Source organism: Quercus robur, chromosome 1 (assembly GCF_932294415.1).
Source record: "Quercus robur chromosome 1, dhQueRobu3.1, whole genome shotgun sequence".
NCBI classification, from domain to species: domain Eukaryota; kingdom Viridiplantae; phylum Streptophyta; class Magnoliopsida; order Fagales; family Fagaceae; genus Quercus; species Quercus robur.
Genome location: NC_065534.1, coordinates 29,674,812 through 29,746,100, shown reverse-complemented (window position 1 = coordinate 29,746,100; position 71,289 = coordinate 29,674,812). Strand labels below are relative to the sequence as shown.

Genomic DNA, 71,289 nt, shown 5'->3' with positions numbered 1-71,289 from the left:
GCAATGTTCTATTAGATGTCGAATTAAATGGAAGGCTAGGAGATTTTGGCCTTGCCAGATTATGCGACCATGGTGCCAATCCCCAAACCACCAATGTGGCTGGAACTGTGGGTTATTTGGCTCCCGAGCTTACTAGAACAGGAAGGGCAACCACTTGCACTGATGTGTTTGCTTTTGGGGCTTTCATGCTTGAAGTGGCTTGTGGAAGAAGGCCAATAGAGATACAATGTCTGCCTGCAGAGATGATTCTGGTTGATTATGTCTTTCAATGCTGGAGAAAAGGAGCCATCCTGGATGCTAGTGATCCTAGATTGGAAGGTAGTTATGTAAAAGAGGAAATGGAATTGGTTTTGAAACTAGGCCTGTTTTGCTCACAGTCAATGCCAGCAGCTAGGCCTAGCATGAGGCAAGTGATGCAGTTTTTAGATGGTGATGCTGATCTGCCGGAGTTGCCACATGACGATGCTTGTTTTGGTACATCTACAAATAGTGAAGCATATGGTTTATCGCTATTTCCTTCATCTAGCATGGGTTCTGCTCCTTCCATGTTTAGCACTGATTCAATCCTCAGAAGTGGTCGTTGAATTAGCTGTACAACATGCTATGGGCAGAATAGATCATGCATCTTTGCTTAGTACCAAAACATTCAGTGGCACACAGAGCTAGAGATGGGAGGTATGCAATTTCTTTCACTTACTAAATAAACTGATATTAGGTAGTAGACTACTTAAGCTCTATGTAGTACTACAACTCAACAAGATTAACTCAGCTGTTGCAAGCTTTATAGATCAATATTTATGTAGTGTATTGCAAAAAAAAAAAACAGATTGCGTGGTTGATCAAGTTTCAGATTACTAAAAAGTGAAATCCCACAGCTAGTAATCATTATGTGTGAAAATGATTGTTTGTGAAAGGTGTAATTTAGACCCCTTGGTCGATTTTATGGGGAACTAATCAACTTTGAAAATTAACAGTACAAATGCAGATTGATTTCCGGTTAATTATTAATTACCACAGTAAACAAGTCAACAATTATAATCAAGGTGTTCTAACACAGTCCATTGTTGACGAAGTGGAAAACTTATGAAGGCATTCAAAGATACCAATATGGGGCTTAACCCCAGCCCCAAGAAGTAACTAACTAATAGAATCGAAGCTTTATAATTTGAGATATACCCATGACTCAAGATTCTACACCCAATAGGTAACTTACTCTTGTGGCCCTACAATCAGCTCCAAATCGCTTAAACTCTTCTATTATGAATACTTTCCACGAACTGTGTTTGTCAATCCATGAGGCCATATTTTTTTCTCTTTGAATGGCACTATTTTGCTCTAGTATAGCCTCCTTGCCTTTAAAAGTTGTGCAATTAGTGATTTATATAAATGCATAAAGTAGAGTTAAAACCTAGCAGGAAATTTTCTCCTATCAAAATTTGGACTCAAAATCGTGCAATTTTTCTTTCTAGTACTTCTTGAATTTAACATTCATGTGTCAACTTTAAATCTTAATATCCCACTTGATTCAAATCCAAATTAGATCAAATTTCAAATGTGTCTATTTTGAAACCCCGAATGTCTACTTTCCAATGAAACTAGTTTCACTCAAAAATTCAATTTGGTGCAAAAGAGATGGGTAAAAGATCATAAACACCTTATCTTGAGCATATCGAAACTTTTTTGTCTTTGAGCAAATTCTAAGCCGGACTCAACCCACTTTTGAAATCAAATAAACTACACAAATAAAGTTTGCTTTCGCAATATAGTTACTGAAAAGGTTTTTTTCTTTTTCTTTTTTCCGAAGAAATTTTTTTTACTAAATTGGAATCAAATCTGTATACCGGCATATTTCAACCCTGTGAACTTATTAATTACCATGGCACACCTTGAGATCAAGGTTCTTAAATTTTCAAGCATCCAAGAGACTTGCAAGACATATCCTTTTAATTGAAAAAGAAAAAAAAATCTATTTTTTTATAAATTTTCTAGATTTTTATTTTTATTTTTTTAATTTCAGAATTTCAAAAATAACAAAACGTAGTCATTTTGGGGAACATAAAGGCAACCTACCTAATAGAGTGGACAGAAGGACTATATTGAACATGAATTAAAGTTGGGCAGACCGAGATGACCAAACTAAAAGTTACAAGACTGAATTGAATTTTGGGCAAAATTGATGATGCAATTTGTAATTTAGTGAGTATATTTTTACCTTTTTTTTAGATTTTAACTAGCAATTTAATTATTGTAATCTTCATTTTTTTTTTTATTATACCGAGGACCAAAGTTATATATTTTATTACTTATTAATAAAAACTAGTCGCTAACCCGTGCGATGCACGGAATAGTTAAACAAAATTTATACACATTCACTTTTATTGGTACAATCATTTGAAAATAATTCTAACTAATACCCAAATGTAAGAGACACATTGACTTACTATTTAAAGTAGCCTTCTGAAGAATTTACACATATTGTGCAACTGAGCCTTAATTTCTCATCAACAATAAAAACATGGAAAGAAAATAAAAATTACAACAATTAATTCCATTATCTTTCATACTATATTTTGTAATTGTACGGAATTAAGTCAACTCAATTTAAGTAGTTGTAATAAAATTGGCTTCTACTATTCTCTATTTTATAGAGATATGAACATATTGGATTTCTCAAACAATTACCGGAATTGCAATAAAATGATTTATTATTGAAAATAAGAAACAAAGAAAATCTGTCTATAGCTTAAGAAACACAATGTACTAAAATTAAAGAGATAAAATTTTCGGAAGACAAAATATTATAGATAATTTTAAAAACAGATTATACACTTAAAAGGGTTAGTAATTTATAGCACTTACCCCCCACTATTAGTATACAGACACCAAGTGTGGTCGTCGTAACCCTTTGAAAGAACCTTCCCCAATTGGACCCTATCAAAAAAAAAAAAAAAAAAACTCAATTAACAAAATTGATCCAAAAGGGTCTAAAAAGCACACAAAATCAATTCAAAAAACAAAAATATGAGACAAAGTAATTACTTTCCGCTGCCAATGAAATCGTCTTTTGTATTGCTGTTCCAAACTGCAACACTTATCTCTCTAAGGCCTTCAATTAACGAAAACACAAACTTCTCTTAGAATACCGGAGTATTATGACCATCTATACACATACACACAAAAAACAAAATCAGCACAACTCACTATAACTCTATAGAAGCCTCAAAAATATAAAGAGAAATTAAAGGGGTTGAATTTGATAATTACGTTTGGAGAGAGAGAGTTTGCAGAAACTGTGGTTTTATATTTCTTAACTTGAGAGAGGGGTAAGGTTGCTAGGGTTTTGAGGTGTTATAATGTTTTTATTTTTATTTTTTATTTTTTAAATATTGTGTTGACGTGGAAAATTGTGGTGCCAGCAGAAATTTCGGTTTTATATATATATATAGATAAAAATTTTATCTGATTTTCTTAATTTTTTTGTTTATAAATTAAAATAAATGACGACTTCATTGTAATTGTAAATCCCTCAATTTAGGTAAATAATAATCAATAGTTGAATCTTTACCTTGAGATTCACAAATATTATGGTGATGAGGTTTCATCCCTAATTAAATTCTAATTCACTTCAAATCATGCTTCTCAATTGTCACTATTGTATTCTTTTCTCAAACTTAAATAAATAAATTAAATAAAACAAAAAAGAAGAATTGTTGTATCCAAATCAACTAGTAAGAGTGATGGCACTAGCATTGTTGTAGTGATGGTTGATATTTTCAAAGAAATACTTGAGGTCGCCAAATAATGAAGAAAATGCTAGATTGTTAGCCCATGTCCAAAGTCGTGGATATCCGAGGATGTTTGGGAACATTGATTGGATGCATTAGAAATGAAAAATTGTCTAGTTGTATGGAAAGACGTGAGCCAACCATTATTTTGAAAGCAATGGCATCATATGATCTTTGGATATGACATGCATTTTTTTGAATTATCTAAGTCAAATAATGACATTAACGTGTTAAAGCAGTTTCATATATTTTCCAAACTCACACAAGGACATGCTCTTTCAGTCAATTACTTAATCAATGATAATGATTACACAATGGGATACTACCTTGTCAATGGCATATATCCAAAGTAGTCAACATCTGTAAAAACAATCCTACCTCCACTTGGACAAAAAAGAAAATTATTTGCAAAATCTCAAGAGGCATATAGGAAGGATGTAAAGCATGTAATGTAATTGGAGTGCTTCAAGCACAATTTGCATTTGTATGTGGACCTACGTGATTTTTTCAATCTTGAAATGCTCCAAAACATCATGAAAGCATCCAAAATTCTCCATAACATGATTATTGAAGATGACCAAGATGAAAATGAAGCTATAAATTTCAATTATGAACAAGTTGATGAAATCCTCATACTCAATGTTGAACAAAACAGTAAGCAAAGACCTTTTATTAAAAACTGGACTCTTTAAATTACAACACTTTACAAGCACTGATGCTTTGACTCACTAACACTAATGCACACATAGCACCTTTCTTTCACTACACACGGCACTTACTCACAAAATACAATTGCACACACTTGACACCTTACTCCTAGAAACCTAGCTATTAACCCTAGGACACAACCACTCTTGACTTTCTTTTTTTCACTTCACACTAGTCTTGGTGCTTACCCATACTTCACCTCACTTCACACGTCTAGGTCTTGGAGTTTGGATAGCGTTTTCAACGCTTGCGTTGAGCGTTTGCATCTATCAATGGGTCCCATGCACTGTTCATGGGACCTACAAACATCTTTTTTCAGCAAAATTTTCATTAAAAATTGGTCTCATGGCACTATTCACACATTTAAAAACTCACAGAATACTATTGCACACACTTGACACCTTACTCCTAGACACCTAGCTACTATCCCTATGACACAACCACTCTTGACTTTCTTTTTTTCACTTCACACTAGTCTTGGTGCTTACCCGTACTTCACCTCACTTCACACGTCTAGGTCTTGGAGTTTGGATAGTGTTTTCAACGCTTGCGTTGCGTGTTTGCATCTGTCAGTGATTCCTATGCACTGTTCACGGGACCCACAAACCTCTTTTTTCAACAAAATTTTCATTAAAAATTGGTCCCACGACACTATTCACACATTTAAAAACTCACAAAATACAATTCACACACTTGACACCTTACTCCTAGACACCTAGCTACTAACCCTATGACATAACCACTCTTGACTTTCTTTTTTTCACTTCACACTAGTCTTGGTGCTTACCTGTACTTCACCTCACTTCACACGTCTAGGTCTTGGAATTTGGATAGCATTTTCAACGCTTGCGTTGAGCATTTGCGTCTGTCAGTGGGTCTCATGCACTATTCACGAGACCTACAAACCTCTTTTTTCAACAAAATTTTCATTAAAAATTGGTCCCACGACACTATTTACACATTTAAAAACTCACAAAATACAATTGCACACACTTGACACCTTATTCCTAGACACCTAGCTACTAACCCTATGACACAACCACTCTTGACTTTCTTTTTTTCACTTCACACTAGTCTTGGTGCTTACCCATACTTCACCTCACTTCACACGTCTAGGTCTTGGAGTTTGGATAGCGTTTTCAACGCTTGCGTTGCATGTTTGCATCTGTCAGTGGGTCCCGTGCACTATTCACAGGACCCACAAACCTCTTTTTTCAGCAAAATTTTCATTAAAAATTGGTCCCATGGCACTATTCACACATTTATAAACTCACAAAATACAATTGCACACACTTGACATCTTACTCCTAGACACCTAGCTACTAACCCCATGACACAACCACTCTTGACTTTCTTTTTTTCACTTCACACTAGTCTTGGTGCTTACCCGTACTTCACCTCACTTCACACGTCTAGGTCTTGGAGTTTGGATAGCGTTTTCAATGCTTGCGTTGCGTGTTTGAGTCTGTCAGTGGATCCCGTGCATTGTTCACGGGAACTACAAACCTCTTTTTTTAGCAAAATTTTCATTAAAAATTAGTCTCACGGCACTATTCACACATTTAAAAATTATTTTGCTACAGTGTTTTCAGTTTTCAGTTTTCAGTTTTTAGCAATAAGCTGTATCCAAACAAACTATATTATTTTTTTTTTTTTAGCCCCTTCTAGACTATTACAAAAAATTTATGGCTAAGTTTTACTTCTACATAGAAGTCTTTAGAGAATTAAAGAGAGACATCTCATAGAAAAATCCGGAATGCAAGAGAATTTTCTAGAGAATGAGAGAGGTGGTGCTTGATTTTTAACACAAAAGTGTCACACGAGCAAGTTTTTGGAATTTGCTCAATTTTGTAAATGCAATAGAGACCAAGAAGTTCATTCTGAACACCAATTGGATCTCGTCAAACATTGATGGCAATTACAAGACGAGTTGTAGGAACTTTAAGTGTGTGAATTATGGATATGAGTTTTTATTGTAACTAGCCGCGAACCCGCGCGTTGCGCATGATAATTATTTTTATGGTGGTTTTATATAAAAAAATTTTACAATTTAAACTAATCTAATAATGAGTAATGTATTTTGTAATTATATTTTTATTTATTATAGGAACAATCATAAATGTAATATAGGAACAATCCAAAACACCAAAAAAACATAAACTAAAAAAAATTAATAAAACTTAACAATGATTAATTGAACCAATATTAGGATAAAATTTTGTTTTTGATAATTTATTAAGGTTATTTTCTTTGTAGAAATTATAATTTCGGCCACCCAAAACATATTATCAAATAAACAATTATTAGCAAAATCTAAGAATTAAATTTCTATACATGCATTGTTATTAAATAATAATAATAAAAATAAAATTGCAAAAGTTAAAATTTGTCACCTATCCAATTATTTTCGTTTGGCTAACCTTTGCTTTTCTTTAAATAAATGGCATTATAGAGTACTTCTAATACAGCTATTAAGAGTACTTTATCCACCACAAAGAATTAGAAAATAAACAAAAATTAGTATAGTCTCATAATTTAACATCTAAATTGAGCACTATAAAAAATCATGCTATGTAACAAAATAAATACCAAATTATCCAAATCATGCTATGTAATAGAATAATATTATATTTTTATATGCTATATTTAATTATTTAGAACGCAATAGGATAACATTTAACAATCAAAGAGAATATATGTATATATATATATATATATAATAAAAATAAAAATAAAAATAAAAACCAACAACAACAACAATATCAATTTAAAAAACAAAACTAAATCGCATTAACCCAAAATAGAGTTTTAAAGAATATAAAATATTATCAACCTAAAGTAGAGATGCAAGAAAAATTAAAAAAAAAATCCACCAAAAAATTTAGAGAGAGAGAGAGGGAACCTTTTTTTTGGTGAGGGAAAATTATGCATAGAATAAAAGAGATAGTGACAAATTTATAGTAAGAGGGTGTGAATAAGAAGAGACAAAAATAATGGAAGATGAAGGGAAAGAGAAATAATGGTATTAATGTGAGGGTAGTGGGGAGATGAAAAGATTGAAGAAGTAGTGGGGAGATGAAATGGTAAGGGAGACAGAAAGGTTGGAGAAGTATAAATATTAAAAAAATAAATGTTAAAAACAATTATAAGAAAATTGAAAAAAAAAAAATTTTCTTTAAGCTGAAAAGGCTCATACAAAACCCTAAAACTGAACTGAAAAGGCTTTGGGTTGAGCTTGATAGTGGAACTAAATAAATAAGAGGTGGGATGGATTAATTATACAAATTTATTATAGGGTGATAGTGAAAGTAAATAAATAAGTAGTGGGTTGGATTTATTATAGGATGATAGTGGAAGTAAATAAATAAGTAGTGGGCTGCATTTATAGGGCTGAAAATTGTAAAAACCATTTTAAAATTGTAGGAAAAATTATATTTTAAAAAAGAAAAAAAAAAAAAAAAAAAGAATGACGTGGCAGTTGAGCGCAACATGAGATCAGCAGCATTAAACGCTACGCTTCAGCTTTAAGGTTTTTTTTTTTTTTCCCTTTTCCTTTAAACTGAAAAGGCTCACACAAAACTTTAAAGCTGAACTGAAAAGGCTTTGGGTTGGGCTTGATAGTGGAACTAAATAAATAAGAGGTGGGCTGGATTAATTATACAGATTTATTATAGGATGATAGTAAAAGTAAATAAATAAGTAGTGGGCTGGATTTATTATAGGATGATAGTGGAAGTAAATAAATAAGTAGTGGGCTGCATTTATAGGATTGAAAATTGTAAAAACTATTTTAAAATTGTAAGAAAAATTATATTTTAAAAAAGAAAAGGAAAAAAAGAATGACGTGGCAGTTGATATGGCGCAACGTAAGAGCGGCAGCATTGAACGCTACGCTTCAACTTTTAGTAATATATAGATTTCCCCATTTTCCCAACTTGTCTGGGTTTTATATTCTTTTGTATCGTGGGAATGTAATTCAATAAAATTTCGTATTGAAAGATAAACACCATAGCTTCTAACGTGACTCCATAGTACCTACCAACCATCATTTACTAATCGTCATTATAGTAAAAGATCATTGGAAATTACTTGTGGATAACATGAACACCCTACCAATAATATGAGGACTATTTTAGCTAAGCATTTCATTTTAGAGAGACCTAAAGAAATATTCCAGTTTGTGTGAACTTGTAATTTAATAGGTAATCCATTATGATTTGGTAGAAACCAAAAGATAATATAAAAATTATTTTAGCACACAAAAAGATAATATAATCTCAATTTTATAATAGCCTTTTCATTAATTGAGAGTTGGACATACTTTACGAAACAATCCAACTATTGAACTTGTGATTTAATAGATAATCCATAATCAACTGGTACAAAATATGAACCACCTACACAACCGGGAAAAATAAATAAATAATATTTTAGCATAGCCTTTTCATTTTACAGCTGTTCAACTTGCAATTTAATAGATATTCCATAATCGACTGCTAGGAAAAATGTACAACTTACACAACCAAATAAAAAGCTAAAAAATATTTTATCATAGCCTTTTCATTTATTTATAATTAAAAGTTACAAATACTTGAAGAAACAATCCAGCTTAAAAACGTGTAAATTAACAGGTAACTTGTGAGCAACTGGCGATTAAAATAGTAATCAGAACGATGATAGGTGTCCACATCATTCAACACCAAGATCTTTTATGTGATATTTTGCACCATTCATGTTTTTCAATAGAAAATATCTAATCTCTAAACATATTACAATCTCGTCTGACGGTTATTTCAAAATCTAAACATCATGTGATTCTAAAGAATTTGGAATTTTACTGAATTTTTTTACAATCTCATCTGACGGTTATCTCAAAATTTGAATACCACGTGGTTCTAAAGTATTTGGAAAATTTTTTATTTATAAAATTCCCCCAAGATAATCCATTATAATTTGGTAGAAACCAAAAGATAATATAAAAATTAGTTTAACACACCAAAAGATAATACAATCTCAATCTATAATAGCCTTTTCATTAATTTGAGATTTGGACATACTGTACAAAACAATCCAATTGTTGAGCTTGCAATTTAATAGATAATCTGTAATCAACTGGTAGAAAATATGAACAACCTACACGACCAAAAGAAAATTTAAAAAATATTTTAGCATAGCCTTTTCATTTTATTTATAATTAAAAGTTACAAATACTTGAAGAAATAATCCAGCTTTTAAACTAAACGCCCTACACAACCAAAAGATAATATAAAATTATTCAAGCATAGCCTTTTCATTTTATTTATAATTGAGTGTTGGACATACTTGAAGAAACATTCCAACTTTATTTACAATGGAATTTCCCAGCAAAGCAACTCATTCAACAATGTCCTATTTTTTTTTGGTTATTTTCTTTGGTTACACAAACTGTTCGGACAACAGTGGAATTTCCCAGCAAAGCAACTGATTAAACAATACATTGCAGAAAAGTAGAAGTAATATGTTCTGACTATGTGCAACTGTATCAAGCTTTGACCGCTCGCATATTTGTTTTTTATCCAGATAGACTGCTACCTCTGCCTCCATAGTGGTAATAGCTCTGGATCTATCTATGACACTTGTGGACCAAAGAGGCACATGGCTGATGTACTTTGGTTATTTATTGTGCGTTACAAAAGAGAATCTGCAAAATCATATCCCAAAAGGCATATGGGATACTATAGAAGGTGATGATGTGGCTTTTGTATCACAGTTTGTGGCAAGAGACAATGGTTCGAATGAAAGTTTACTGGTATAAATGCTGTATTGGAAATTTTCTCCAGCTGCTACAATATTGCCTAAAATCTCAACATGAATGCCCCCCTCCCCAACCTTTCCAAATGAAAAAAAAAAAAATGAAGAAAGATATTTTCAACTTTAGTAGCAAAATTTGGATCTACCAAACCTAGGTGCCTAAAAATTCCAAAAGTCTGACCTCAAATGAAAGCAACTCACAATCTTAATTCAAAATTTATTAATATTTATGTAAGGTGATAGATTTCTTCTTCTTTTTTCCCTGGAAAAATCAAGTCCAAAACTTGATTTAAATTAAAGCCACAAGCGTTAACTTTCATTCACTTCACTATTTTGGGCTTCCATGCTCAATTTTATCTGTTTAATAAAATTTCTCCCTAATTCACCATATACTTGTATTTAGTCTAAAATACAATAGAAACTCACATACTTGACATCCAATGACTCCCTAAAATCCGGCCATACCCACTCCTAACAACCACTCAAACTCCAGTATACCACTATTGAGAAAATTCATCTCAACATGAATGCCTCCCTCCCCAACCTTTCCAAAAAAAAAAAAAAAAAAAAGAAAGGAATTTCAACTTTAGTAGCTATGACCGGACACAATTTCATTGGGCAAAAGCGAGGCTGTAAAGCAAGTGAAGTTAAATTCTAAGTTGTTGAATATAGTACTAACCCACTCCACCCAGATGCAAGTTTCATTCTAGTCCATTAGCAGGTCCTCGAGGCTAGGGCCATAAAAGATGTACAATTTCCTTTATAGTAGATGCCAGATTCTAATGAAAAAAAAAAATAAATAAAAAATAGAAAATTTTGGGTACACCAATCACAAAAGTGACAATTAACTATGAAAAATAAGCAATCAAGAGAGATGAAAACTCACCTTTGAATCCCCTTAGAATGGATGAGACGTGCCACCAACACTTTATACTTCACTACTTCAGAGTCTTACATTCTTCCAATAAGCCACAACACATTTAAAAAATGACACCTGAGATATTTCCAAATAAACCAAAGTAAAATAAAATAGTTTTTTTGGCAGTAAAATTATAGCACTATTGAAACGACATTCAGGCAATCTCACAAACACATCAATGACATGCCAAGGATGCCCATCTAATATAAACACAGACACAAACAAAAGAAAAAAAAAATTCTCATATTAATATAAACAGAGCATAAAAGTTTTGCACCAAAAAAAAAAGAATTAAAACAGAGAATAAAAGTTTTGCACCCGAAAAAAAGAATTGAGATGTAGAGATACCTCAACCAAAGCAGAGAGGTTCTGTCAGTATTTATAAACTGTGTGGAAAGGAATAAAGGGAGGAAGGAAATCAAATAGGCAGCCGTTACTGAGAAACAGTAGAGCAGGAAGGTGGGTAGCTTTCAAACTCTCTGTTTTCTCATGCAATACCTGAAGGCTTCAACGTTTTTCTTTTTTTCTTTTTCCTCCCTTTAAGCTTCCCTCTTCGTTGCATATTTCAAAACCTTGAACGCTTACCTTTTCTTTTCTTTTTTCAAACCTACTTGAACGTACGTTTTTTTTTTTTTTTTTTTCCTCCCTTTAAGCTTCCCTCTACGTTACATATTACAAAACCCTGAACACTTCCCTTTTCTTTTCTTTTTTTTCAAATCGGCTTGAACGTTTGATATTTTTAATTTCTTTTTCCTTTAAGCTGAATTGAAAAGGCTTTGGGTTGGGTTTGATAGTGGAACTAAATAAATAAGAGGTGGGCTGGATTAATTATACAAATTTATTATAGGATGATAGTGGGAGTAAATAAATAAGTAGTGGGCTGCATTTATAGGGCTAGGATTTATAGGGCTATAAATTGTAAAAACCATTTAAAAATTGAAGGAAAAATATTTTTTTTTAAAGAAAATGACGTGGCAGCTGATATGGCGCAACGTGAGAGCAGCAGAATTAAACGCTACGCTTCAGCTTTTAGTAATATATAGATTTGATATGAGTTCTGCATGTGAGTTTTCTATGGACTACATTGGTAGTTTCCATTGCATCTATCATACTCTTCAAAGAATCTGTATGATTGTTAAGGAAAAAAATTCCAAAAATATGATTGTCACAAAAAAAAAAAAAAAAAAAAAGGATTTCTAGATATATGACCATTTGAATAATTTATTAACTTTTAATCATTGTTAGGAAAAGTTGGGTTTTAAAAAATATGACTGTAAGAACATAATTATTTAAAAATATAACAATTGGAAACAAATAATAAAGAAAAAAAAATTATAAATACAATGTTAAAAGTATAGCAGATGAGATGTAGAATGTATTATTAAGTGATGTATTAAAATAAATAAAGTAACTTTTTGGTATGTCAAAGTAGTTTTTTTTAGCACAACCAATGCTAGTGCTCTAAGGTTTCTCCAAAAAATAAAAATAAAAAATTCTAGTGCTCTAAGTGACTTGGTCTCTCTCTCTCTCTCAAAAAAAAAAAAAAAAAAAAAATAGTGACTTGGTGGGCTCTTGGCTTCACTATTTTAATTACTTTTATGTCATTATTGCAACCTTGTATTTTACTTTTTTTTCCTATTTTTATATCAAACTTAATGCTATGGATACAACAATTTCACAACATATATTTAAACCTTTATCTTTCTGATCTATGATTTTGAATTTCATTTTGGGTAGTTTTTGGAGGGTGATATTTAGTTACAAGTACTGGTCAATATTTTGTGGTATTAGTATCCTTACATGTTTTTCTACTCTGTTCCAAGGATTGAGAGCAAGAAGATTAATATGAAAATTCAACATAAAAAGAGAGAATTTGTAGTCTATTCACTTGAAATGTATAAAATGTCATCCGATCTTGGATCATATCCATCTTATGTTCAAGCCTTATTATTCAATCCTGAGAGGACACCACTACTGAGTACTAATGGCCTGTTTGGAAGTTTAGAGAGGAAGGAGAGTAGGGGGGAGTAGAGTAGTGGGGAGGAGAGTAGAGGGGAATGGTTTCCCTCCACCTTATTTGGATGTTTTTAAAATTAGTAAGGGGAAAGGGAGTAATTAGCCCTCCCCCTTGTTTGGATGTTTTAAAAATTAAGATAGAGAGGAGAGGAAATAATTAAAATAGACAAATTTACCCCTATTTGAAAATGGACTTGCAACATTGGTCTATTATTAATTTAGAAAGGGTAAATTGGAAAATTTATCTAGTCAATAATTTATCTACTCTAATCTCCCTCCAAATCTCTTCAATTTGAGGGAATTAAAAATGAGGGGTTAGAGGTAGTTGAAACCTCTCCAAACCCCTCCAAACTCCTCCCCCTCCTTCCTTAAAAAACTTTTAAATAAGGTAATTAAATTACTCTCTTCCTCTACTTTACTCTCCCTCCTTTTTTAAACTTCCAAACAGACCATAAGAGTCATCTTCCTATCCTCAAAAAACTTCGTAATCTTCCATTAGCTTTTGATTAAAGAAAGCTATGATAGAATCACAAAGTTGTTTATTACTAATATTTGATGACAGTGATTTTTACATGCCTTACATGTTCATCAAAAGATTCAAAACCAGTATTTCACAAAAATGGCTACATTGGCTAATTTCTCAAGTTTTTTTCTTTCGTTTTTTTTCCGGTCAATAGCTAATTTCTCAGTTGTTGAACTCGATAGGGTGCCAAGGCACATCACAAGAAGTGGGTTTGGAAAGAAGAGAACAAAGGAATACGATAATGCAAATACAAAATGACAACTTTTATCCATTTTTCTTAACCATCTATCCTTGATTATAAAGCAACTTTATCATAGTCTGCATAGGTATAACCAGTGGCAATTTACCAGGCATGTCAATAAAGATCCTGTTGGCATATTTATTTTTCTAATTTTTCCATTCATTATTTTTTGCACCCATTCAACACGCATCACATTTATCCAACCTAAAATATTTGATAATGCAAAATTATTGAAGGACTTGAATAAAAAAATCTCAATAAATAGTAATTATACTTTTGACAGTAACAAGTTTTTCAATGACTTGGGCAAAAGCACAACATATAGTATATGCAAACAAATGTAGATCTAGTATTCAAAACTAACAAAATTGACCATAAAATATAGAAGGCAATGTGACAGTTTCTTATAGAACAAATACAGCAATAACACTCGTGATTATCTGGGGAGGGGAACGCCGGAGGATCTTATCCCTACTTCAATGACTTAAATGCAGAATCCAATTTCTGACTGGAACAAAACACTCACATGAAATCATAGTCATCAAGAGCATCATAGGAAGTAACAACCATTTCATCGTTTGGCTTGTCAACAAGGAAAGGCTTTTTCCTAGGGGCTGCAGGCAAGGAAAAACAATTGAGAAACACAAATTGATAAGTTATTGATAAATTCCTCATTACAGAACAACTGAGAGCACCAACTGAAAAAATGGAGAGATAAATCCATTAAGTACATATAAGTCAATGTCTGTCCATCACAACGGATTTACAATTCCGTATGTGATCCTCTTGAAGTATCCAGGAAGTCAAAGTACACAAAAAGTTACCTTTCTTTTTACCAGCATTTGCTTCCTTCTCTGCTTTTAGTTTTTCATTTGCAATTGCTGTGACAGAAGATGCAACATCTTTTGCATCTGCTGCTTTCAAAGTAGTCATTGACAGTCTCATTACATCCTTGAGTAAAGCAATGTAATGGTAACTTTTCTGTATCACAGAAGCACAGGTACATTTATTAACAAAGTTAGATATTCACTTCACCTTTGGTCAAAACAGAGGAAGACAATTTAACACACCTCAAATGGACGCAGCTTTTGTGATACGAGCTCTGCATATTCCAAGAAATCAGAATCTGATTTGGGAATAAAATTATCAAGAGTCTTCTCATCTCCTCTCTCACCAAATAGTTCTTTGGTAGATTTATAATCTGCTTCTTCCACCAGCCTGTCATGGACAATATAGTTGCAGTAAACATCCTCTCAGTATACCAGAAACAAATAAAACATGCCTATTTTTAAGTTTTTACAAGCCTCCACACTAATTGTCTATTAAGATCAATACACAAGTTCCAAATTAGCAAGGATCAAAAAGTTCTAATAAATCATGATTTGCATTTGTTTTTCAATGATTTCGATCCCAAACAAACTTAAGTAGAAAAACAAATGCAGGCAAGCCCATAATTTAAAACAGAACAACGTGCATCCTATAGCATGACGCAAAAACTTATCAAGCACACTGTTCAAAACTATGGGCAACATCAACCATCAACTGTGCACTATGATCAGAATGACAAGCAAGGTTGTTGGGGGACACTTCTGGATGCCAAACACTGACAAAAGAGCTTAGGATCTGGGATATCAACTTTGTTCTTTGTCTAGTTTAGTGGTCTCAATTTGCTTAGAGGTTTTTAAAGTAAAAAATAAAAATAAAATAAAAAATAAAAAGCAAAAAGAGTAAGGAAAAAAACAAAAATGCTAGCTAAAGAACTAGGGGTAGGAGAAATATAAGTGTTTCCTATCCCAAGCATAGGAGGCCCAGCTACCTCAAATTAGCCAGAAAAATTTTGTTCTCTTCTTTCCTTTCTCTGATTAGTATGGGTGGTTCTTGAAGTTTTTTTATTGAATCAAAGCTTTTTCAGTTGGTGGTTGAGGAAGGGGGAAATTTTTTCTCTCTAAGGATTTTTGAAAGGGGTAAATATTTCATGCAATCCGTTTTCATGAGCAAGAATGCGGCACAATGGCTTATGAATAATATTGAACACTCTGTGATCAGAGTCAATCCCAAGCAGTTTTTTACACTCAGGGAAGGTAATACTGCTTACACGTTGCAATGTGGTTCCAACACCTATGGTCAATTCTTAGCAGTGACAGAACTCAAAGTAGGCGGGCAAAGGAGAGTTATCATTATCCCTGCAGGCAAAGCTCAACAAGGTTGGAGGGTTTTTGGGCTTGAATTAAGAAGGATGTTGGCACCCACACAATATGCTTCGGGTGGTTCGAAATTTATAGCTCAGCCACATAAACGAAATTCAGAGATTCAATCCTCTCGGTCTTTTGTAGAAGCAGTGAAAGGTCATGCGCCGGCGAGGGATATGAAGCAGATACAGCACCCTGTTACCAGTGATCATGAGAAGCCTTGAATAGTGGAGAAGATAGCGGAAACTCCGAGATTCGATCATACTAAGTCATTAGCAATAGAATATCCAGTTGGCAAACCATGTGATCAGGTGGTGGAAGATGATTTTCAGGTCGGTAAAGCTTGGCCGACAGTCGTGGGTGCTGCGAAAGGGAGGTTTCGGAGCATTAATGTGGGGAAGAAATTAGACAAGAAAATTCCGGCAATGAATAAAAGCAGATTTCCTTTAAGATTTAATTTGAATTCAAATGACATTAATGCTGGGAAGGGGCGAGAAATCAGGAACTCACGCTGGACAGGGGAAGGATTGGTTGTGGAATTGAAGGAGAATGGAAGAAGGCGTGTTTCATGGGATTGTGCCAGGGGCGGATTTCATAGCTTTAATTGGGTAGCACGGGGAATTAAAGCTCCATCTCCTGAGTATGTGAGTTTGGGCCTAAAGGATTTGGAAGCCCAAAACACCTTAGTTGGTAAGACTAAAGACTCTTTGGGCCCATGTGAGACTAGCCCGTTAGTGTTTGAAATTGGTGAATGCTCTGAGCCTGGTTTCAGCCAAAATCCTTCAGCCCGAAAGTGATTGAGGCTGAAAATATATTGTGTCCTTCAGCCCCAAAGCCAGACATACCTGGAAAGTCTTTTACGGAACGTGAGAGCTCTGTTTTTGGGTCAACGGCAACTGAAATGTCTACAACGGTAACAGAGATGTCCATATCAGTGCCAGCGGAACTCAACAATAGCGACGGTGATGCTCAGGAGATGTCGATCAGCCAGGCCCAGCTTCCCGTTTTGCCGGTCTTGACAGCGGTGGAGTCCCGGTCTTCTCCGGTTGAGTCACAAGTGGGGTGTGAAGAAAAGGTGGCTTCGGAAATTGTTGAAATTGAGTCTCCAAAAGTCTTCTCCGAGGAGGGGACCCATAATTCTCGTCCTACGATTAGGGAGTTGGTTGGAGATTTGGATAAGTCATGGGGTAATTCTAAAGATTGGATGCTGGAATTGCGTGATGGTAGGCAGATAGTGATTCCACTGTCGCTTTATCGGTCTCCAGATAGTGGGTCTCCAGATAGCGGGTTGGAGTGCTCAATCATTGAAGGAGAAGTTGTACCAGGTAATAACTCTCTTGCCAATGAGGGCCAAATTGTTAGTTGGGCAGATGAGTGTGATGGTGTGATAGATTCTTTGTCTGTTGTTACCGGGTCAGAGGATGAGCTGTGTGGGAAGTTGATGTAAGGTCGATGACTTGGGAGAGAGGTGGGGAGCCTCTAGTTGTGGTACCTTTGGCCACTGAAATTCCGTTGGAGGATGAACACAATACAGTGAAGGAGTGTGGGTGTGAGGAGAAAGTTGATAGCAAACAATTATCACAGTGGGTAACCAATCAGATTAAGGCGTTTAGGAAATCTGTGGGGACTTCATTGGAGGACTTTGAGGAGCAAATTACGGGTTTGTTGTTAGCCTTAAGAGGCCAGGAAAAAGGATAAACAACGGCATGAGGTAGATAGTCAGAGGAGGGTGGTTAAATCAGGGCAAAAGGGTCATCGGGAATTGAAAAACTTAATGACTTCTTTGAACGTTGAGTATGGGTCAGCTAAGAGAAGGAGTATTAGTAGTGAGTGGGCTGTGGTGTTGTGTCAATGTATGTGAAGATTATTTCTTGGAATGTTAGAGGGTTGAATGAGCAGGATAAAAGGCTTCGGGTCAGAAATTTGATTAGGAGTTGGAGGCCAGATATTGTATGTCTTCAAGAAACTAAAATGGAATTGATAACTAGAGTTGTGATTCGAAGTCTGTGGGGTGGCTAACATGTTGATTGGTCATATTTAGGTTCTTGTGGAGCTTCTGGAGGGGTGTTACTGATGTGGGACACACGGGTTGTGGACAAAGTGGAGGATGCAGTGGGACGTTTTTTAGTTTCTTGTAAGTTTAAAAGTGTGGTAGATTAGTTTGTATGGGCATTTACTGGAGTTTATGGTCCTAATTTAACGGGTGACAGTAGGTTTTTATGGGAGGAATTATCTGGGTTGAGCAGTTGGTGGACTGTGCCATGGTGTGTGGGAGGTGATTTTAATGTAGTAAGATTCCCTTCTGAACGTGCTGGTGCTACTGCGTTTACTGCTGCTATGCATGAGTTTTCTGAGTTTATTTCAGAGCAAGGTCTGATTGATATCCCGTTGGAAGGGGGAACTTTTACTTGGTCTAATTCTCGTGAAGTTGCATCGAAGGCTAGGCTGGACAGATTCTTATTCTCTCCAGATTGGGAGGATAAGTTCCCTACTGTTTGCCAGCGAAGAATGTCGAGGCTCTTATCAGATCATTTTCCAATTGTCTTGGAAGGTGGATCCTTTCATAGGGGCAGGAGGCCGTTTCGATTTGAAAATATGTGGCTTAAGGATGAGGGTTTTGTGGAAAGGGTGCGATCTTGGTGGGAATCTTATCATTTGTATGGGGCTCCGAGTTTGTGTTGGCTAACAAACTAAAGCTTCTGAAACATGATTTGAAAAAATGGAATGTAGAGGTTTTTGGTAATGTAGAAGAACGGGGGAAACAATTGTGGAAGGATCTTAGTGTTCTAGAGACTATTGAGGATAGTCGTGGTCTAACAGAAGAGGAAAAGCTGGAGTTGGAAAGGATCCAAGGGGAGTTAGAGAAAGCTTCTCTTTTGGAAGAAATTTGTTGGAGACAGAAGTCTAGAGTTCTTTGTATTAGAGAAGGTGACAGGAATACTAAGTTCTTTCATCGTGTAGCCAATTCTCACAGGAGATTTAACTCCATTGATAGGCTTATGGTAGATGGAGAATTGTCTTCAGATCCGGAGGCCATAGCAGAGTGTATCTCTCGTTTTTATAGGCAGCTTTATTCTGAAAATGAGACCCATAGACCTGTCCTAGATGATGTGGAATTCTCTAGAATCTCGGAGGAAGATGCTCTTTGGTTAGATAGGCCTTTTGATGAGGATGAGGTGTTTGGAGTGATTAATGGGTTCAATGGTGATAAGGCTCCTGGTCTGAATGGTTTTTCCATGGCTTTTTTCCAGTCTTGCTGGAGTGTTTTGAAGAAAGAGATTATGGATGTGTTTCAGAACTTCCATACTCAAGCTGTGTTTGAAAAGAGTCTTAATGCCTCATTTCTTGCCCTTATTCCTAAAAAGGTTGATGCTATGGAGGTTAAGGATTTCCGGCCAATTAGTTTAGTTGGTGGGATTTACAAAATTATTTCAAAGGTGTTGGCTAATCGGTTTCGAAGGGTTGCACATGGGCTTATTTTAGATTCGCAGAATGCCTTCGTGAAAGGTCAACAAATTTTGGATTCCGTCCTAATTGCTGCTGAATGTATTGACAGTAGACTGAAGACAGGGATTCCAGGGGTGTTGTGTAAGTTGGATGTGGAGAAGGCATATGACCATGTGAATTGGGGTTTTCTGATGTATATGCTCCAACGTTGTGGGTTTTTAGAGAAGTGGAGAAAATGGATAATGTGTTGCATTTCTACAGTTAAATTTTCCATTCTGATTAATGGTAGTCCTTCGGATTTCTTTGGCAACTCTAGGGGGATTCGACAAGGGGACCCTTTATCCCCGTTGCTATTTGATGTTGTCATGGAGGCTTTGAGCCGTATGTTGGATGTGGCTACAAATACTAGACAGTTGTCGGGATTTTATGTAGGTAATACGACTAGTATTTCGATGATGGTGACTCACCTCTTATTCGCAGATAACACCCTTATTTTCTGTGATGCTGTCCCTAATCAGTTAGTTATTTTGAGGGAGATACTGACTAGATTTGAGGAGGTTTCAGGTTTAAGAATTAATTTGGGGAAATCAGAGATAGTTCCAGTTGGAGATGTACACAATCTGGATGATCTAGTGGGATTATGAGGGTGTAGGCATTCTTCCCTTCCTTTTAAATATCTAGGCCTTCCTTTAGGTGCAAAATTCAAGGAGCTCTCAATATGGAATCCTATTTTAGAGAAGATGGAGCGGAGACTAGCAGATTGGAAGAGGCTTTATCTATCTAAAGGGGGTAAGGTAACTCTTATTAAAAGTACTCTTTCCTCCCTATCTACTTATTTTCTTTCCATTCTTCCTATTCCAGGGAAGGTGGCTAATCGCATTGAGAAATTACAAAGAGATTTTCTTTGGAGTGGTATTATTGGTGATTCTAAATTACACCTGGTGAAATGGGCTGAGGTTTGTAGGCCTGTGCAGGTTGGGGGGCTAGGTATAAGACGTTTGAGAAGTTTTAACTCTACCTTGTTAGGCAAGTGGTTATGGAGATATGGTATAGAGACAGATGCTTTATGGAGGAAGGTTATAGAGGTGAAATATGGGAATGTTTGGGGTGGTTGGTGCACGAAAAAGGTGACAAGTGCATATGGTGTTAGCCTTTGGAGGTATATTAGAAGTGGCTGGTTGACCTTTTCTAAACTCCTACGGTATGAGGTGGAGGATGGTACTAGAGTGAAGTTTTGGAAGCATGTCTAGTGTGGGGATTGTACCCTCAAAGAGGCTTTTCCAGAACTTTACTGTCTTAGTAGGGCAAGAGATGCTTCGGTGGCAAAGGTGATGGGTTGGTCTGGTGGGAGGATTCATTGGGATGTTAGATTTCGTCATCCACCTCAGGATTGGGAACAAGAATCTTTTGATCGGTTTATGGGCATTGTCTACTCTTCGACTGTGAGGGGGGTTGGCCCTGACAAAGTTTGTTGGAAAACAGCTAGGAGTAGAGGTTTTGAGGTTAGAGGATTCTATCTTTCTTTCTACCCGTCTACTCTTACTTCTTTCCCTTGGAGAATGGTGTGGCAATCAAAGGTTCCTCCAAGGATAGCTTTTTTCTCATGGTCTGCTTCCTTAGGTAAAATTCTTACAACAGATAACCTTCGCAAAAGGCGAATTATTTTTCTTGATTGGTGTTATATGTGTAAGAGGTGTGGGGAGTCGATGGATCATCTTTTTCTTCATTGCCCCATAGCTTTTGAGTTGTGGTCTTTGGTGTTTTGTTTGTTTGGAATTCACTGGGTTATGCCACATAAGGTAATTGAGGTGTTTGAATCTTGGTAAGGTAAGTTTGGGTGTCACCGCAATATAGGCCTTTGGAGGCTAGTGCCGCATTGTTTGATGTGGTGCATTTGGAGTGAAAGGAATGCTAGATGTTTTGAGGGATGTGAACGGTCCTTGCTAGAGATTAAATCTTTTTTCTGTCACACTCTCCTTGCTTGGAGTGTGGCTTTATCGCATTTTACTTGTTCTTCCATTCCAGTTTTATTTGATCATTGTAATTTTGTTTCTTGATTTTTGCCCCCACAGTACATCCCCAATGTACTCGGGTTGGCTACTTTTTTAATAAAATTTTTCGTTATCTATCAAAAAAAAAAAAAAAACCAAAAACAAAACCCAGATATGAGACAACAAATCTGGCACGCTAAAAGCCCCCCTACAAAGTTACCTAGATACACTTAAAAATTAAAAAAAAAGCTCAAAAAAGGGTCAGTTTTTCAGTTGCAAACTTAGCTTCAAACTTAACAAAACCTCAATTGATGCAGTTTCAGTTGCTTGTTTTCTGGATATTATCAATTTTATTGTGCACAGGAGAAACCAACTTGAAACTGTTGGTTCATAAGACTTGCAGGACGCAGTGTAATGAGAGAAACCAACTTGCATCACCAGTTACCAACAATCTGAGTCTAGCATTAGATGCAAAAAAGAAATGCAACTTTAACACATCATGCTGCTCAAGACAGATAGTGTAAAAAGTAATATTTATTGCTGCCCCATAATTTTAAGGGTTATCTAGAAATCATTTACCAATCACCAGATAAGAAATAGACATGCCTACAATTGATTTACTACCAAAAGAAGAAAATAAATCCATTATTAGCAGTAATAAATATTTGAATTTTTACCTTTGTTGGCGCAGTTTCTCAGCTACAGGATCTAGTGGCTCTTCTTTTACTACTTCAACAGTTTTTCCTTTCTTTTCAGCAGCTTCCACTGCAGGTTTCTTTGGAGCCCTTTCAACTGGAGGTTTAGTTTCCGGTGCCTGGTAATCACATATAGACACAATAGATTTTGCATTAACATAAACATGAGGTACTGGCAAGTCAGTCCATATAACTTAAGACCACAACTGCATAATAGCAAACTCTAATCCACGTTCCAGTAAAAAATATGCATCCAAAAATTTGACAGTGAAATAAATAATCCTTTGAAAAATTTCCGAACTAAAACAACTTTTAATACAAAATGAACAATTAACAACATGTGCTGGGGAACATTTATGCAATCACCACAATGGACTACTGAAAGAAAACAATGACATCTTTTTGTTAAGTTCCATGTTACTTGGACTTATTGGTTTGCCCCAAACCACTGGTGCTGTCAGAAGACAACACAGATATGGGCAACCCGAATATGAGGCATGTGCTACCTCCAAAAACCAAACTCAAAAATAGCAAAACAATTTTCAGGAAATTATGTATTTATTTCAGTTGAGTTGATCAAATAGAAAAGTTAAAAAAAAAAAATTGATATGTAACGTAAGAAATTTTATTAGAAAAAACTAACCAAGTACACTAGAAGTGTACTAGAGTGGCATAAATCAAGAGCCCAAAATAGAAAGGTAAAAAAATAAACAGGATCTGAATATAAATAATGTTCTTGGTGGTTCTGTAAATTGTTCAATTTAGAACAAATAATAAAAATGCAACAACACCTCAATATTTAACTAATGAATCAATCAATCAATACTCGGCCCTCTTTTCCAATCAACAAGTGTGGTAAAAAATAAAATACTAAGAGATCCTAGTTAAATCATCAATCATACCGTTGTATGTTCATCTTCATCCTCCCATGATTCCTTCACATCATCATCGTCCACATCTTCATCATCCCAATTTATTTTAGACTGCTCCTTTGTAGGGATTGGTGGAATTTGCTCATCCTCTGAAAAAAAAGAAAGTAGTATACACCTTTGTAAATTTATATAGCAGACTCTAACATAAAAAAAATAAATGCATAAAATAAACCTAAAGAAATTATAAAGGAAAAAAATTTAGAAACAAACTTCACTAATATTATGCCCTCACTAATAAAGGAAAAACTAGAAACAACACTGACTATTGTTGCAGTTAATGCATGCAAATTCTTTAAATCCCTTCTTTAATTATTTTGATGGAAACTGTTATTTTTCAAACCTAAAGTATGCTTCAAAATATATAAAATATACCTAAATACATGTGTTTACTAATTATTTGATTACCATGTCACTGTATCGTGTCCTAAATTTTTAAGATTTGCTCATGTCTTGTGTCCCATGTTGTGTCCGTGCTTCTTAGTGCAGCAATGTATTCAGTTTTGGTTAGTCAGATAGATGGGGATATACACAGCTGGAATGTTCAAAATTCATAGAGATTTTAATGATTGAGCCTGAGATAAAGAAGCTTTGTAGCAGACTATATGCAAAAGAATGACGGCACAATGTATTGGGAAGTCACATTCACTAGACTTTCGTAGCAGACTATAGCTGCTAAGTGGTCCCTCTTTTTCAAGTTTGGAAGTATTTCTAGATGTATGTAACTTTAGATTATTTTTGTACTTTCCCAAAACAATTTCTGTGTTCACGGGGAACACTAAATTTTTCTCTCTTCAATTAATTTCTTCAGTTAATTATAAAAAATTCCAAAATTTCCTTATTCAAATATCTCTAGGAGAGAAGGTTGTGATAAAATGGGGTGTAGATTGAACAGGAATCGCAAATTTGATGTTCATTCATATCACACTGCCATATAAGGTACCAGTGAAGCTATTTCTCTTGGAAGAGTAGTAGGTGTGTAAAGGCTCCAAAAAGGGTTTCTTTCTTTGTATGGACAGCAACTTGGGGGAAGATTCTTAATCTTACCGGTGATAATCTCATCTAAAAAGGATTTACCTTACTTGGGGGTGCTGTATGCATCAATGCAACGAGAAGTGGTGACCATTTATTGATTCATTGCAATGTTGCATTTGATATGTAGAGTTTTGATTTTAAAGCTTTTGGGATTCAATGGAGGTTACCAAAGAAAGTAATTGATCTATTGTTTGGTTAGAGGAATTGGTTTGGTAAACATTCATTGGAAATATTAATCTGGCTCCATAATGTTTGATGATGACATTGTGGAGGGAACAAAATCACCACTTTTGAAGATGCAGGAATTCAATGACCCAATTAAAATCATCAATCATCAGATCGTTGGTCGGTTGGTCTTGTGGGTTAGGTTTTGCCAATAGCAACCCATTGCAGACTTTGTAGAGTTGCTATACTTCTGTGCATAATTTTTACTCTGTAATTCTAATGCTACTTTGTGTCTATAATATGTACTCATGAAGTAATCCTGTCTCAATAATATATCATTACTTATATAAGATTAAAAAAGAAAAACACATATTTATACAGGCAATAGTCCAAATTAACAAATAATTATCAAAATACAAATCTTGCCTTACTTGTTTAACAATCAAGCATCTTGCCTTTTCTTGCTCAATATAAAAATAGTAGGAACATAAGGAATAGAAAACAAACACCACAAAAATAAACAATAAATTAATAAAAGCAACTGTATCTATACTACTCTATACATTTTGTATGTATATAATTATACTACTTTGGAATTGTACAAACAAAATTGGAAGTATATATTTAGCTGACTGAATTAAGAGACCCACTAGGAGAACATTGACCACCATAATTGTACTTCTTTTCTTAAGCCTCAGTTGCTATAGAATCAAGCAAATTATCACTCTTTTTGTTTCGGTCATAATGTTTTTCTAAAAAAATGAGTCATTTTCCAAAAAGTATTTTTCATAAAATTATCTCATTTTCCTACGTTTGCTAGCAACCTTAAATGAGTTGAAAAAAAAATCTCCTAACTTCTCTTATTTAGTTTGCCGAGAGATAGAGTTATTTTTCAAAAAATTTTAGTAGAAAACAATCTCTAAATATAAGCTATAGTTGCTATACTTTTTATGTTGACCAATGATAATTTTCCTTTGACTTATTTTTTTGAATTTCTTTTCCAAATAACCTTAAATATCAAAAAATTTAGTCAGTTGTCACGTTTCAAAACAATGTTGGAAACTAGCATCTCGAATGTCTAAAACTCGAGTTCCACTCAAGTTTTTAAGTCTCGATTTGTAAGTGATGGTAGCTGATGTGGAAGAAAATCCACGTAGAACTCGAGTTTTTAAGACTCGAGTTTCACTTTTAAGACTCGAGTTTTACTTCTTCTTCCTCACAGCGTTCTTCTTCGTTCAGACCCAGGGAACTCGAGTTTTACTTCTTCTTCCTCGCAGCGTTCTTCTTCATTCAGACCCAGCGTTCAGACCCAGCGTTTCACCATTCAGACCCAGCGTTCTTCCTCTGTCCTTCGTCGTCAAATCGTTCCTCCTTCGTTGTCAGATCATTCTTCCTGTCGTCAGATCGTTCTTCGTTCTAGGTTTCTTCATCTTCCTGGGTTTCGTTCTTCTTCATCTTCGTTCTGTTCTTCTTCTACCGGGCTTCATCTTCGTTCTGCTGGATCTCCTTCTTCGTTGTTGTCTATGTTTTTCACTAAGAAAATCGAGTCTTAGAGACTTGATTTTGATTTGGTAGAACTCGAGTCTCTAAGACTCGAGATCTATGTGGCATTTTGCTGTCCAAATCATCAAGTATAAAGCGAGTCTTTGAGACTCGAGTTTCTAAAACTCAAGATGCTAGTTTCCTAAAACCTTTCAAACGTGTATTAACTTACTATTTTTTCCTCCCTTACTATGCTAATCTGCACATTCCCTCCATTTTTTTTATGCTACCAAACAATGGAAAATACGGAAAACTATCTTCACACAACATTTTCCATCGAAACAAACAAAGCATATACCTATACTAAGGGAAGTGCACCCAAGAAATTGACTAACCTATAGATCAACAAATGATAATAATATAATTTCATCAAGTCAAGTAACCAAAAGAATCTAAGATCAATAGTAAAATAGAACCATCAATATATCACAATCCTAGTGAATAGAAGCATAGCATTGCAAATTCAAGATTTTGAAAATCTCCCAAGAACTAGGATTTACAATAGCACACCAAATTAATGGCAGAAATAATTAGAATTCAGAGAAGAAAGAATTACCCCAGTCCTCCATCTTGTTGTCACTTTCTCAAAAGAAAAATTGCAACTATCTTGCAAAGAGTGATTCTGCATACAAAGAGATGTAAACATAAGATGAATAAATAAATAAAATAATTAAAAATTAACTCCACATATGTCAGCTGTTTAGAATAATAAACTACCATCCACTTGGCAGAAATGACTTAAATACTTTTTCAGCACCCTAGCTCTCTCATAGTTAAATACCATCAACGGACACGGACACGGACGCGGGTATGGGTAAGACACGGTGACATGAGAAATTTTTTAAAAATTATAACATAAAATGGCCAATAAGACACCGATAAGACACGAATACGGCACCCTCAATGAAGTGTCCGTACTTCCTAGTGTGTAAATTACCAATATAATCTATCAAACACTTTTACAAACTAAAATTTGATTGCACTACTATTCAATATTGGGAAAAGCAAAATCTGATGTTCTCTTTAAAAATAAACTCATTGATGAGGACATCAAGTTCTATATATATATATATATATATATATAAAATAACATTAATTAAAGAAAGGAGTACCTAGTGGTTGTGGTGTTAGGCTTTTGCTTCCGCAACTTCTTTTATGTTCTCAGTAAGCTCTAAAATCCCACAACTATAATTAATATAAAGTCAAAAAAAAAAAAAAAAAAAAAACAAACAAACAAACGATAAAAGAATGTTAGATATGTTGTATTAAGTAACTGATTCCTTTGATATAATTGGACACTAAAGTTTCATAATTTCCAAGGAAACAAATGCAAATGTCATACTTATCCATAACGGGAACTAGCCCTCATTAACACAATTATACTCACATTCATAATTATATATAATACATGTGCTAATGTCTAAGAAGCGCAGGAAAAGCCCTGTGCGTCTGTGTCAGACATGGACAAGGCTGCATACATGTCTATGAAGTGTTCCACAGTATGGACATGGTACTATGCAATCAAAACCATTCAACTTCATGGACTTTACTACCCAATTAAAAAACCGTAAGAGCGCAACAATCACACACATCAATGGAAGACCCACAATTAATCATACTGAATCAACATATTCTAATTGCTTTTTCTTATATACAAGCAATAAATTCTTTTCGAAAAAATCAACAAGTACACATGGAGCATACTTGCATAGAATCACACAAACAACATATCCTGATTGCAAAGTGAACAAAATACAACTCACTCACTGCATCAAAATAGGAATTAATGCATACCCATGAAGCAAAACAGGACTAATACTTCAAAAAAAAATTTTGAAGATGCAATTTTGTGATTGGAAAAATGCTTCCACAATTGCCTGCGTTTGTTTTTTATACTAAAGACTAATACTTCCAATAAAAAATAAAAAGCATATTCAAGAATCAAAGCATACCTCTCTTCACAATTCAGAGTTCTTCCCCTAGGTTTGGGGATTAAGGAGTGTACAAACCCTAAAGGAGCAGAGGGAGAGAGAGAGAGAGAGAGAGAGAGAGAGAGAGAGTAGAGATTAGAGATTAGAGATATAGAGAGACCGACTGAAGAGAGAAAGTAGATATTTCAAATCGGCGAGGCAGAGAGAGAGAGAGAGAGAGAGATTCGAAACGAGTGGTGACTGAGAGTGAGAGAGACGGCAGCGCCGTGGCGGGGAGGGGCGGGGGATGAGAGAGACGGAGAGCGTGAGTTTGTGTGTTGAGAGTTATAAAAACACCCAAAGGTTACTTGGATTATTTTTTTATACATATAAAATGAGAGTGACTTTTTTTTTTTTTTCTCTCTTTTTCTTTCTCTCCAAGAATTTCAATTTATGACGATTGTTGATAGGTTTTTATTATCAAACTAAAATATCAATTAGTTTTTTATATTTTAGTGTAGGTGAGAATTAGACTCCAAATCTTTTTGTTAATTGTTGTAAGTATTCAAGCCATTGAGATGCAATAAGAGCCAAAATAAATAAATTGAGAGTGATTAATGAAATAGAATACACCTTAAAAACACACTATTGTTCATTCCTAAAAATTTTATTAAAAAAATTTAATAATAATAATTAATTAAAAAATTTCTACTATTCATGTCATCTTTTGTTTATTTCAAATATTTATTGCTTTGCATCTCAACTTATTTAATTAATACAATAAGCATCTTTTTTCAAATATTTATTAAAAGATATAATTATTTTGTTCAATGTCAAGTTAGGTCCACTTTGCCAGATTGGTTGCTTTGATGCACATTCTTAGTCTTTTAGGGGGTGTTTAGTACATACACTTAAAAACTGAAAACATATATTTGAAAACATGTGTGGAAATACGTGTAAGTGAAAAAGTGTGTGAAAATATGTGTAATAATACGTGTAATATTGTTTAAAAACTGAAAACATGTGTTTGAGTGGGTATACTAAACGGAGCCCCAAAAAAATGACTTGCAAAAACAAATTAAACTCACCTCCCTAAAATATGCATTCGATACATGGCCCCCGCCCCCCCCCCCCCCCCCCCCAATTTTTAACTTTGGAAACAATTTTTCACACTATTTAAAGCTTGTTGCATCCTTTTATGAGTGCAAACCTTATTGGGGGCTTTTCAAATATATGGGTTGTTAATTGTTATTATGTTTAATATAATATGGGTGAATTTAGAATGCATAAAAGCCCTTAATTAAATTATGTGATTGGGAGCAGGCAGTGAATTTTCAAAAAATGTAACCTTAGCTGTTGTTGAAAGTTTTCTCATCAATGTTTTTTCATACATTGTCACTTTAGAATTTGAAATGGTAAAAAGCCAAAAACAACCTATCCCGTTTAATCTACCTTGTCTTTTTTACGACTTGAAAAGGTGACAAGATTGGATAGGTTTTTGCTCACCTTGCCATGCTCCTCGCCATATATATAATCTTGTTTGTATTAATATATACTAGCCTCATTACACGCGCAGAGGCTCTTTTTTTATTTTGAGTTTAATATAATTTTTCAATTTGAATTTATCTATTGTTAGTGAGGTAACATAGAAAATGATTTTTATAAAACTAAAATTTAGGATTTTAAATGTAGTAAACTGCTAGATTTAGTGTGTGCCGGTTTTTAGGAAAAAAAATGTATCAAACATATGTGAGATATGTTTAGATAGAAAGTGTGCTAATTTTTAAGAAAAAAGTTTCTTTGGTAGTTTTTTTTTTTAACTTTGTTGAATTACAATTTTAACCCTATTTTTTATTTTTTAAGAATAAGGATTACATAATTAGATTATGGGTATTTTTAACATTTTATGAAACCATAACTAACTTTATGAATCTTCTTAATATATAAAAATAATATATAGAGATAATTATATATCCTAGTTATAATTTTTCTTTTTTTTACTTATTCTATTCCAAAATACTTGTCTCTTTTTCTTTATTAGTACTCTCGGTCATTTTCCTCTATCTTTCATCTTTATTTTATCACTCTCATTAGAATTAGTAAAACATTTCAAACTCACCCTAAACTTGACATGCCTCCTCACTTCTGCCTTAAAGAAGATATGAGATGAAGACGGGTACTAATAATCTGCCCCACTGCAATCTATATCTTCTAATATGTTCATGACATTAGGAATTCAAATCTTTCTTCTCCGTTGCAACTAGGGGTGTTCATGGTGCGGTGTGGTGTGGTTTTGGGCCATTTTTAGCACCGCACTTTATGGTGCGGTTTAACTAAAACTATAACTGCACCGCACCTTACTTTTGCAGTCATATGTGTAGTGCGGTTTAGAATTTAGCACCATAACCACACCACACTTCATTTTTGCTGTCAAATGAACGGTGCAGTGTATAACATGTGGTTTGAATGTCTTGAAGTCAGTATATTTTTCAAATTTTTAGTTTTTTCTACCCAGCCTAAAACTATTTTTTCCCTTTGTTTTGGGCCAAATTTTAGACTATTGAGATAGTTTTTCTTTATATTGGGTTGGCTTTCCTAGTCAACACTTGTTAGGATTATCAAACTTTAAAAAAAAAAAACTAAATTATTAATAATATATTTAATATTAAAAATAAATAAATATGTTAATATATAGAGAGGGTGCGATGCGATGCAGTTTGTGTGGTTTTCTTATTATAAAACCACAAACCTCACTGCACCAGTGTAGTGCAGTGCAATGTACTGTAACTTGCGGTGTGGTGTGGTTATGCCATTTTGCGGGAGGTTTTGATGCGATTTTTGCGGTTTGTGAGGTTTGGTAAACACCCCTAGTTGTAACTATTGAATTATAAAATAAAATAAAAAGTCATTAATATTTAAGAAAATTTTTATTATTTGATGATGGCCAAAATCCATGTCATTTCATTTGTTTCCAAAGAAATAGATAAAGATTTTACCTTCGCGCAAAAACAAAGACAACATCTCTCTTGAGGATATTTGGCTTCTAGCATAGTAAGGGAGGGCAATATAGTAAGTTAACACATGTTTGAAATGTTTTAGCATACTAGCATCTCGAGTTTCTAAAACTCGAGTTCTATTTAAAACTCGAATCTCAAAGACTCTCTTTGTACTTGATGACTTGGCCAGGAAATGCCACATAGATCTCAAGTCTTAGGGACTCGAGTTCTACCAAATTAAAATCAAGTTTCTAAAACTCGATTTTCTTCAAAAACATTTTTGACACAACTTTTGGATGATGAGGTTCTAAAGCAAATTCCAAACAAAGAACCCAGAGAAGAAAAAACATCATCAAACAATGAATTTATCAACAAACCCAGAGAAGAAAAACATCATCAAACAACGAAAATTCATCAAACCAAAGACCCAAAGAAGAAAAACCTTCACCTGGAGCTTCGCCGCCGCTGCCTCCGTCGCTCCTGGGTTAGGGAGATCTGGGTTCGTCAATTTTGGTACTTGAAGAACATCAGACCTGAAGAAGAACAAAAAGAACGATTTGACAATGAAGAACAGAGGAACGATTTAATGACGAACAAAGATGAAGAACAAAGGAAGAACCGGAGGGATCTTTCTCCCACTCGTGAAGTCACTCTGCGTTGCTTGCAGCAACAACGTCGGCAACGGGACCGAGGAGCGGCTCGAATCGTGGCTGATGCTCACGTGCTTTCAGACGTCAGTGATTTCATCGACAATGTTCTTGACGGCCATGGTGGCAAATCCATTGAGCACGAATCTGACTTTGAACACAATCAAGAACATTGGGTCAGAACTCAGAAGACCGTGAGAAAGAAGAATTTAAAATGGTGAAACTCGAGTCTTAAAAGTGAAACTCGAGTCTTATAAATTCGAGTTTCACGTGAATTTTCTTCCACATCAGCTCCCACCACTAATAAATCGAGACTTAAAAACTCGATTTTTATCTTGGAATTCGAGTTTTAGACACTCAATATGCTAGTTTACAACATTGATTTGAAACGTGACAACTAATTAAATTTTTTGATATTTAGTGTTATTTGAAAAAAAAAAATTCATCTCTCTCTCTGACCCCACCTCCGAATCTCATTTGTCATTTCCTCTATTCACGGTGCTGTTGGGTTACACGTGTGAGACACTTTGGGGAGCTTCCTTGAGTAGTTAATATAACATATAGAGACACACTTAACTCAAAAGGCCTAAGCCCTAATGGGTATGTGCTCAATTATGTTATATTAACCACTCATTCTTCTCATCTTTATTTAATGTGGGACTTCACTCACACGTGTAACCTAACAATAAGCCCATGGTGGTGTACGGCGAAGGTGGTGAGGTGTTCATGGTCTTGGAGAAGAAAAAAAAAGAGCCCAACAAATGAATATTGCTAATGGTGCTAAATAATGGTGTGATGCAAGGTTCCCATGGACATGGACGTGCGGGGTTTCCATGGATGTGCGTGCGGGGTTGACACGTGGTTCCCATGGATGGCGTACAAGAGACTCATGGATGATGCATTGATGAAGTGAAAAGCCCATTAGGCAAAGGGGAGTGAGTAGGACTTGTTCATGACCCATAGAGAGGTCTTGAAGCCCACAGAGAAGCAGAGACTCATACGTGAGGGGGAGATTGTTGGGTTACACATGTGAGTGAAGTCCCACGTTAAATAAAGATAAGAAGAATGAGTGGTTAATATAACATAATTAAGCACATACCCATTGGGTTTAGGCCTTTTGGGTTAAAGTGTGTCTCTATATGTTATATTAATTACTTAAGAAAACTCCCCAAAGTATTTATCTCTCCAACAAGTGGTATCAGAGCCCATGGTGGTATGCGGCGAAGGTGGTGAGGTGTTCATGGTCTTGGAGAAGAAAAAAAAAGAGCCCAACAAATGAATATTGCTAATGGTGCTAAATAATGGTGTGATGCAAGATTCCCATGGACATGGACGTGCGGGGTTCCCATGGATGTACGTGCGGGGTTGACACGTGGTTCCCATAGATGGCGTACGAGAGACTCATGGATGACGCATTGATGAAGTGAAAAACCCATTAGGCAAGGGGGAGTGAGTAGGACTTGTTCATGACCCATAGAAAAGTCTTGAAGCTCACAGAAAAGCAGAGACTCACACGTGAGGGGGAGATTGTTGGGTTACACGTGTGAGTGAAGTCCCACATTAAATAAAAATGAGAAGAATGAGCGGTTAATATAACATAATTGAGCATATACCTATTAAATTTAGGCCTTTTGGATTAAAATTTGCCTCTATATATTATATTAATTACTTAAAAAAACTGCCTAAGGTGTTTATCTCCCCAACATATGCCTTCTTAGTTCTTTAGTATGTGCAAGTGTAACGTGTTAATCAGAGCTTGAGATTGCAGCTTCCTCTGCGTCATCTTCACCTTTCTTGGCCCCCTCTCTCTCTGTTCCAAGCACTCACAGGTCAGTCTTTTTCTTTGCTTAACTTTTGTCACTCTCTCTCTCACTCATCGATTTTGCTTTGTAAAATTTCAAACATTATTTGCATTTTTACCAACTTTTCTCAAATGGGTATTCGTAGTTTGCCCGGTTATTGAGTGTTGCTCTTGCTTTTGAGCTATGTATAATCCCAGCTGTATGTTATTGTGAATTTTTGTTGTTGTCTACATTCTGTTCGTTGAAATGCTTTCTTGGGTCTTGAATAGGTTCTTGTCAATTGGTATACAAAAAATTTTCTCTTTTTCTCATAATTTAATAAGAAATATTTTGTTGTCTAGATTTGCATGTTGCAAAGGATGCTACATTAACCAGAGAGTGGAATAATAAGATGGCTAGAATGATTATCTCTCTACTTCCATATCATGCTGCTGCAGCTAATTCTGTTGTGAAGGACTACGACTAACTTCTAAGTGGTAATTAACTGGATTCAGTAAATTGGGATAATAATTATATAGAATTTTTTTTTTATAAGTGTATAGAATTTAAATTTGAAATACATGCTTGGAAGGAATTTGTATCTTGCCGTTTGAAAGTGGAGGGAATTTTTGCATGTTTTGTTTCTTTAATTAGATGCTGACCAAATTGAAAGTGGGGATCTACATTTCAGTGCATCAGTTAAAAAAAAAAATCTATGGATCACTAACCAAATTGATTTTGGTTTAGACCTTTTGGTTATTGTGTGTTTGGCTTCAATTACATTTTAGAAATCAACAATTAAGGAAGAGTGCCATCCAGCTTCAGGTCAAGTAGCACCTCCTCCCCTTGTTAGAGCAGTGGAGGGTGAGGTTGTTGGTATAAGACTTACACACCATTGAAAAAAGGAAGCATGAAGCCTTAGTCACACGTGATTAGGTTTTGTCTTCTGGAAGTTCAACTGGGTAAGGAGCTAAGCCAGATTGATTTTTTGGTCTAATGATTCAGAGAATGGACCTTGTAATAGAAAGTGGTTTTGAGCTTTAATGTTTATTTAGAGGAGGTCGTTGTTTAGGAAATTAGCAGACTGTTGGCATTTTACACAACTTCCCTAATACTATTTGTACCATCATACTGCAAGATTTTATTTCCTTGCTTTTTTTCTTTTTTTTTGGTGGTTTGACTGATCATAGCAACTTGGTTTGTTAATATAACTTATCTAGTGTTTGAAGAGCATAAGCTTTAATCTTTGATTTATGTATTGTCTCTTTTCAGATACACTCATTACAAACTTTTGAAATATGACAATCAGAAGCTATGCTGGCATTACAAAACCTGGTTTCTTGCTTGTACATTCGGAGTTACCCATTCTTACTCTCCTTAAACCCAAGTTGACTTCCTTATATTCTTAAGGTACTGGGTGACCACGAGAGAAGAATGGGGTTGATTACAAAATGTCAATACTCTGTTTCTGATAGAACATTTGCATCGGGTTCTGTGGGTTCATCAATGTCCAAGCCAAATGCTGCTCATTTGGGTCAGAAACGAGGAGGTTCCTCATCCCTACATAGTCATCCTAGTTTATTGGAAATGAAGAATGAGAAAGCAATAAATTGTGCCAGGGTTTATGAGTTCTTGCGGGGAATTGGAATCATTCCTGATGAGCTTGATGGTTTGGAGATTCCTGTGACAGCTGAGGTTATGAGGGAGCGTGTGGATTTTCTTCACACATTAGGGCTTACAATTGAAGACATTAACAATTATCCACTTGTTCTTGGCTGTAGTGTAAAGAAAAGTATGATTCCTGTTCTCGATTATCTTGGAAAATTGTGAGTTAGGAAATCCACTTTCACTGAGTTCTCGAGAAGATATCCTCAAGTTCTCCATTCTAGTGTTGTTGTTGACCTTGCTCCAGTGGTCAAGTATCTTCAAGGAATGGATATCAAGCCCAACGATATTCCTCGGGTTCTTGAGAGATATCCAGAAGTGCTGGGATTCAAGCTTGAGGGGACCATGAGCACTTCGGTGGCATATTTGGGCGGAATAGGGGTGGCAAGAAGAGAAATTGGAGGGGTTTTAACTAGATACCCTGAGATTTTAGGTATGTGAGTAGGTAGGGTGATCAAACCTTTTGTGGAGTACCTGGAGAGTTTGGGCATTCCAAGATTGGCTGTGGCTAGACTGATAGAGAAGCGGCCTCACATCCTGGGCTATGGGTTGGAGGAGAGGGTAAAACCTAATGTTGAATTTCTTTTGGAGTTTAATGTTAGAAAAACATTGCTTCCTTCTGTAGTAGCACAGTATCCTGAGATTACAGGACTTGACTTGAAGCCAAAGCTTCTCAGTCAACAGAGTTTGCTTAATTCAATTATTGATATTGGTCCCAAGGATTTCGGCAAGGTTGTTGAGAAGATGCCACTGGTAATTAGCCTCAGTAAAACACCTGTGATAAAGCATGTGGATTTTCTAAAGAACTGTGGATTCTCCTTGCAACAAGTGAGGAAGATGGTTGTGGGGTGTCCCCAATTGCTTGCTTTGAATCTCGACATTATGAAACTTAACTTTGACTACTTCCAAATGGAGATGAAAAGGCCTTTGGAAGACTTGGTTATTTTTCCTGCATTCTTTACTTATGGTCTGGAGTCTCCCATTAAACCGAGACATAGGATGGTTGCAAAGAAGGGCTTAACATGTTCTCTTGCATGGCTTCTTAATTGCTCTGATAACAAGTTTGAGGAGCGGTTGAGTTATGTTACTATTGACATGGAGGAGATGGAAATTGAGCTATCATTTGACAAGAATACACTAATGGAACCAAGGGGCGATGAGTCAGTTTCTGATTATGACGAGGACAGTGATGATGACTATGTATAAAAATCAGGAGTCAGCTTCTGATTATTACGAGGACAGTGATGATGACTATGTATAAAAATCAGGAGTCAGCTTCAGTCTGTAGTGAATATCTTGGCTTTTCTCAAACTGGATCTTCGAGTTGATAGTTTAGATGCAATAGTTAAATGGTAAAAATAATTTACTTTTAGTATTTCAGAAAGTTTGTTTAATTTTTATTTTTGTGTACTTACATGTAATTGATCAAAGTCCGGTGCTTACATTTTCATTTTAGGTCCTTTTTTAAGGCTGTTGTCTGAAGCCAGGCATGTAGACATTTCAGAAAGCATTGCTGATCTAGTAAACTCTCAGTGCCTGAAAACTGATAATATAGCCTCGAAGCTTTGGTCAACATCGCTGTAAAAATAATAAAAAAGAAATCAAGCTAAGGATAGGTTTTCAGATTGACAGAGGAGAGAAGATAGGGAGTGATCTGTGGATGGTCCAGAGTAAACGCAATCGGTTGTTTCTTCAAAGTGAAGATGAATGTTACATAAAAATGATTCGATTTTGTAGAAACATGAACTTGCTTTGTGGAAGTCATTGTGGTCAAAGATGAAAATGATCCTTAAAACACTAGATGTGTCAACTAGTTGTGCTACAAGGCTATTGAACACTTCATTGGTTCTTTTGAATTACATCAAATCATGGAAAAATACATTACATAAGATGGTATTAATTGACGACATTCAATTGCTGGCTGGCATCAATGTTTTAGGTAGTTATATAGTCTCTCCACACTTGGCCATTATGCATATCTTATAAACGTAAATTGTGTGTGTGCGTTTTGTTTTGTTTTTTGTTTTTTTTTTTTTTTAGTCTTTATTGTTTTCGATTTTATTATTGAACATTATTCCAAGTTCTAACTTAATGGAAAAGAGATATATAATTGAGATTTGCCCACAAGTTAAGTTGATGTCATTCTTGGGATTTGAACTCCGTCTGCATAAAAAACTGATTGGTATCTTGACCGAATAATATGGAGTAATCATAAATTGAAATTCTATCGTATCTATTAAATAATACAATAATAAATAATTGATGTCATTCTTTAGCATTAAGAATATCTAATAGACTAATATGGTATATTAAAGCAGAAGTTAAAAACATGTGATGTTTCTAAATTTTGTAATATCCTACTTGTTTTTCTTTTTCTTTTTTTTGGTTAAGCCAAATAATAATATTCTATTCTCTAAACTTATATCCTTAAAAAAAATAAAAAATAAAAAAAAGCACGTAATGTTACTAAATTGCCCATAATTATTATGCAAAAAAGTGTCCATAATACTATTACTATTTTTTTTTTTTTAAGGTCATAAAACAATACTAGTACTAGACACTAGAGTGATGATAGTTACACGGTTGAAATCATGTTTTATAATTTGTAAAATCATATTTTCAAAACACGATTTCACAATTATAACTAAAATCGTGTTTTGAAAACACAAGCAAAACATGATTTTATCTAGTGTGTACAATAGTGTATGACTCATTGTGTGCAACAATAATTAGCACCATAGCATGCAAAGTTGCAAACCACCATAAGAAGGAAAAAAAGCTTCCTTATATATATACATATTCGGATCCCTCTCCCTCCAAAAGTTTATTTTGCTTGTTCAGAAAGAAAATCCGAGAGAGGCAAGGTAATTGTGAAGAACTCATCTCAGTCTAAAGCCTAGCTTTTACAATGTCCTTTTATTTTCCATCGTGATTTTCAACTTCAAGCCTCAAATCTCACCGCATTCTCTCTTATGACTTAGCTAGGGTTTATACAAGTTTTTAGGCTAAATGTTTGCTTATGGTTTACACTTATACATGTTTTTATCCTTCCTATAAATGACAGTGCTTGTTTTGGTACTTCTACAAATACTGAAGCATCTGGTTTAATGTCATTTCCTTGGTCATCCCTATAGAAACTGTTATTAGGTAGTAGTCTACTTAAGCTCTAAGTAGTACAACAAGATTAACTCAGATGTTGCAAGCTATAAAGATCAATTTACGTAGTGTATTGCAGAAACCAGATCAGGTGGCTTATCGAATTTTAGAATACTGAAAACCCACTGCCAGTAATCAGTATGTATAAAAGATTATTGGTTTGCTGTCACAATGTAGCTGCTTGTATGGTTTATGATAAATTGCAGTTGCATAAGGGCTTAGAAAGGAATTGCACTGAAAAATTTTATCATTTTTTTCTCTGGAAAAAAAAAAAAAACCTACTTAATAGGAACCAAAGTGAACTTATAGATTACTATGGCACACCTTGAGGATCATTTCTCTTACATTTTCAAGCATCTAAGAGACTTTCAAGACATATCCTTGTCAAACAGGTATGACCTCTGTGTGTGTGTGCGTGCGCACGGGCAAGCACACTGCCTGCAAATGCATGTATTTAGTTGATAACACAAAACTGAAAAACCTATTAGAAAGAGGAAATTTGCAGATAAGGGCTACAGTATTTCAAAATTTCTACCTTACTGCAAGAAATCAAAGATGCGTGTAAAAAAGCACTAAATATGGTAAAAGTATACATTACAAAGAAACCAGGAATGCCTCTCAGTATTGAGAAAAGTCAGCAATCCTAGCTATTAATAAGTCCACGCACTCTCAAGCAGAATTTAAATAGCCTCGTATCTAGAAGGCTGTAAAGGGCTTAAACTCAATACTGGCAGCTACCATTATCGCTCCTGGCAGTTGGGTCAAAGTTTGATGCAGATGGATCAGTGCAACCTTCAGGGACAGGCACATGAACTTGTTGGGCTGCCTTGCCTGCATTTTAATAATTAAAGAAGGCTTAAACAGACTCATCTTATTTGAATATAGCTTATAACTCCAAAACATAATCAACCACCCATAAGAGCCTCCAGGATCAGGGGTGCTAACCATAGAAAGTTCCTCTATTGATGGAATCTTTGTTTGCATCTCCAAGAGCTGCTTCACTCATGTACTGGTCTGCCAATTGAACTCTCTTCACATTGTCCTGTTCCTGGACAAGCATGTTACCATACTCTAGAAGCTTTTCAAGAGTCATTTTTGGCTGCTCAAAGGTTGGGGGACCATCCTTTGAGTTCACAAGACTCTTTCCAATGCCCTGTACTCCAATACCTGATATCCACTTCCTCACTTCATCGTCGTAAACTCGAGCTCTTAGGGCACCAAAGAAGTCTGCAGGATGGCACCACCATATATAATGATCTCTTTTTCTTAAGCTAAACTTTATAGTCACAAATTTGCATTTTAGTCAAGCAATATCAATTATATGCAACCAAGTTGTAAATTGGTTGCAAAAACATGAAAGGTCAAGCCCCAAATGATGACAAAGTTTTCATTATGGAGTGGTTTCATTTTTTCCAACATGCATCCCTTCTTGAGTTCTTTATGATCATGAATGACCAGATTATAAAAAACTTCTTCATTAGTCTATCTTGTTGACACATAATGACATGTACTAATTAATTCTTGAAAACTCTTATCAATTACCATTGTTGAGAAATTTTAATTACTAACTTCATCTTACTCTACTTACCAATAGATTGGCCAGGGAATGTATCAACAATCTTGACAACATCCTCCTCGGCAATATTGTCACTCCTGAAGATACCAAGGCAAACACCAATCCGGTCATCCCGGGTGGGAGCCCAATAGAATTTCTCCATACGACCATCACGAATGAGAGGAGCATACAATGTGGAGAAGTCATTGCCAGTGACTATGATGGGGACACGGGGATTGTCCTCCTTGTTGTACATGCCCGGAAGCTGGACATTTGTTGGGTTATCAGCAATGTTCATAAGGGTAGCATTCACCATCTGATTGTTCACAGTGTATTGGGTAGTTCCACCCATTCTACCTGCACCCGCATCAAGATCATTGATAAAGAGGCAGCACATTTTTCCTTTCCTAATGATGTCTGCTGCCTCACGATACCTTTGCCTGATCAATTTTGCCGGCTCTCCTGCATTCCCACTTTCCAGTTCTCCAGCACTCATCATGATGGGGCTGAAATTTCATCACCAAGCAATCAGAATGCAAGGAAGAAAATTTGTCCTTATTAAAAGTATAGGAAGAACATTGGATTTAGAAAACAATCCGAGTTGTAAACTCACCTAATTCCCATCTTGGCAAAGACAAGCTCACACTGGAAAGATTTACCTTGACCTTTGCCTCCCCAAACACCCAGAATGAGAGGAACCTGATTAAAATTCAAGATGATCGTCCAAGCTATCAGTTTCAGAACCAACACACACAAACTATATTTTTGAAGAGAATTGAGTCACCAACCTTGATGTTAGGCAAGGACATGAAGTTTTTGGTGATGTGAACCACAAGTTTGTCCATGAAAGCTGGAGCTATGTAGAAACCATCCATACTGTTATCTAAGTTGTATCTGAAAGACAATTCACAACTCTATGATTAATGAAAGTCGCATATCAAAATAATAAAGCATGATGCCACCCATAAAGAATAAGAGAGTCTTTATATTTATTGCTTACTGCCGAAGCCCAGTACTAATGTATTCGTATGAGCTCAAAATAGCATGGTGAGTTCCAGCCCCCGTGGGAGCTTGGAAAAGAGTATCAACCATTCCTTTTCCTCTGGTGATGTCTTGCTGGTCATCAGAAGTGTCGAAGGCAAGACCTTTCCACTTGTCCTTTTCGGTCTGCTTCTCTTCACTGGTCTCAGCAACAACCTTAAAGTTTCCAGATACAACCTTTGGGTAGGTGAATCTTGAGCTCACCTTCTTCAAACTGCTGCCTAGGAAGGCTGAGCTTGGTACCAAACCTCCAGAACCAGAGCCGTTCAAGCTCAACTGCATCAAAGATAATCTCTTTTAGGACCCCCCAAAAACACATAATTTTCAACATAGTCAGGGATTCAAATTCATCCACAAGGAATCAAATTTTCATATAGTCCACGAGTTTTTCTTTTGTCCTTTCTTTGTTAATTTCTATGAAGAAGTATAGTAGAATAATAAGGCTTCAGTATCACATATGAGATAATGGATCACAAATAATATAAGGACTTCTATAATAATATGGTTTCATGCTTTTTATTCTAATTCACTCTCAAACAGACCAAGGTGTAAGATATCAAGTAACAAAAAGGTGCATATGACCCAATATAATTGAAAAACCTATCCACAATAAAAGTGAGACCAATTTCTTTTCACAAATCTTAGCCAATAAACCCAAGGACCCATTTGGAACCTCCTACAATAAACTTGGTTTGATAAAGGCAAAAAAAGCAAAAACTCATAGTAATATCCAAAAAGAAAACAAAGTGTAAGAATGGCGGGAAAACATAGTACCGGAGTTCTGTTAACAGTTGGCACTGTTGAAACCGTGGCAGCCATGGATTGGTGGTGGTTTAGGATGAAGGAAGTTAAACTGCCTTGGAGCACAGTATTAGGTAGTTGGTGATTTGAGTTTGAAGTGCTTTTCCGTGTTTAAAAGATATTGGACAATCTGTATTTTAGTTTTAGATTATGAATTCTTAACGGCCACAAATTGGAGATTGGCTCAGGGACACGTGGCGCCCTGTAAGGCAACACATGGTTGCTTGTGGACAAAGCAGGAAATTCCAATCTCTCAAACTACTATAGTGACTGCTGAGGATTGGGTATGAGATTTTCTCTTCCACTTAAAATACTGTATTTTTTTTTTCTTTTTTTTTGTCTTTTAAAATAATTGAAGAAGTCATTTATCAAATATAATTGAAGTCAGTTTAGAGAGGAATGATAAGTGTGAGGTGACCGAACAATTAATACAAAAAAACACTATCAAAATCTTTCTCACTAATTTACCTGCTGTATTTTTAGTCTCCACATGATCATCAATCATCACTAGAACTTTACATGATTGATATGGTGTAAGTGTTAAATTATCAATTCTCCAAAAAATTTAAGTTATTGGAAAATAGAAGATAATGGTAAATTTAATCGTTTAAAATTGATATGGTGTTAAGTGTTAAATTACTGATTTTCTAAAAAATTTAGCTATTGGAAAATGGAAGGTGAAGTTAAATTTTAAATGAAAGGTAGAGGTAAATTTAATCATTTAAAATGGGTTTGATGAAGTAAATGGTCCACCGACGGCACAACAAAGTCTGGATAATTCATCTCCCCAAGTAGAATAGCATTGACCACAGGATTGGAGCAGATCACGTAAGCCATCATTGTCAGTTTTTGCTATCTTCAGCATATGCATTGGGCAACATATATTGGACTATTCAAGTGAGTATCTGATATTTTTAGTTAACTACAATAGGACTGCCGCCTGATCACTTATATTATCCAATTTGACCAAGTAAACACCCAATGTGAGACTCAGCACACACTCACAGAACAAACACTTATCCAATCTGCCCATTCAATTCATATATTCAGGGGTATCACAATTTAAGCTCTCATTTACTCCCACCAAGATTCTAGTCCAGTTTCAGATTGCAGGAAGTATAATACATAAATGGAAACGTCAATGATTCAATGCCATCAGTAACCGGTACAAAAGGCCCAATCAATCTGTGCAAGGTGGTCTGGAATCACAAATTGGTTAGTAATATGAACTTTATTTTACACCTCTTCTGGTAGAGGACCTCTATATGACCAGCTAATTAGTGTTTTAGCTGAAAAGCCCTTAGTCTTTACTTATAGTCACAATTTCTTTAGCTGCATTAATGTACAATAATGAGGTTTCTTTTTTGTAATGGTAAGACAGATTACTCACTGTAGTTGAAACATATGACCTTCCAAGCCATGCTAGGTACAATTTCACAGAATAACCAAAATTCTTGGTGCATTTGAAGCTCAGCTAGTTATTCGATCTGGTACGAGGTTTCACTTCAAAACTTTGGATTCAATCTCTTCCAAGCTCAAACCTTTTGTTTCTGGGACAACAAGTATGACAAACAATAGTGACAACAAAGCAATAGCCCCAAAAAGAAGGAAAAGGTTTTCCGCTCCTAGCCATTCCTGCAATATAAGCAGATTGCCCCATAATCAATCACAGGAAAATGAAAATGATGAACAATAAGAAAACCAGCTTCCAAAGTAATGGATTGACAAATGTCATATCAGTACCTTCAATGGTGAGAATGCAAAGGTTACAATAGCATTAGAACCAAAGTTAGTAAGAACTGCAAGACTAATCCCTCTCCCTCTTGTGCGAAGTGGGAATATCTCTGACACCATAAGCCAGCTGATTGGCCCAAATGATATCTGAAAGACCATTCAAATAGCAGAAATCTATTAATGAATTAGCATTCACTTTGATCTTGTAAGAAGAAAAAATGCCATTTAGATATTAAATTCTTTCTCCTTCATTTTCTTTTTCTTTTTCCCAGTGTTCCTCATATTTATAATTGAAAGAAATTGTGTAGAAAATTCCAAATCCTCAAAAGACCAAAGCATTACCTGGTAGCAACCAACATAGAGAAGTAGGGCAGCTACAGCAACAAGAGGGAACCCTCCCAGAAATCTGTAATAAGCAGAAAGGAGAACTAAAGAAATAGCCTGTAGAAACTCAGAGAAAAGCATAGTTAATCTCCCAGCATATTTTTTTATTAATGAACATTACAGATGAATAATATGAACTAGATGGATAGTCATATGATGTTTACAATTCCGCTGACACCTCCAATTAGCAGGGGTCTTCTCCCCAGATCATCTACTTTTAAGACAGCTACCGATGTCATCAGAAACTGAAGGAGGAACAATCAGAAATTATTCATTATTAGATTTACAAAGTGGAGCAAAAGGAAGGGAGAAGCTTCTTCCTAAATTCAAAGATTTCATAAGCAGATTATCAAACATACCTTGAACACACCAATTACAACTGAAACTCGGGTAGCATCAGAGGCCGCAGAGAATCCAGCAGTCTTGAATATCAGAATTATAAGGAATATCAAATGGTTACACAAACAGACTTTAATGAATAGCATTTTGCAAAAGAAATTAATTGGCCTTAATCATCAAATACCTGAAGGATTGGACCAGCATAATACAGAACACTTGGTTGCCCAGTTATCTGTAACAGTCAAGTGGTAAATTGCCTTACAAACAAGAAAAACTCCACATTCTCCATTATATATTTTTTTTTATCATTAAAAAAAAAGTATAATGATTAATTTTTAATAGCAAATAGCAGCATGGAGGGAGAAATAATACCTGTTGGAAAAGGACCAAACCTCCACCTATTATGAATGCTTTCAAACTTGGGCCTTGAAATACCTCCAAAATACTCCCCTCTGATTCCTGATCTGCGTAGGTAGTTTTCAAAGAGACAAAATTGTCTTCTATTTGCCTCTCAGACAATTTGTCACTAGGAGGCCGGCCTCTTAATCTGCTCAGCGCAAGAACGGCTTTCTCTTTGTAGTCTTGTAAAGACCCTTTACCTTGTACGGCCCTAAGAAGTAACCAGCGTGGAGATGGAGGAAGACTCCACATGCCTAGTCCCATAAGTAAAGCTACTGGTGCACTGACTCCAAACATATAACGCCACCCTCCGACTACATCAATTTGAAAGCTTCCAACAAAATAACCCAACTGCAGAGAAGTTCATTTTCTGGCTCATCTCATTTCAGAAAAGAAAGGGAATGAAATGAACATAGAGAATCATATATGAATATACAATACCAGAATACCCAGAACTATGAAGAGCTCCTTTAAAGATACTAGAGTTCCACGAATCTGAGATGGGCAAGTTTCTGCAATGTAAAGAGGAGCTCCATGCATGGCCTGTCAAACCAATTCACTAGTGAGATGGCTAGCATATGAGTAATCATATGATATTATATCAACTAATGTATATAAAGCAGAAGGGAAATTTCAAAGAAGCCCACCAAGCCAATACCCAGGCCATAGAGCAGCCGTCCAGCTAAAAGGACTCCGAGGCCTGGAGCATTTGCAGTGGTCAGTCCACCAAGCGCATATAGTACAGCTGCTATGATTAGTTGTCGCCGCCTCCCTTTGTGAGTAAGTCCAAAGTATTGGATAAGAAAGATTCACAAAGAAGCTCCAAATCTCAGGATAAAGTAAATAAGTAAAGGAGATACCAAGGAAATCTGCAATTGAGTAGACGAGAATGGAACCAAGAAGAGCTCCATAAAGGGATCCACTGACCTGTATTCAAGTCAATATAAAAAGAATGGAGTGGTATATTACATAAGATTGTTGGCAGAAATAAGACTGCAAGTTTCCAGAACAATGGTAGATGTATTGTAAATTTGTAACAATAACGCTCAAACCATACCACAAGTCCAATCTGAATGGCTGAAAGGTTGAACCAAGTTGTTCCACTAAGCTCAGGTGACTGAAATCATCAACGTAATAAAAGTAAATGTATTACTTACTATAAGCCTTTACGGAAGTTCATGATGCCATAATGAATCGGTCATTGTCAAAAGTCAAAAAAACAAAACCAAATCAATAAGAATTAAGTCAACAAAAAAAAAAAAAGTTGCACCTGCAATGAAAGGGTAGCACTAGAAGTGGCACCAATGTCATACCCAAATAACAAGCCTCCCAAGGCTGGGAACAGAAACCTAAAATTGCATGAATAAAGTTAAGTTTGAGGCAACAATTTGTTATTCTATTCAGAGAAACACAAAAATTTAGCAACATATTATTCTCAATTTTATCCTACTCCCTTCAATTTCGGAACAACAAAGAGAAAAATCTCATCATCATGAATTTTGCATAATTAGCTAGCATTTTAGAACTAGTCAGCTTGCTTCCCTAGCAAAAATGAGAGAAAGCACTTCCAAAAAATGCTATCTAGTTTGATCAAGGCATAGTCCAAAGTTCACATAATTACATCCTGAAAACCAGCTTGCACTACACAATATGACAAACAAATGCTACCCCTATCACATCCAATGCAAGATTTAAACCAATAATTTACATTTTCAATACCCACCAAATTTAAAAATAAATAAATAAAGGAATACCCTTTAGCAAAAAACTCATAAAGCAAACATAGAAGTGAAGAAGAAGTGTTAGAAACTCACGGCAATATCACAGAGGTCCAAGAAAAATTATCCTCAGACGTTGCGTCAGTTACAAGCGACTCATTCTCTTCCCCAGAAGCATACTCTTTCTGAACTCCAACCTGCACACAAAAACACAGAAACTATCACCCAAGAAAACATAGAAGCAAAAGATAGTAAATGGGGTTATTGGATTTTGGGTTCTCACATTGAATTTGCGTCTACGAGCAGAGAGCACAGGAAGTTTTGGAAATATGGAAAAACTGGCCTTGAAACGAGTGATATTTGTTGAAGAAGATGGGTGTGTCAGTGTTCTTAGATTAGTGTAAGAGATTAGAGCCTGTGATGGCTTTGATCGGTGTGAGGGTGAGAGCTTGAGGTTGAAGAGAGACTGAGTTGATGCACAGTAAGCCATATGAGGAACGAAGTGTGTTCAGGCCGTTGATCCCCGCTTTCTTATCTTGTTCTCTATGTAGTAGTTTAGTTTTTTCTTTTATAAATATATATATATATATATATATATATATACTTTGACTTTTGATGTTTTTAGCACTGCATTATTGGTCCTATCCTCTAAAGGTAATGGGTTAGAGGAATGATACATTTTTTTTTTTTTTTTGGATGAACTCGAGGAAATGATACATACAGTTTGCATAATAAGTCTAGATACATAATAATAATTATAATATTATTGTTATTGTTATTATTGAAATCACAATGACAGAGGTAGTTAATTGTAAATGATAGGCAATAAGACTCAATAATAATTTTTTATTTTATAATTCTATAGTTAAAGAATGGAAAATTTGATTATAAAAAAAAAAAAAAAAAAGGGGAAGGGGGAGATTTGAACCTAGACATCTTTGTTGAAAGCACCAAAATATCAATTAAAATTTTACTTGACAACTTAAAATATTGTGTATATAATACTGCTAATGGTATGCATGCATGATAGATTGTCATAATGCGATAATGGTTTAACTTGCACAGGAATAACAATTATTTTCTAATAAGTTATTTTTCACGATTTTTTTGGTAATAGCTAAGGTGTCATGGTATAATTGGTACTTAAGTTTTCCTTAAAAAAAATGTACAACTAATACTAACAATAGTATTCTCATATCAAATCTTTTGTGATTGAAATACATTTAAACCATAAAGTAAGGAAGACACTAAAACATGACTCGTTTTAGAATTAGCATCCTCACCAATGTGAGCAAAGTTGAAAGTTGAGATTTGAGAATATTCACTCTCGTTTAATATATATATATATATATATATATATATATAGGCATTTGTGAAGTTTATTATGGACTATCGCCCAAATGTAATGTTAGGCCAATAAAAGCAAAATTAACTTTGGTGTAGTGATAAGTTACAACAAACAGATTCTAGGCAACTTGATCACAACAGGATTTGTTTGGTCAAGGTTTTTTGTTGCTAAATGGATTTGTTTGGTCAAGCTGTGTGTATACAAATTAAGGAAAGTTACCTGAAGCAGTTCTAGTAAAAAAGAATGTTACCTGAAGAACTAACAAACAGATAAATTCACGGCAACAGGATTTGTTTCGTCAATGGTTTTTGTTTTTTGGTGTGCTGAATGGATTTGTTTGGTCAAGTTGTGTGTATACAAATTAAGGAAAGTTACCTGAAGCAGTTCTAGTCAAAAATAATGTTACCTGAAGAACTAACAAACAGATAAATTCAAGGCAACTTGATCACAACAGGATTTGTTTCGTCAATGGTTTTTGTTTTTTGGTGTGCTGAATGGTTTTGTTTGGTCAAGTTGTGTGTATACAAATTAAAGAAAGTTACCTGAAGCAGTTCTAGTCAAAAAGAATGTTACCTGAAAAAGTTCCATTCTAAAGATAGTTGGGAGTGAGGAGTTCAATAGGACTTGGCATTGTCCCCTTCAATTCCTCCCTGAAAGGAGGAAATTATAAGCAAAACTTCTGAGATTTTTGGAACACAGTATTTGACTATGAAGAAAATAAACCCCCTAGCCTACAAAAACTGTTGGCCATTCAAACCCAAAAAATTGCATGACTAAAGGACAACAGATGACTGTTAAATTTAACTGCCATTCAAAAACAAAAATTTGAGAATCAACTGCCTTTTAACCCCCACAACCGGCACCTATTACTCCTCTCCTCCAAGGAAAATTCATTAACTATCATACTCTCTTTATCTTCTTGCTCTTCTATCACAGCTTTTAAATACTGCAATAAAGTGATTGATTGAGTTTCTGATTTTGTGTGTGAGATTCGAAACATTCTTGCAACTTTCAGAAAATTCTATTCAACCAATGGAGAACAATGGCAATGTTCCTGAGAGAGAAGCCTTCACCAATGCGGGGAAGCCCCCCACAAGGCTACAAAAGCGTGCCCCTGATTCTCTTCAACTTGATGAGGTAGCCGGAAGTATTCCCACCAACCCTTTGGCAGCCGGTAGTGAAACACCAAAGGCAATTCCATTCTTATCGCCACTTGTTCTATCCCCACAACCATTGTCAGAGACAGGAGAAAAACGATTGTGGGATGGCACCAATAATGAACAAAACAATGGTACCAAGAGAAGCTCAACCTCACCATCAGGTGGATGGCAACATCCGGCTGTGGCCGCAGGCACAGATCCATCGACCCTTTTAACTTCATTTCAAGCACAGTGCATGCTTGTGGACCATGTGCAATGACATTTTTTGGTGCTGCAGCAGCTGTTTATCCGAGACTGGTCATGGTAGGTTCATCAGTTTTGTTTGCAGCTACCCACCATCTTTCTTCTTGTCATACTAAGTTCTTGAAGATGGCATCTGCAGATGGTTGTCATCGTTGCTTTCTACAAGAAAGATGATAAGAGTATCCCCAGTTACTGCGTTTACTGATCTCAATCTGTGACAGATTCATCAACACTTTTTTATATCTGCCCTGTGTCATGTTCTATAACATGACTTTTTTTCTTTTTTTTTTTGATAATTCAATAATTACAATGGGGAAGGAGAAATCGAAACCTGAATGTTTCCGTTGTAAAACCAAGAGAAACCAGTTGAATTACAAGGCTCTTGACATTTGTGCATAAGGTGCAATGATTGTAATAGAAACTTTCCCCGATAAGTCTTGCACATGAATTCAATAAATTTTTAGATCCTACCAGCCATCTCATTATCTCTTTTATATATATATATATATATATATATAAAGGTACTCTGTTTCGACACTACCTTAATATCAGATAAATGATATGTCTACAATATTTTCACAATAAATTCTACGTGGTAAGTTGTTACTTGCTGTTATGTGTGAGCAAAAAAGTAATTTCAATAGTAGATTCAAATTAGAAACCTGTAACAACCTACCAACTAAGATTTGTTGTGAAAATATTATAGACATATCACTCCTCATAATATTATCACATTTTAGGGCTTGGAGTTTTCCAATCTAATTTAACCGACCACCAAAAAAGAAAATAATAATAAATAAATAAATAAACCAGACACTACCTTAATATTATCACATTTTGGGGTTTTGGAATATTCCAATCCAGTCTAACCAACCACCAAGAAAGAAAAACCAGCCAAACCGAACGGGCTAGGCAAAGTCGCAGCATTAATTTATAAAGCTAAAAAGCACCATGGAAACCCCTTCTTTCTTCTTCTTTTTCATTCAATCAAAAAAAACAGAAAGCAGCAGCATGGTGAAAGGCGTTCTACTGGATTGGCTTAAAATTCAGAATTTTACAGTCAACCTGCTACTCCATATGCATGCATATCAAATCCAGAGGATCACGCACCGACCATGCAGCACAGAATTGAAAGTAATACGGCTCTTACATCAATAATAAAAACAAACACAACTACGTCGACCAGCCTTCTAGCTAATTGATACCTCCAAACTCTTCTCCTTCCTAAGGTAGAGGTACAGATACTGGCTGCAACTCATGAAAGGGGGTATTTGATAGGTAAGGCTAGAAGTAGCACATTACTGCCATCAATTGAAACAGAAATACAAAAACATTCAAAATTGGAGTTCCTATTAATTCACAGCCCAACTGCTTAAGCAGCAACAAAAAAAAAATGCAAATCAACAGACCGCAATTCGTAAATTAACCAAAATGTCCAAGTATACAGAGTAAATTGAATTACATATTCCATTAAAGAAATGGTACGCTTCTGGAGATGCCTTAAGTGACCATCCATTTAAGGGCCGAAAAAGCTGATATGCTTTATGTACAACAGGCCAACATCCTTCCCATCCCAGTTTTAAGAAAGTATCAGGCATCCCTCTCTTTCCTCAAGCTCTCACTTAATAATAATATAGAAAAATTAAGAAACACCCAATGACACCTCTAGATTTGCTTCTTAAGAGCAACTGCCAGGAAATGGCAAAATAGATAAATTCCAACAAAATCAGAAGTCAAACTCTCCCGTTGCCTGCAGAATTTCAATGAAAATTTTGAGCTTAAGGTCCAGAACAGAATGAGAACAAAGGGAATGACAAAAAAGCCAACAGACAAAAGAGGAAAACTGACCTTGTTAAAGAGAATGTCCTTGTTGTTTATGTGCATAATGCCATCCTTCAGCGTGCATTTCCACCTGCTCTTGGTACGTGTCACCTACCCACCCAAACACATAATGTATTTAATGAAACATGCGATAATCACAAGATTAAATATAGTAGCTCAATATAGTTTAGGCATCAATTGTACATGATCACTAATAAATTACCTTATCAAACTGTGCCAAAACTAAATGCTGTGTGTTTTGCTCCTCTACTTGGTCCACATCATCAAAATCATCATCATCATTTTCGTTTAATGGAGGCTCATCATCATCATCCTCTCCAACATCATTTTGAGCAACTACAGCAGGAGTACTTGCCGGTACATCTGAAATAAACAAATAAGTGGTAGCTCAAACATCAGAAAGAGACAATTTATGCTCACCAATTTTATCCATTTCAAAGTTAAAATTTATAATCACAATCTTTAGTACACATTCACAAGATTTACCATTAGGAGCTGGTGTGTTTGCTATGTTGTAGTCTTCATTGAAAACTGCTTGATAATTGTATATCTGTAGGATGAGAGGGCACAAGAGAAAACAACAGCTGGTGAGAAATTTTTATAAAAAATATTAAGTAGAAATTTTGATATTTTAGATTTTTAGGAAGGATAGACACATGCAAAATTAGTGCTTGTTGAAAAAGAGACCACAAGCACCCAAGGGAATTTTTAAACTAACTGAACGATCCATTTATCCTACCTTTCGAAAAATTCTGAAATATTCACCTACACTACCTCAGAATATGCATTTTAGGGTTCCATTAATCAATTGGAATTACATGTGTTCATACATGATCCATATCCATAAACCACCATAATCCCGATTGTCCAATAGGGCAACAACTCCTTCAAAATGTTATAAGAACTCAATATTATGGCACTTTGCAGGCCAAACTTATGCTCCTTTTGTTTGCCAAGAAGATAGATGCAAGAAAAAGGATTTTCCCCTCATTCAGAGAAACCAGCAATGAGATCTGTATCAATTATGAAAGTTACAAATGTAACTTCCACATAACCTGCCCATGCACACTTAAATGAAGGAACCATGTGATTATGATCAGCCAATCAATCTACTTTGAAAAAGGCCAAAAAGAATGAAGGATTTCCATAATGCATACAACACCTAAATCCTCAGGCACATCACAAAATAAGCCTTTATAGGCAAGCCCAATAAAAGGCCTTGAATATAAGGTTTTATTTATAACATCAAAAATTAGGCTAGGATATCTGTAACAAACAGCAAATAGATTAATGGAAATATATCAGCATTAGTAGGAATTGTTATGTATGCCAGATACATGCAAATGTTTATAAATGGGAGGAAAAGACAAAAAAAGGGAAGTACTTGTTTACATTACATTATTGTGCGACTTAAAAATTACAGAAGAACCATACTTACATTGGGAGTAGAAATGACGTCCTCATAAGGATCAGGAATTGGTCCATCAAGTTGAGGAATCTTTGAACAAGACCTTGCCGCATGCGCTAACATCTCTTTATTTGCACTGGTGACTATGCCATGTCCACCCAGAGAAGTGCTTCCCCCACTTACCTGAAAGGTTACCATTGAATGTGTAAGACTGCATGAGATCAATAAGAGAAACCAAAATAGAAGGGTCCTGTTTTCTAACTAAACTCAACTTCCCACAGATAGAGCTATAACAAACTGTATCATACAACAGTAGATGTCCCTTCATATTTCAATATAAAGTGCAGAAAACAGCTTATCTTAAACCAGAACTAGTATTATCTAACCAAAAAAATCGAAGCCCTACCTAGTATATCTAATAATACCAAAAGAAAAAGGTATAATTACAAAATAACCGCTTAGCCAAAGGCAAAAATAGAAAAGCTAATAAAGAACTTTAGGGATAGGGAAATCAGCATCACCTTCAACCATGTTCTGCAAGATAATTTTTAATCATGCTTTTAAGGTAAGCTTACACTTATAGGGCAGGATTCAGTTTCTAGGAAAGTCATGTCACTGAACATTAAATTATATACAACTCCAACCTCAGGATTCAATTATAGATGACAGGTCTCCTCATTCATTCCCAATTGATCCTACTCCCTAAGAATTGAAAACACCAGTTCAACTATACAGGAAGGATGGTGAATGGTAGAAGAATTCCTCCCCTTCCAAGAATGGTGCGGCAACAAAAGTCAAATCACATACAACTAGGCAAGCACACAGAACTGGACAAAGGGCTATAAATATCATTAATGCAGTCAGCTGACAGTAATTATACAATGAAACTTTAACTACAAACTAATTATATCCCTGACCATTTCACCTTACTCTGTCCACATTTCAGTAACTCCACTCATCCAACAACTCACCAGCAAGATCAGTAGAATTCCAAACATCTCAACTAGAGCATCCTTTTCAAACAACTACTCAACTTTGTTTGATCTTACCTCAGTCCTCAATAGAAGAATTCTTAGTCAACTCTAAATTTGCTAAAGGACGTCCAACCCAATACATTAATTTTCAAGGACAAAAAAACAACAGAAAGCCCAATTTACCTTTTTGAAGCAATCTTCCAGTCTTAAGAAGATGGCACCAAAATTATCATTATTATATATAATCCCAACTTGAGATAAGCAAAAACAAATTCCTCCAAAAATAAATAATTGAGTTTTAATCTAAATTCTTCAAAAAAAAAAAGAAAAACATTCAACATGTTATTCATCAGGAAAAGGAAAATCAAGAGGTAGACAAACCTCAATCTCAAACACCTCAGAAGTAGCATCCCCTGCTCCATCTTGCTGGGGTATAAATCCACCAGCTTGATATTGAGGAGGTAAATCTTCACGTTTTCGTTTTCCAGAAGACATCATGAAGAAGTCCTGGATTTTTCTCCAACATTAGGACAACTAATAATATGGTAGTAGTATTTGTAGTACATGTGTCCAAAAGGGACGTGTTTACACCTTGGTCATTCAGAACTCCTTCAATCAAATAGTTTTCTTCAAACCAAAAAACTAGACATTCTTCAGCAATATGAAGTAATAACAGGTACTACCTGTGTCAGCGGTTGATTAGAAGTTCCTCTGTCTGCCTCATCCCGCCCTTCCACATAAGCTACACCAGTACACCAATGATTATTAGAAAGCCACTGACAAACACCCATGTGCTTATTTTACATTATACTTACCAACGTTAACATCAAGTGGAGGCCTTTGGCTCATCCAAGGAGAAGGAGGTTGCTGCAGCAATAATAAAGAAGGATATCATACGCTAGCTTTAAAACCAACTCAAAGAACTATTGATCTTAGCAGCATCCTTTAGCCTAAGAGGAAACAGCTTAAGGTACAATTTTCCCACCACAAACGCACTAGTTTATAGTATTAAAAAAAGTAGCAGTATACACCTAAATCAAGCATTATAACATTTCAAACCAAAGCATTTCACGATCCAAACTGCAAACCAAACGGTGTTTATGATGTAATATTTACCATGAATTGGCTAGGCTTTCCAGTTTTCGGATCATTATTGTTGGTGCCACTGCCACCGCTGCTGCCTCCTCCGCCGCCACCACCACCGCCACCACCAGTATCACTTCCAGGCGTGGGATAGTCACTAGGTCCAGTAGGAATGTTATACATTGAGCTGTCTACAGTTCCCGGTAAAGGTGTTTGTATGGGAGTCTGCAACGGTGTCTACATTTCCAACAATAAACAAACCCCACATCAACTATCCCACCAATTGAACTCATAAAATCACTATGGAGATACCATTTCAGTTAGTTAAAACAAAAACAAAAACAAAATAAAAAAAAGGCATAAACTCACTGGAGGGAAGAGCATCTCAGCAGTGGGAGTTTCATACTCCTCAGTCCCTTCGTACGGCACATTAAGATCGTGAACCGGAGTAATAGGACCCCCAGGTGTGGGCTTAGGTGCCCCACTCCTCTCTATGGGACCAATCACAACACCAGCTTGAATCATTTTTGCCTCCCACGTCTACAAATTCACCCAAATCACAAACAAAATCAGCTTCACCCAGCTCAAATTTGAAAATAACTTCACCAAAAACACAAATTTAACCCTTCTAAACAAAAATCCCCAAAACCCTAGAATCCACCAGATCGAACCTACATTTCAATTTGCTAAAAAAAAAAAAAAAAAAAAAACCCAATCACCTCAAATCAAAGAACTAAGCAATTTCACATAACGAAAATCCCCAATCAACAAAAACCCTAAAAAAAAACAGCAAAGTAAAACGAATCAAAGAACACAAATTTCGAACGAAAAAAAAAAGAAGGGAAATTACTCCTTGAAGCTCTTTGAGAACGTCATCACCAGGACCAGCGTTGTTGTCGAACTCTTCGCGAACCTTGTTGATGACATCCTCGATAACCTGGATGTAGACGGCGCTCGTCGTCATAGCCGCCATTTTCTTATCCGAAAAACCTCTTCAGTTAAAAACCTCCGCGATTCTCCGAAACGACACAGAACCAGTACAGATTTTCAACAAAGATCTGAACAACTGAGCATGGGAATTCTAGGGTTTCTGGGTCTCTGTGTGTCAGTGTGTGTGTGAGAGAGAGAGAGAGAGAGATAATGAGAGAGAGAAAGAGAGAAGGAGCGGAACAGAAAAGAAGAATAAAGAGTGGAATATAAATAGGTTTGCATCCGATTATAGTTGTGGGTTCCACGTGGCGAGATCTGCACGATCGATCCTCTTTTCTTTTTTTTTTCTTTTTTTTTTTTTGTGGTCTTGTTTTGGAAAGAGGTGTTTGTAATTGTAGTAGTGTGTGTAGGAGTCCAACGTTGGAATTTTGGTTTCTTTTTTTTCTTTTTTCCTTTTTAAGAAAAGGAAAAACAGGGAGTCAGGCAGATCTGTGATCTGTCACCGTTCAAAAATGTTCCCGCAGGTTGCATCTGGGCCGTATATAAATAAATTGATAACTCTTTTGGTCCAATGGGTAGTAGTAGTACTAGTGGCTATGGGTGGGTCCTACGCTTTTGTCCACAGTCCTTCCCATCCATGCAATTGGTTTTTTGGCTGCGTTTAAATCGACTTCAAAGTGATTCCGAAAATGATTTTTCGGAAAATGCATGCGTTTGGCTGTCACGGAAAACATTATTTTATGAAAAATGATTTTCGGTTGACCACAAATTTCCCCTTTGACCACGGAAATCCATTTCTGCCTTCATTTTCACTTCAATTCACTTCCGAAAAAAGAGAGAGAGAGAGAAGAGAGAGCCCAGATCAGAGAGAGAGAGGGACGATAGCGCCAACGAGGGCCGCGATCGTCGATCGCGCCGCTCGTCCGACGATCGCACCGCGCGGACGAGCGGCGCGGTGCATGATCGCGATCGTCGATCGAGTGGCGCGATCGACGAGAGACGAGCGCGTTCGTCCGAGCGATCGACGAGAGACGAGCGCGCTCGTCGGACGCTCGTCGGACGAGCGTTTTGCCGGATTTGATGCATTTTCTGGTAAAATGATGAAATGAACCAAACACCAAAATTAATTTTCCGTAAAATGAATTTTGTGACAGCCAAACACATGAAAACGTTTTCCTTTCCGGAAATGATTTTACGCAAACCAAAAACAGCCTTTATTTTTCTTTTCTGGTTCGTTTACTTCTTTTTCTCGTGGACCACTTCAGTAAATATGGATATTTATCTTAATTAGAGCATTAGTATTGGGGAATGCTAATGCCAAATGTAAGGGGAATTTGACATTTCAAATCTCAAAATGATCTGCATCAGGGAATGCTAAACCCAAGTATTGTAATTTTTTTTGCAATACTACTACAATGCAATTCTAAGGGTCCGTTTGGATTGAGCTTATTTTTGCTGAAACTGAAAACACTGTAGCGAAATAATTTTTAAATGTGTAAATAGTACCTTGGGACCCATTTTTAATGAAAAAGTTGTTAAAAAGTGTAATTTATGGGTCCATAAACAGTGCATCTGAGCACTGTTCATGGAAAATCTGGTCAACAACTGCGGCTTGGAAAAAAAAAAAAAAAAAGGAAAACGCAGAAATAGTGAACGTGGACGCGCAAACGCGCAATCCAAACACAGTCTAAATGTAGAATTGCACTGTAGCACAATTCTAAAACCAAAATCAATATTTTATTCGGTCTTCTCTGTCTGACTCACTTCTCTATTTTCTCTCCATCTCCCTCTTCTTTGTCTATTGGTGTGGTGGCTTTGCTACCATGGTTGATGGATTTCTAGATCAACAACACCAAGATCGGTGGTGGTTTTTTTGTGGGTTTTTCTTGGTGGTTGCTGGCCAGTGTTGTGGTGGGTTTGCTTGGTGATGGCTGGGTTTTTTTCCTGGTGGGTTGTTCGTGGTTGGCTAATGGTTGTTCATGGGTTTGCTTGTTCCCAGTGGGTTTGCTTGGTTGTTCGTGAGTTTGTTCGTGGCTGATGGTTGTTCCCGGTGTTGTGGTGGGTTTACTTGGTTGATGGTTGTTCATGGTGGGTTTTTTTGGTGCCGTGGCTGGGTTTTTTGATCGGTGCTATGGTTGTTGATGGGTTGATGGGTTTGGGATCGGTGATGGGTTGATGGTTGTTCGTGGTGGTGGTCGTAGCAGGTGGTGATATGGGTTTTTGTTTTTATTTGGGTTTTTGGAATATATTATTTTATTGTGTAGATATATTATTTTAATGAGTAGAATAGAAAAATAAAAGTTTGGGATGCTAGAAGTATTGTAAAATGGTATGGTATAATGATAAAGTGACTTTTTGGAATGATAAAATAGAGTAGAATTGGAATTTTGGGATGCTGATGCTTTTAGTAGACAATATTTAATGTTTTCAAAACATTTAAGATTCAAATTTTTATCAATTTAATAGCTACAAAAAAATTTTTAAAAGAATATATCAATTTTATAGTTATTAAATTGTCAAGTTATTTCTTTATAAAAACTAAAAGTTAAATTATTTGTAAAACGAATTGAGACCAAAAAAAAAAAAACTTTTTGACTTTTCCCAAATATTCTCTTAATGCAAAATCTATAGCTATAGTAAATTTTAGTAAAAGTCTATTATTTTTATGCTTAGCAATTTTTATTTCTTTTTCAATCTTAATTAAACAATAAACTACGTATGAAAATAACATTGGTTGAAGTTTTAAGACTATATTATAATTAAAGTATTGGATAAATTCTATCCTAAAAAGAAGTATTAGATAAATTATGATTTTTGAATTTTAATCAATCATCTTGTAAGACAAGTTATTAATTTAAATTTAAAATCTATATATATTCTAGAGTGTAATCTCATCATTAAAAGTTTAGTAATACTACAACTGTGGGTTCCTCGGATGGACGGATCTTTGAGTCAAGGGCTTTTTGCCTTGTAGCCTTTTACACCGCATCCTTTGAAGTACCATTAGTCTTCACAACTTATAAGGCAGCAAGTGGGGGGTGGGGGGGGGGGGGGGGGGTTTCCTTCAAAGTGGGACTCCAAAGGATGCGGTGTAAAAGGCTACAAGGCAAAAAAAAAACCCTTGGCCCGAAGATCCATCCATCTGAGGAACCTACAACAACCATAAATTATTTTATAATATTTTTATAAACTATTGACATGATAAATTCTTATTGGTTCTTATTTGGGTTCTACCACAATAATTGTTTTTCTTTACCAATAATGACTCGTTAACATCAACTGTTTATAAAATAATTTGTGTTTAGTATTTTCCTTAAAGGATTTTAAAAAAATGCTTAAAACTTGTAATTATCCTCAAATTAATAGAAAATTCAAGTCATACAAAATCAAAATTGGAGCCAACTGGTCAAATAGAAGTGTCGACCAAAACTTTATTACCAAATCCTCAAAAATTTGAATCAATGAGTTCTTTTTTTTCCCCCCTCTCTTTCTAGAACTTTTAAGTTTAAAATGTCCAAGAGGGGTAAACATGAGTTCGAAAACCCCCAGAAAGAAGGGTGGGAAGGGAATTTAAGGGCCTATTTGGTAGGATGATTTTTGTTTTTGTTTTCAAAATAGTTTGAAAATTTTTAAAAAAAAAATTGAAATTGAAAATTTATATTATACATGTTTGGTTTCCACTTTTAAGAACAATTTACAAAATACTAAAAGCAAAAAAGAAGAAGTTTGTGAGACCATTTCTATTTTTGAGATTTAAAAAAAAAATTACAAAAAGTAATGTGTAGAATCTGTAGATTTCTTTTTTTCTTTTGGATAACAATAAGGGAATACAACTCATGTACCTAAAAAATGATAAGTTTCAAATTTGAAGTGTGAGAATTCTTTTTGCGATAAAGATAAACTCCTTAATTTAAGAGATAAAAGAGTTTAAACAAATATGTGGGGTCTACTATTTTCAATTTATTTACAACTTTGCCATTGAAAATATTTTCCATATCGGGTCCGTTTGGATTAAACTTATTATTGCTGAAACTAAAAACTGAAAACACTGTAGCAAAATAATTTTTAAATGTGTGAATAGTGCAGTGGGATCCATTTTTAATATTTTTAATGTATGAACAGTGTTGCTACAGTGATGAACAGTGATGGAACAGTGCGTGAACAGTAAAATTTGTCTCATGAACAGTAAATTTTGCTCCCTTAAATGCGTGAAAGTTAAAAAAAAGAAAAAAAAGAAAAGGAAAACGTGAGACGCGGGATTCAGCGGAAACGCTGAATCCAAACGCTCACATCTTGAAAACATCTTCTTAGCCATTTTCAAAATCTTGTTTTGAACAAAGAAACTAGGATATAATTTTCTGAAAACTGTATTTAGAAAACATCAGTCAAACAATAAATTCAAGTGTTGGAGCCACCATTTTATGGATTGCAAAACAAAAAACTATATTTAAATACCCTTACTAAACAGGCCCTAAACTTCCGAACACATTCCCTTTTAAAATACCAACATAGATCATCGAAGAAGGGATTCCATGATTTCAAATAAAAAATTCCAGCGTAGAGAAATTCAATAAACATTTTGGGAAGCTTCTTAAGAGAGAGTGAGAGACATTAGGTTGCATCTATAACATTACTCTCTACAAGTGGCTCAATCTAAGCAAACTTAAAATCCATTTTCTCATCTCCCAATCATTCCTACAATAGAAATCACTTTCCAAACACTCAAACGGATGACCTGTGGATTAATCAAAGGCGGCAAGTGAAGCAAAGCGGTCCTTCTTGAAGGAAACCCACCATCAAATCACTTTAAAGAGGCAATGCATGCAAGTATATTGTTATATTTTGTTTAATTCTCATTATAGTTTAAATCATGGTCTTTGATTATATGGGAGAATTAACATGTTCATGCACATGATAATATGATCATGCATATTAGGACTAAATATATATTTTAATTTCTATTGAATTGACATAATTATCATATATTAATTTCTTGCAATGCATAGCATGATAACGTAATTAGAATTGTTAGAAGTTAAACTTGTTTTTAATTAACCTTTCATAAGTAAGTGTGAGTTTTATTAGTTAATGTAGTGGGAGGTTTATTGAAGTTATGTGTGGGACTTATGAATGTAAGAGTTAGAAAAATAAATGTAGTGGGAGTTAGAGGTTGAATGGTGTACTATACAAACTCATTCATCTGTCAAATTTTATGCAAGAGTTGAAGTGAATACATACTTTTAAAGTGTTCTAACTCTTCCCTCTCCACTCTCTCTCCCTTTGGTTAATTTGTGAGTGTGAGTCTCTTCTATACACTAAGTAGTGTGTGCATGTTTGTGAGAGTAAGTGAGAACAGGTCCATCAGTATTTTGTTTTATTTTCAAACAAAGTGGTATCAGAGTTAATCGGTTCGTAGTGAGAATGGCTATTGCCAATGGGATGGTATCATTCTAATTTCCTTGACTTACCAACACAATTTTGAAAATTGGATTATCCAAATGAAGTGTTGCTCAGATCCCAAGATGCGTGGGTGATTCTGGGGTCACAAGATGAAGAACTTTTGACCCTAAACCAAAAGGAAGCCTTGCAAAAGGCTCAAAAGAAAGATCAACAAGCTCTTACGTTGATCTATCAAGGTTTGGATGAAATCATGTTTGAGAAAGTTGTAAATGCAACTTCATCCAAGCAAGCATAGAAGATTCTTAAAAACTTTCTAATGGGAGTTGATAAAGTGAAGAAAATTCGCCTTCAAACATTAAGAGGCGAGTTTGAAAGTTTGCACATGAAAGAATTTGAATATATTTCAGATTATTTTTCAAGGGTGTCGGCAATTATAAATTAATTAAAGAGATATTGTGAGAACTTAGATAATGTCCATGTGGTAGAAAAAAATCCTATGGTCATTAACTTCTAAGTTTGACTATATTGTTGTGGTGATTGAGGAATCAAAAGATTTGGAGTCAGTGACCATTGACTAGTTCATGGGATCATTACAAGCCCATGAAGAAAGGTTCAATAAGAAGAAGCAAGAGCCTTTGGAGCAAGTCTTACAAGCTAAGCTCACCTTGAATGAGAAAAGGTGGTGTGAAAGTAGCTAGAGAGGATAAGGATGAGGACATGGTAGAGGGAAAGCATCTAGAGGAAGGAATGATCAAAACTCTCCCAATTATTAAGAAAGGGGTCAAAGTTCACAATCCACAAGATATTGTGGAAGAGGAAGTTTCTCAAGACCATATAGAAAAAGGTATGATAAGTCTAATATTAAATGTTATACCATCACGCACCTTTGGTGCGGTGGTCACTCCACAAATATAAATGCTTGTGGGGTGTGTGGGGCAAGGGTCAGGGTTCAAGTCTCCAGGAAGGAGCTTCACACACATATACACTTAAATTAAGTTACACTAGAAATTCTATCTTGTATAAAAAAAAATATATATATATATATATATATATTAAATGTTATAATTGTAAAAAATATGGGCATTATGCTTCCGAATGTAAAAATGGCTCTGGCATTGCTAAGGAGAAAGCTAACTATGTTGAAGATAAGAATGAAGAACTAGAGCCGACTTTGTTGTTGGCATACAAAGGAGAAGACAGAGAAGAAAATGGTGCATGGTATCTTAACACTGGTGCTAGCAAGTATATGTGTGGGAATAAAATGATGTTTATGAAGATTGATGAATCTGTAGTCGGGAATGTTACCTTTGGTGACTCATCCAAAATTTCAATGAAGGGGATAGGTAAAATTCTTATTCGTTTAAAGAATGAAGATCATCAATTTATTTCTGATGTATATTATGTGCCAAGCATGAAAAGTAATATTTTGAGTATGGGACAACTCCTTAAGAAAGACTATGATATTCAGTTGAAAGATCGTAATTACTTAATAAGGGATCATCAAAATAATGTGATAGCTAATATGCCAATGACAAGAAATAGAATGTTCTTGTTAAATATTCAAACTGATGTTATTAAATGTCTGAAGGCTTGCTTTACAGATTCTTCTTTTCTTTGACATCTAAGATTTGGGCACTTGAACTTTGGAGGACTACAGTTGTTGGCAAAGACAAATATGGTGAGATGATTGCCTTTCATTGAGCATCCTAACCAAGCCATTGCAACTTGTTCATACTGATATGTATGGACCTATCAAGCCATCATTACTTGGTCAAAGTAACTACTTTCTTCTTTTTATTGATGATTTTAGTAGAAAAACATGAGTTTATTTTTTTGAAACAAAAATCTGAAATGTTTGGTGCATTTAATAAACATTTATAGAAAAGCAGAGTGGCCATGAAATTAAGGCCTTAAGATCTAATAGAGGAGGTGAATTCACATCAAATGAATTCAAAGAATTTTGTAAAGCAAATGGGATTTCCTGCCTTCTAACAGTTCCAAGGTCACCACAACAGAATGGTGTACCAGAAAAAAGAATTGTTCAATTCTTAATATGACCAAAAGCATATTGAAGAGCAAGAAAATGCCTAAAGAACTTTGGGTTGAAGCTATTGATTGTGCAATCAATCTGTCCAATCGTTGCCTCACAAGAAATGAACAAAGAAAAACCCCACAACAAGCTTGGAGTAAGAAGAAGCCTACAGTTTCACATCTTTGTGTGTTTGGAAGCATTGCATATGCACATGTACCAGATCAAGAGAGATCCAAGCTAGATGATAAAAGCAAGAAGTATATGTCCATTGGCTATAATCCAAGCTCTAAGGGCTATAGGCTCTATAATCTGAGCTCTGGAAAAGTCATTGTTAGTTGAGATGTGGAATTTGATGAAGAAGGCACATGAGATTGGAGCACCCAAGAAAAAGAGAAGTATGATTTCTTTCATCTATCTGACGAGGAAGAGCAAGAGAATGAAGTTCACGAAGAGCTTGCCACTCCACCTCCATCACCAGTAGCATTATCTCCCTTTCATGAAAGTCCATCATCATCATCATTACTAGAAGGAAGTTCTAGTGAAAGACTAAGAAAAATGAAAAGTCTCTAAGATCTTTATCATTCAATAGAGATTACAGATAATGTAACACTTTTTTGTCTGTTTGCTAATTGTGAACCTCTAGGATTTGAAGAAGTGGTGCAAGACAATAAAATGGAGAAATGCTATAGACGAAGAGATCAAGGCATTAAAGAAGAATGATACATGTGAGCTTGCAACTCTTCCAACTGAAAAGAAGACAATTAGAGTAAAATGGGTGTACAAGTTGAAAAAGAATGCAAAATGAGAGGTAGAGAGATACAAAGCAAGATTGGTGATAAAAGGCTATAGTCAATTGCAAGTAGGGGTGACCACGGGTCGGTCCGGGTTGGGTTTGTGCCCAACCCGCGTCCGACCCGACTAAGTCTGGTTCCAATTTTTCAGACCCGCCGCCGACTAGTCAGAAAATCGAATCGAATCGGATGGTTCTTGCCGGAAAGTGGTCGGGTCTCGGTCGGGGTTGATTATTTGGAAAATGGCGAGAATCCGGCCAAGAAAATATGAAAAACGATAGTATCCAACAAGGAAATTTTGAAAAACGGTAGAAATCCGGCCAGATCTCGCCAATCTAGCGAGATCTTGGCCATTTTCGGCAAGATCTTGGCTAGATCTAGCGAAATCTCGCCGAATCTAGCTTAAATCTTCCTAAAGAAAACTCAAAACTCGTCGGATCTACCCAAAAAAATCTCAAAACTCACCGGAAAAATGATGCGTTGGTTGGATCGGGTTTCTCGGATTTGAGAGGAGGAGATCCGATCTCCGATCTGTTGATCTCGGGTTTTAGAGAATGAAATCCGTCGCCGATCGCCGGAGTAGTCGGTTCGGTCGGCGGCAAGTCGGGTTCGGTTGGTGGCAGCGGGTGGGTTGGTTCCGGCGGGTCCTTGGACAGCCCTAATTGCAAGGTATTGCTTATGATGAAATATTTGTCCTAGTTTCTTGTTTGGAAACTATACGATTGATAATTTCTTTAACATCTCAAAATCAATGGAGAATTTTCCAAATGGATGTTAATAGTGTTCAAAATCAGTAAGGTAGAATGGCCTGGCTTCGGTGGGCTGTTCAAGCGGTTGATGGCCTGCAAGGAAGAGAATGCTATCAAAAGAGGAGACCGGAGAAGACCGGTCGAACCCCCTCCGATGAAGAAGTTAGATTTATAGGAGAATAAGTTCCAAGTGTTTTGGAAATGTGTCTGAGAGAAAAGACTTCCCTCTGTCGGGTCCAGACCGGTCTCTTATATAGGGAGCCAGGGGCGGTTATTTGTTCGATAACCTCCCCAGGTTTTGTGGAATCCAACAACTCCGGAGTAACCTCCCTCAATGGATATAAAATGGTAACTGCTAAATGGAGGTTAACTTATTCGAAGGGTTTGTCGAGATAGTTGAGGGTTGCTGAAAGTCTAAGTGTTGAGGTTTCGTCCGTCTGGTGTAGGGTGGTTTAGTCGTCCAAGGATATTTGACGACTTCTCATGGACGAACCTCATGGACGATCTTTTCGTCCATGGGAGACTTAAACTTATGGAGTGGTGCTATTATTTAATGGACGTCTCTCCTTCTTCTGGGTTGACTCTTGGATCAATCTGCGCTGTAGGCTCTGGACGAACCTTTTGGACGAGCTGGAGATGGATTATTTTCCGCTTCTCTATCAGATGTAAAATTTGCATTTTGAATGGCTACCTTGAGTAGGGGTGTGTAGTCAACCCGCTAAAACTGACCCGACCCGACCCAACCCAACTAGCTAGGTTGGGTCGATTTTTAGGGCTTGGTGGGTTGGGTTACAAATTTTTTTTATTTTAATAGCGGGTTGGGTTGGGTTCGAGTCATAAAATTTCAAACCCGCTAAACCTGACCCGATCCACCCATATATTTAATGTTAAGACATATGTGATTCATTTATTAGGAACATATGTCACTATTTTATATAATTGGCTAATCCTTTGACAAAACATACTTTACTTGTATTTTGGTAGATTTAGGATGTATTTAATACTTCAAGAAATAAGGTTTCAAGTTCAAGTGTTAAAACCATGCAAGTCTGTCCAAGATTCAAGTGAGAAAAGTGTTGTTCATTAAAACTCGATAGCTAGCAATCTATCGAGCCTTGAAGAGCTGTTTCAGCCTATAACTCGACAGCAGCTCGATAGATAGGTATTTGTCGAGGTTTATGAAGTTCAGTTTTTCAAGACTGTTTTTCATTCAATTCGTGATTGTATGTTTGAGTTTTCTTTTCTCACAACCCTAAACATATAAAAGGATTATTTTAAGAGCCGTCAAAGGTGACACAAGTTGCACAAGTGTTGAGCAAAGTTTGTTCAAGCAAATTATGACTTGAGACAGAATTTTCCCTAGTTCATCTTTCTTATGAAGAAGTTGTTGTGTTTTTGCACCATAGGGTTTTGTAACCAAGGAGCTTCTCGATTTTCATCGTGTGATGAACTAAAGAACTTTGCAACCAACAACCTTTTCTAGTTGATGATTGAATTCGCATACTGGGATCTGAGCAATTGGTTAGTCACATACTGGGAGCCATGCATTACAAGAAGAGATTGTCACTACAGAACAAGTCTAATTGGGTGTTGGGGTAAATGTTCAACTGTAGGTTGGTATAAGGTACTGTGATTCCTTTACTTGTAATCGCTTGTTTTGAAAATAGTGGATTTTCGGGAGTGGTGACCTTAAAATCACCCGGTGGGGTTTTTGCCGTGTTGGTTTTTCTCATTCGTAAACAAATTACCGTGTCAATTTAATTTCCGTTGCATACTTTAGTTTATTGATGATTTGTTTGTGCTACCATGCATCTTGCATGTTAATTTGATTAATTAAAAAACTTGGCTAATTAATTAATTAATTTATCACAAAGGATCGATTCATTTTTGGCCTATCATTTAATATATATTATATAATTAATAAATTTTTTAAAATAACCATCCCTTCCTCCTATCCTATATAAAAGTCAATATTAATGTATAATTGAATTGGAATATTAGTTCATATATTAATATATATTTTGTTTATAAACTCAGGTGGCAAGTGTGATATATTTTTTTCTGCTCAATTTAATAATAATTGTAATAAAAAAAAAATTGTCCAACCCATGGGTTCAACCCGACCCACGTGGGTTAGTTTGAGTTGGGTTGGACTTATGTGATGGGTTGGGTTGAATTTTTTTAAACCCACCATGGTGGATTAGGTCAAAAAATACCTTTAACTCGACCTAACCCGACCCACGTACACTTTTAACCTTAAGGAAGAACTTTATGTTGAGTAACCTATATGCTATGTTGTAAAAGGGCAAGAAGATAATGTTTTGAAGTTGAAGAAAGCTATATATGGTCTGAAACAGGCACCAATAGCTTGGAATAGTAGAATTGACAAATACTTCCAGATTAATGGGTTTTCTAAATGCCCATATGAACATGCGCTTTATTGTAAGATGCATAAAAATGAAGATATCTTAATTGTTTGTTTGTATGTTAGATTATTTGATTTTTACAAGCAACAATTCAAGTATGTTTGAGTACTTCAAGAAAACAATGACTAAGGAATTTGAAATGACAGATATTGGACTTATGGCCTATTATCTAGGCATTGAAGTGAAGTAGATGGAGGATGAGATTTTTATTTCCCAAGAAGGTTATGTGAAGGATATCCTCGAGAAGTTGAGACGTTAAATTCCAATCCAGTTAGCACACCTATAGAATATGGAGTGTGAAAGCTCAAAAATGTGTTAAAAACACAAGAGCTGTTTAGACCCTCAATTAAAAATTATGACTAGATTGCTTTTACTCTAACTTATTTAAGTGCGAAAACAAGAGTAAATGAAGTGCAATCAATCGATACTACTTTAGTGCATAAACATGAATAACAAACATAAATGTAAAGCACAAGAGTAAAGGAAGAGAGAATGCAAACACAAGATAACACGCTGATGTGTTATCGAAGAGGAAATCGAAGTACTCAGCATAAAACCTCTCCACCGCCCTCCAAGCGGTAATTGATCCACTAGACAATTAGTTATGATACATGGGTTAGTAAGAGACCCTCCAAGCCTAATCTACCCAATGCATCTAATCCCCAAGCTCCTACTCCAATAAGGCTCCTTGGAATCATGTCTTGTCTAGCTCTCCAGATCCTGCAATACGCCCGATTGTATCCACCAAGCCTCATCGGCTTCTTTTAGCAATTTCCCGAAACTTCCCAAGCTCCAAAACACTCTCTACACTCTGAAAAGGTGTGAGTTGTGTTTAGGTACAAATCTCCTCTCAAGGTATGACAATGGGAGAGGGAAAGAGAAGAGACTACAATGATTTCTCACTAAGGATGAGTAGCTCTCTCTCTAAAAGATGGGAATGTGTCTTGTAGAAAACCTACTAGAGTTTTTCTCTCTGAATGGCCTTCTCACAATTTATGGGTAATGAGAGTATATATAGTATGGGTGAAGGGTAAGAAAGTCACTCTTAAAAATCCTCCAAGTAGAATGTTTCGCGACTACCTCGCGAGAAGGCCATACCTGCGAGACACTCACGAAAACGACAGCCTGGCATCACTCTTCAGCTTCCAGTCATGTGCTCCTCACGTGGCTCTTTCGCGGTTTAGCTTCTTGCGAGCTTCTCGCGAAATCCACTGATTCTTCATTTTATGCATGATTTTTCACTAACTTAATACTAAACCCAATACAATAAAATCCCACAAAATACAAGAAACAAAATTAAAGCAATTACAACACTTTTTGTCATAGAATAAAGCCAACATAAATCATAGTTGTAAATCACAACTTTACAGAGTGAAGGTTTCAAAGCATGATAATGAAGAGAAGGTTAATCTATCACTTTTCAAGAGTTTGGTTGGAAGCTTGAGGTATCTAACATACACAAGACCATACATTCTTTTTGGCGTTGGACTAGTTAGTCATTACATGGAAGCACCAACGATGACTCATTTGAAGATTGCCAAGAGAATTCTTCGCTATTTAAAAGGTACACTGGATTATGAACTATTGAATTCACCCTCTAAAGATTTTAAACTTGTTGGTTGCAGTGATAGTGATTGGGCCGGAGATATGAATGATAGAAATAATACTACTAGTTTTGTATTCTATATAGGTGATATTGCATTTACATGGACGTCCAAGAAGCAGCCAATTGTGACGCTTTCCACTTGTGAAGTTGAGTATGTTACTACTACCTCTAGTGTTTTTCATGCAATTTGGCTTAAAAGTTTATTGAAGAAGTTGCAGATGTTGCAAGAAGAAGCTACAAAGATATTCGTGGACAATAAGTCAGCACTAGCTCTTGCAAAGAATCTAGTCTTTCATGACTGTAGCAAATACATCAACATGAGGTTTCATTTTATTCAAGAATGTCTTACAAGAAAGGAAGTTCATCTTGAGTCTATGAAGTCACATGATCAGGTTGTAGATATACTCACTAAACCACTCAAGTATGACACTTTCAACAAACTACAAGTCTTACTTAGAGTGATCAAGAAAACAAGTTTAAGGGGGGGATATTAGAAGTTAAACTTGTTTTTAATTAACCTTTCATAAATAAGTGTGAGTTTCGTAAGTTAATGTAGTGGGAGGTTTATTGAAGTTATGTGTGGGATTTATGAATGTAAGAGTTAGAAAAATAATGTAGTGGGAGTTAGAGGTTGGATGGTGTACTATATAAGCCCATTCATCCATCAAATTCTATGCAAGAGTTGAAGTGAATACATAGCTTTAAAGTGTTATAACTCTTCCCTCTCCACTCTCTCTCCCTTTGTTTAATTTGTGAGTGTGAGTTTCTTCTATACACTAAGTAGTTTGTGAGAGTAAGTGAGAATAGGCCCATCAATATTTTGTTTTATTTCCAACAAGAATAGTACATATCATATGACCATTCATCTCTCAAAGTCTTCAAATTGGATGGGATGAGTGCTTAACGCATTTCCATTCCTTTACCTAGTCTCCAAAATTAGATCTTGATTTGTATACCGATTCCTTATCAATTTAATTATTATTTTTTTCTATATTGTAATTAGGAAACAAAGTATTGTTGCTTTCCATAGATTGTATATGAGGTCAAAGCGATGTACTTTTTTCTTATTTCTTAGAATGTAATTAAGACCAAAACTATGCAATTTTCTTTCCCTTATTCCAATGATGTAATTTTAAAATTCTTAAATAAATATGTATTTCAAGAGGCTTCTTTTTTAATAAAATATGTGGTAACTAACGGCTCCATTGTTAAACTCTTGATCTGGAGGGTAACACATAACCTTTTGTTGAAGGCACTACACCATTTATTTATTTTATACCATTCTATATGAATACTGAATCCATAATTTCATTCATACTCATTATTGAAGTAGTATACCTCTCGTTCATAACCAAATTCAATGCTAAGTTTTGGAGTATAATCAATAGCCGAAGTTTGTTCATTACCAATGCTCCCTTTCACATGTAATTGTTAAAATATTAAGTGCAAAATTACTATTGGATAAATGAATGACATAGACTTTTTTTAGTTTTATGCAATATGTAGAGTATTTGGATATTGATTTATTTAATAAAAAAACACAAATGTATTTTGATTTATCTAAAAAACATTTATAATATTTATTGACCCTTTACTTTAGGATTTAGACATGAATATTGGCTTTCAGCTTAGTAACAACTCTATCTTTAGATGTTAAAGCTAGTGAATGAAACTTTGACAACTACCATCTTTTCACTTTCCTTTATCCAATTTAGATACCAAATTGTATGTATTAGAGAGAGGTACAAAATCTCTCCATTTAACTCATAAGGGTTGTTCACCACTTTAAGACACAATTCCAAACAAAATCTCCTATTTAGCGCATCTAGATCTTCACATAAGCCTTTAGAAGGCTTAAAAACTGACGTTGCATATGTAAGGGATGCTTGGGCTAGTGATTTGATCAAGGTGGCTTGACCTATCCAAGATAGACAATTGCATTTCCAACTGCTAATTATGGCTTTATGTATTTCTTTAACAAAATCAAAATCTTTGGCTTTATAGTTGGTGAGAAATAGATGCACACCTAGATATCTTACTCTTCTTGGTAATAGATACCAAATTGTATATATTAGAGAGAGGTACAAAATCTCTCCTTTTAACTCATAAGGGTTGTTCACCACTTCAAGACATAGTTTCCAACAAAATCTCCTATTTAGCGCATCCAGATCTTCACACAAGCCTTTAGGTGGCTTAAAAACTAACGTTGCATATGTAAGGGATGCTTGGGCTAGTGATTTGTTCAAGGTGGCTTGACCTATCCAAGATAGACAATTGCATTTCTAACTACTAGTTATGGCTTTATGTCTTTCTTCAACAAAATCTAAATCTTTGGCTTTATAGTTGGTGAGAAATATATGCACACATAGATATCTTACTCTTCTTGGTAATTACTTGATTCCCCAATGATTTATGATTTACCTAGTAAATTGTACATGGAACTCTTTTGGAAGCAAGAGAGGCCCGACTCTATGTTGATTGCTTAACTAGACCATTCACAATAAGCATCCTCACATCTCATCAATGCAACAACTCATAAGTTTAGCCCCACAGACTAAAAGCACATCATTAACATAGAATAGCTATGTGTTATAAGGAGCCAAATTTGCATATTTTTAAGAGAATAGCCTAATGGTAGAGGTGGAGGCATGATAAGGCTTGCATCCTCGACCATTTGGACAAAAAGGGAACTAGAAAACTCATTTGAAATATGAGTAAATTGTGAAGCATCCTTATTGAACTTAGCTTTCACCAAGGACATGATCAAGACAGCTTTGGGTTTATGCTTCACTTGACATTGATCCTTAGAGACAATCTTGGTTGAAGATTAAAGAGGGGGAGTCAATAGGGTTTCTCCCTTAGCTTTCTTGGCCACATGCTTAATCGAATTTCTCTAATCTTCTTTCCTCTTACTAGAAAATATGTTAGAGGGCCTAAAAATTAGCCCTTAAGCTGAGGTGTTAAAGGGCCTAAAGATAGGGCCTTAAGTTAAGCTCACAAGCTATAGCTAAATACATCATTCAAAATAGTTACCTTTTATTTTTATTTTTTTTATACAAGATAAAAATTATATTCTAGCTTAATGTAAGTGTATATGCGTGTTGAGTTTTCTTTTTGAATACTTAAACCCTGACCCTTACCCTCCACACCTTACAAACATTTATACTTATGGAATAACCATTGAGTCAAGGATGCG

At 35.5% G+C, this 71,289-nt stretch overlaps 6 protein-coding genes and 1 pseudogene across 8 annotated transcripts in view; 3 read left to right on the top strand and 4 right to left on the bottom strand.

The window, feature by feature from the left end:
• LOC126728832 (L-type lectin-domain containing receptor kinase IV.2-like) overlaps window positions 1-836 on the top strand; it is a 2,294-nt gene extending 1,458 nt beyond the window's left edge. Inside the window, exon 1 of the mRNA XM_050434595.1 lies at window positions 1-836. This exon is cut by the window's left edge and continues 1,458 nt beyond it. Coding sequence (XP_050290552.1) covers window positions 1-584 — 584 coding nt within the window. The 3' untranslated portion in view covers window positions 585-836.
• Window positions 837-14,209: 13,373 nt separating this feature from the next.
• LOC126728875 (uncharacterized) lies at window positions 14,210-28,249 on the bottom strand. Of its 3 annotated transcripts, none has more exons than XM_050434632.1 (8): window positions 27,928-28,249; window positions 27,088-27,160; window positions 26,532-26,597; window positions 23,207-23,325; window positions 22,287-22,423; window positions 15,053-15,200; window positions 14,807-14,963; window positions 14,210-14,596 (listed from the first exon to the last, which is right to left on the bottom strand). In XM_050434632.1, the coding sequence occupies exons 3-8, from the start codon at window positions 26,542-26,544 to the stop codon at window positions 14,505-14,507; spliced, it is 666 nt and encodes a 221-aa protein (XP_050290589.1). In that variant the 5' UTR covers window positions 26,545-26,597; window positions 27,088-27,160; window positions 27,928-28,249; the 3' UTR covers window positions 14,210-14,504. The 3 variants fall into 3 exon arrangements, with proteins under 3 accessions (XP_050290589.1, XP_050290599.1, XP_050290593.1); XM_050434642.1 differs by having other exon boundaries at window positions 27,088-27,146; XM_050434636.1 differs by lacking the exon at window positions 27,088-27,160.
• Window positions 28,250-33,222: 4,973 nt separating this feature from the next.
• On the top strand, window positions 33,223-36,883 carry LOC126728847 (transcription termination factor MTERF4, chloroplastic-like; annotated as a pseudogene).
• Window positions 36,884-38,684: 1,801 nt separating this feature from the next.
• On the bottom strand, window positions 38,685-41,669 carry LOC126728855 (ribulose bisphosphate carboxylase/oxygenase activase, chloroplastic-like). The gene is made up of 7 exons (XM_050434616.1): window positions 41,501-41,669; window positions 40,686-41,002; window positions 40,474-40,579; window positions 40,299-40,384; window positions 39,719-40,191; window positions 39,076-39,357; window positions 38,685-38,961 (listed from the first exon to the last, which is right to left on the bottom strand). Exons 1-7 carry the CDS (start codon window positions 41,543-41,545, stop codon window positions 38,852-38,854), a joined length of 1,419 nt encoding a protein of 472 aa, XP_050290573.1. The 5' UTR covers window positions 41,546-41,669; the 3' UTR covers window positions 38,685-38,851.
• A 1,058-nt stretch (window positions 41,670-42,727) lies between these two features.
• Window positions 42,728-46,660, bottom strand: LOC126728839 (D-xylose-proton symporter-like 3, chloroplastic). Its single transcript, XM_050434603.1, has 14 exons — window positions 46,385-46,660; window positions 46,198-46,298; window positions 45,654-45,732; window positions 45,441-45,500; window positions 45,244-45,310; window positions 45,031-45,155; window positions 44,825-44,926; window positions 44,357-44,734; window positions 44,169-44,216; window positions 44,005-44,067; window positions 43,810-43,890; window positions 43,604-43,702; window positions 43,271-43,408; window positions 42,728-43,162 (listed from the first exon to the last, which is right to left on the bottom strand). The coding sequence occupies exons 1-14, from the start codon at window positions 46,589-46,591 to the stop codon at window positions 43,028-43,030; spliced, it is 1,683 nt and encodes a 560-aa protein (XP_050290560.1). The 5' UTR covers window positions 46,592-46,660; the 3' UTR covers window positions 42,728-43,027.
• A 1,821-nt stretch (window positions 46,661-48,481) lies between these two features.
• Window positions 48,482-48,868, top strand: LOC126698271 (uncharacterized). Its single transcript, XM_050395419.1, has one exon. It carries the CDS (start codon window positions 48,482-48,484, stop codon window positions 48,866-48,868), a length of 387 nt encoding a protein of 128 aa, XP_050251376.1.
• Window positions 48,869-50,246: 1,378 nt separating this feature from the next.
• LOC126728866 (transcription initiation factor IIA large subunit-like) lies at window positions 50,247-55,340 on the bottom strand. Its single transcript, XM_050434624.1, has 11 exons — window positions 55,010-55,340; window positions 54,529-54,699; window positions 54,193-54,396; window positions 53,892-53,943; window positions 53,760-53,818; window positions 53,458-53,583; window positions 52,133-52,285; window positions 51,181-51,244; window positions 50,897-51,057; window positions 50,701-50,784; window positions 50,247-50,602 (listed from the first exon to the last, which is right to left on the bottom strand). The coding sequence occupies exons 1-11, from the start codon at window positions 55,130-55,132 to the stop codon at window positions 50,579-50,581; spliced, it is 1,221 nt and encodes a 406-aa protein (XP_050290581.1). The 5' UTR covers window positions 55,133-55,340; the 3' UTR covers window positions 50,247-50,578.
• Between the last annotated feature and the right edge of the window lie 15,949 nt (window positions 55,341-71,289).

Coding starts and splice junctions, on each gene's coding strand:
- LOC126728875 (XM_050434632.1), bottom strand. Junction 22,424..23,206: donor ATGAAGATGAACATACAACG/GTATGATTGATG, acceptor TGTGATTACCAG/GCACCGGAAACTAAACCTCC. Junction 15,201..22,286: donor GAGAAACTGCGCCAACAAAG/GTAAAAATTCAA, acceptor TGTCCATGACAG/GCTGGTGGAAGAAGCAGATT.
- LOC126728855 (XM_050434616.1), bottom strand. CDS start 41,545: ATGGCTGCCACGGTTTCAACAGTGCCAACTGTTAACAGAACTCCG. Junction 40,580..40,685: donor ATTAGTACTGGGCTTCGGCA/GTAAGCAATAAA, acceptor ATTGTCTTTCAG/ATACAACTTAGATAACAGTA. Junction 39,358..39,718: donor ATTCCCTGGCCAATCTATTG/GTAAGTAGAGTA, acceptor GCCATCCTGCAG/ACTTCTTTGGTGCCCTAAGA.
- LOC126728839 (XM_050434603.1), bottom strand. CDS start 46,591: ATGGCTTACTGTGCATCAACTCAGTCTCTCTTCAACCTCAAGCTCTCA. Junction 45,501..45,653: donor GTGCTACCCTTTCATTGCAG/GTGCAACTTTTT, acceptor TGATGATTTCAG/TCACCTGAGCTTAGTGGAAC. Junction 44,735..44,824: donor TCATAGTTCTGGGTATTCTG/GTATTGTATATT, acceptor ACTTCTCTGCAG/TTGGGTTATTTTGTTGGAAG.
- LOC126698271 (XM_050395419.1), top strand. CDS start 48,482: ATGGAGAACAATGGCAATGTTCCTGAGAGAGAAGCCTTCACCAATGCG.
- LOC126728866 (XM_050434624.1), bottom strand. CDS start 55,132: ATGGCGGCTATGACGACGAGCGCCGTCTACATCCAGGTTATCGAGGAT. Junction 54,700..55,009: donor TTCTCAAAGAGCTTCAAGGA/GTAATTTCCCTT, acceptor GTGAATTTGTAG/ACGTGGGAGGCAAAAATGAT. Junction 53,944..54,192: donor GAAAGCCTAGCCAATTCATG/GTAAATATTACA, acceptor TTATTGCTGCAG/CAACCTCCTTCTCCTTGGAT.